Source organism: Athene noctua, chromosome 20, assembly GCF_965140245.1.
Source record: "Athene noctua chromosome 20, bAthNoc1.hap1.1, whole genome shotgun sequence".
Taxonomy (NCBI): domain Eukaryota; kingdom Metazoa; phylum Chordata; class Aves; order Strigiformes; family Strigidae; genus Athene; species Athene noctua.
In genome coordinates this window covers 268988-340497 of record NC_134056.1, presented here as the reverse complement: position 1 = coordinate 340497, position 71510 = coordinate 268988, and the positions used below count along the sequence as shown (strand labels likewise).

General features: G+C 45.3%; 3 protein-coding genes across 3 annotated transcripts in view; all 3 read left to right on the top strand.

The window, feature by feature from the left end:
• The first annotated feature begins 30270 nt into the window (after positions 1-30270).
• Positions 30271-42488, top strand: ZBTB43 (zinc finger and BTB domain containing 43). The gene is made up of 2 exons (XM_074923630.1): positions 30271-30379; positions 34515-42488. The coding sequence occupies exon 2, from the start codon at positions 34538-34540 to the stop codon at positions 35930-35932; it is 1395 nt and encodes a 464-aa protein (XP_074779731.1). The 5' UTR covers positions 30271-30379; positions 34515-34537; the 3' UTR covers positions 35933-42488.
• Positions 42489-42559: 71 nt separating this feature from the next.
• Positions 42560-58225, top strand: ZBTB34 (zinc finger and BTB domain containing 34). Its single transcript, XM_074923856.1, has 2 exons — positions 42560-42660; positions 52599-58225. Exon 2 carries the CDS (start codon positions 52621-52623, stop codon positions 54118-54120), a length of 1500 nt encoding a protein of 499 aa, XP_074779957.1. The 5' UTR covers positions 42560-42660; positions 52599-52620; the 3' UTR covers positions 54121-58225.
• Positions 58226-64188: 5963 nt separating this feature from the next.
• RALGPS1 (Ral GEF with PH domain and SH3 binding motif 1) overlaps positions 64189-71510 on the top strand; it is a 101578-nt gene continuing 94256 nt past the window's right edge. Inside the window, exons 1-2 of the mRNA XM_074923395.1 lie at positions 64189-64299; positions 67177-67298. The gene's annotated coding sequence lies outside the window, so the exon portion shown is untranslated. The remainder of the gene's footprint in view (positions 64300-67176; positions 67299-71510) is intronic.

The window sequence follows — 71510 nt, the reverse complement described above, 5'->3', positions numbered from 1 at the left end:
ATTACAAAAGGTTACTGCCTATGACACTTTCAACTGTGTATTCCTTATCACCAAGTCTCCTACAATTTGTAACCTTAATTTATAGCCTCCTGGGCTACATTTGTCTTACCAGTTGCCAAATTTCTCTGGTCTGATCCCTAAAATGCTCAGAAATTAGGTTGCCTGATATACATTCTATGTTTTGTAAGGCCAGACACTGTAAGGATCCGAATCACACACCATAGTGGTGGTTTAATAAGCAGGGATGCATAACTGTCATGGAGGTTTGCAGCCATGGCTTACAGTGCTTTTATATCAATAAATATTTATTCTGTTGGCACACATTTTCCCCTTGCAAACAGCGTAGTGCTGGCTGCATTGTTCTTCACTAGCATCCCTGTGCCTCTCTGTGCCAGCCTCTCTTTTTGCCTGGTAGGTGACCTCTACACCTCAGGGGTGCTGCACAGGCGTGCCACGCCATGCTGTGCCCTGTCGTGCCCTCTGGTCAGAGACAACCAGAACCACAGATTGGGCGATCCTGCAGGAACCCACCCAGGCGCCCGCAGGTGTGAATTCCCGCACCATGGCCCCTCCTAGTGCTGGCCCCAGCGCCAAGGCCCCGAGGGCTGGGCTCTCACCGCGGCGCAGGAGGGGCGCAGGCCAACACACTGGCTCAAGGCTCAGGTGTAGTAGGAACTGTATTGTTATTGTCTTCCTTAGGTGATTGCAGCAAAGCAAGGGGCACATTACCACGTGAAAAATGGGGCACCTGACATCAGAGAGGGTCATACTAGTCCCTGCATTCTCCTTTATCTCTCAGTACTGCGGGCCACTTAATCTTCACCTCCATAGCAATTGTGAGAGCCACCTCAGCTGCTTTCGCTCTGAGCAATACGACTCTCACCAAGTCACTTTCTGTTTTGAGCATCATAAAGTTTGGCAAAATGCCCTTGTTTTCAACCTCAGTGAACAACGGTCAGTGCCCAAGAGCAGGCAGTCTCAGCACAGCCTGCTAAAGGTCCCTCCCCAGGCCCCAGCCCCTATTCTAGTCTGAGATGACATCAGAGATCTGAAAGAATTAGAGACACAGAGTGACAATGGCAGCGGAGAAGAGCCTTGGGCAAAGGGAAACAAGAAGATCCAAGGCACCTATAGCTGCTGCCAGGACAGAAGATCTGGGCCGGTGCCGGGAAGGCCACACAGCAGCTGTGGTTCACGCTGTTCAGTGAAACAATTAATGCAATCAGTTACTTTCCAAGAACGTCTTGTCTAATGAATCACTGGGCCATTAACCTGAACAGTTGTAATGTATATTCCCAAAGTCAGTATTGCTTGAATAATCCCCGAGGGAATAATTAGAAGTGCATCACATAGAGGAATGTGTAATGCATTTCTGGATCCTGGTAAATACAACGACTCCCCAGCATCCTGTCGGTGATTTAGAAAAGAGTCAGTGGGTGGAAGACAAAGAGGGAGAGGCAAGATGCATGGGTGGCTCATGTTAAAACCTTGCTATGAGTTTAAAGACATTGTGTATCTCCTTAATGGCATTAAGACTGAAGATGTGAAGCAGAGAAGGAAGTATTTAAATTCAATGGTCAGATTGGTTGTAGATACAGGATTTGGTTCTCCCTGTGGCTAGCTGACCCGTCTGACTTGCTCCCTACTTAATGCAGACCCTGGTGTCTACATAACCCACACTTCAGTCATGCTACTTCACACTTAGGTTCCTTTCTAGTCAGCCAATTAATTCCATCCTTGCAGTAACCCAAGCAGAGCTGGCTGAGTAATTCACACAGGGGATACTCCAGGCAGCAGTTATGCATGAGAAGAGGCAAATTTCCCTGCCCGTATCCAGGACAGGCTTCTAATGCTACCCCAAAAGCCTCCATCCACCGTTGTGCCATAACACAAAGCACAGAACATTCATCCTCTATGCAATGTTTTAAAGATTATCTAGCCCCCACACACCTTTCACCACTACAGAAATTACATTTAGGTGTTTGGGGAGGAGACATGACAGACTTCTCCAGAGTGTGGGTGTACATGCTCTTCCCCAAAGGATGCTGCCCAAGACCAACACAATCATGAGCCGGTTGGCATCATCTGGGCTGGATGCCAGGGGCCTTTTCCTGGCATGGCCCAGCAAAGAGATAGAGAGGTGGATGTAGTACAGCTACAGACATAGCAGAATGGTGCCTTAGTCTGTCTACCTCAGTTTCCCATCCTTATAATCTATTATGGGCGTTAATATTTGTATAGGTTAATATTAGGGACCAAACTCTGGTGGTCTCTGATGTCCTTCTGACGCTGGTGCCCCAGAGCTGCATGTCCATAGCACTAGGGGTCAGTTACGGCAAAATTAAGCTAAGTTGGCTCGTGACAAAATCCCTTTGGTGGAAAAGCTGCCTTTGCACACCTGAGACTGTTAGCTGTGAGAAAACATAAATAATTCACTGTCCTGTATCCTTCTTACTGCAGAAAAGACTTCAGGTAATACTGACGCTATAAGAGCATAAAACCAGATACGTACATCCACATTTCTTCCTCGGAAGGATGAAGTGACCTTCGTTTCCAATAGGATAAGAAATCTAATGCCAGCTTAAGAAACTTAAAAGTTGTTAGCAGTTATATATTACTGGCAACATATTTTACACTAGGCAGCTATGAAAAAAAGTCATAAAAAATGCAATTAAATGTCTGAACTGTTGCTATTTTGGAAATTAAAACAACACACGGTATCCTTGCTGCAGCTTATATTACTTACTTATGACTTGTGCACAGTTATTTTCACCAGTTTAACCATGCTTCTTTTCCATAAAAGTCTGCTGTTAATAGGTCCTTTGGGAACCCTGAAAATAACAAGATCTGTAATAAAAAAATTAATAACACTGAGAGAAAACTCAAGTTAGAAAGGCTTTTTAAAGCACATTAAAGGTTCTATTTAAAAAAAAAAAAAAAAAAAAAAAAAAAGCAGAGAAACCCTCCAGTGCTCTGCAGCAGGTAAATCTGAACTACCATTGCTGAGAAGTGGAAGAAGGGAAGTCCAGTCTTCGGGAGAGTGTCGTGACTCTCCTGTCTGCATGACTCGGTTATTGAGAATACTGCTAGACTCTGATGTTCATTAAAGAATCTTGTTCTCTTGATAAAATCATACACAATGCCATGGGGTGCCGGTCAGGTTTACATTATTTCCACATATAAATTCTTCCTGTACACAAACGATTCTAAAGGTAACGCTGCCCAGTTCACTAAACAGAAGGTAGAAATCAGATTCATTTAAGGTTACAAATATTCCAAATGGAGAGCATAAGGAAGAGAAAGAGAATTATACAAACAGAACACATCACTGAACATTACCAACTGATAATGCTGAATTCCGAACTTTTGTGGTTTCAAAAGATAATGGTTTGCTCTTCCCTGTTGCTCAGAATTTGTCATACACCTGTCTAATTGGGACACTGATGGGGGCAGGTATGAAGCAGGACTACGAAGAGTTCTGAAGGGTTTACTGTTTCCAGTGGATGAGGCAGAAAGGGCAGTGTTCTGTACGTATTTCTATCCTAAATGTGAGAAAAATTCACCAAAAATTGTTACATTGATGGAAGGTAATGAAACAAATTCCTTCAGTTTGAGTCTGAAGGTTACTAAAGAAAAGTAAAGTCAGATAGTTTTAAATCAGTAAATCCAAATAATTTGCTGCAAGCATTCAAGAATAAATAAGTAAAGATTGACTTGAACTTTCAATGTTAATTCTTTCAAGAGACCTTTGAACATTTGGCAGTCTGGAAGAAAATTATTTTTTATATTTAGAAAGGGTATATGAAGTAGTCCAAGGGTTTGTAAGCCGGTAAAACCAGTCTTCAGCTTCACCGTTATTTTGACAATGGTTGACAGGTAGTCTTAGAATCAGTGCCAGGAAAGTTAAATTTATGAAGAATAATTCTGAGACTAAATCCATCTTTCTTCCATATGGATTGCTAAGATTGATACAAGTGCTGCTGAAAGAGGCTTCACTACCATAACTGACTTGTTATAAGACAAAATTGTAATTTAGAATCAAAAAAACCCTTGAAACAAAAGAATATGCAACAGAAGTGGGTTGAAAATGGATAATGTCAAAATGTGTTTGTTAATAGGCAACCATTACTTAGTAGGAGTGCCTCTAGAAAGGAGCTGAAACTGTGTAAATTCAGGCTAAAATGAAGTCACTGTTTGTTTCAGACTTTTTTCTCTGCTGCATCAGGGCCTCGCGCGCGGCACCTCGCGCGGCAGCGCAGACCTCAAGGACACGCTCACACTTGTCGCCCATGTCACGGGAGTCCAAAGCATCCATGGGCAGTGGTGTGAAGACGTTCCCTCCTGAGCATGAGCCTGCGCGTGGCAGCGCCCCCGCCACGGAGTTTCCAGGAGAGGTTTCTCACATTTGCTCTTGCTCCTTGCTGCATCCTTGCTTGTTCCAACACAACCGTCTATGAGAGAGCTCTGTAAACGGAATCTTTGGAGCGACCTGAGTTAAAAATAACCCTCTTCAAAAAACATGTCTAAAACAAGTTCACCATCAGTAAATAGAGCTACATAATGATTGCAGCTGAATCGGGTGATTCCAACCCGGCACCTCTCAGGGGCTTCCCAAAAGCTGCAGCGTTCCCTCCACCCTTTCAGCCTGACACGAACTGCTCCTGCACTGGGCTTAGCTCAGGAGTAGCGGTCTGGGAAAACACACAGAGGTGAGCAGTTTTCTCTTTCACACCACTAACAAACCCAGCTGGCATTTCCCTGGGGGACTGATGGTAATTCTGAGATAGCAACAACAACTTTCCCACAGACCACCGATGCTTAATTCATTTACCTCTGTGCTGCTGATTCTAACCTAAGATTTCTGGATCTCCCTGGGGCTGTGGCAGGGGTTGATGCAAGCAAGTTGAATTATTTTGGCTGCTAATAAAACTCCTAACATTTGTGCAATGTCTGTAATGATCACAAACCCTTATCTGCACAGTTTAACCAGGAGAAAATAGAGCAATCCTGGATCCATCTTCTAGTGTTGGAGTCCATGGCTATTCCTGCTGCAGATAGTGTTGCTGCCTTTCTCAGGATAGAAAATGTGAGCAGGATAGGAGGCAGGAGCAAAGCTGGGAAGTATCAGTCAGTAGGTCTCTCAGTATGCCCAGAGGAACCGGGGAGGGAATGAGATGCACTTAGAGAAGTGCTGGAAGCAAAATCCACTTCGGGAATAAATCAGCGGCCATTACAAAGTGAGTAATAGTCTAACTGCTTTCCCATCTCTCGACTGTTGTGGGAAACACGAGGCAGCTGTGGATGTATTACACACACTGCCCGTGTTTGAAGATTACGGGGATTTGTTACCACACCCTCAGCCAGCCACTGAGGCTCGCGGCGCCGAACGCGCACAGGGAGACCCACGCGCCTGGTGGAGCAGTGACCGTGCGGCACCGCGAAAACACTTCTGCCTCGTGCGAGGGTGTGCAAGCCTCTCTGCCTCCCCACAGGGGAAAGGGTCCCCAGACCCTTGAAAAGCCCACCACAGAAAGGATGGTGTGTCCTGTCTGGAAACAGGTGATCTTCGGGGGTGGGTGGCAAGAGAAGCACCTCAGCTCACGTGTCTCCTCCTCACCCCCCAAACGCCAAGTGCCCATCCTATCTTTTTTTGAAGCCAGAAGCAAACCAAGGAAAAATCCCAATTATCCTAACTCTTCTTTTTAATTCAGCATAACTACTCAAGTGATTAAAGTTAATTATGTGAACTGATCACACCCCAAAGAGGTCACCACCAGAAGCCAGTTTTGTTTATTCTTGTGTCATCCAGACTTTGTCGTGTAAAACAATAATAGAAGAGCACTTTTGTAAAAGCACAAACAAACTCATTGATGTGATGGAAACAACTCTGAAAACAGGTTGTAAAAGCCCAGATGTGTGACAATTCTTACTCTGCAGCCGTTTAAACTGCAGACTTTGGTGTGAGATACATTTTAATAACTAAAACATGATCTGCAAAGATGAACAAAGACCAATAGACTACAGAATACTACATTGCCATTAGCGCTGCTATTTTTATTATTCATTATCCCAGCACATGAAATGTGTCAGGCAACAAACAAATGTGAAAGAAAGTATTAAGATTCAGGTTACCTGCAGGAGGAAATTTAAGGACTGCCATACTAATCCTGTTATGCGAGAAACTTTATATGATTTGAACTTTATGACAGGAGACAATCAGAAGTGCCGAATACTAATTGTATGTGAGGTGGCCAAACATCTGGGTTTATGATTTTATAAGTAAACATTGCTGGCAATGTTTATATTGTCCTGCAGCAGTGGCGTCCAAGACCCAGCTCTCTGACAGCTGATGTCAGCTTCTGTGGACTCAAAGCAAAATGCTGTTACCAACAAAATTAAAAAATTAAATGATCATATGTTATTTAAACTTTACCTTGCTTGCTCTCTCTAAAGAACACTCCAGGTAGCAGAGAACTGCCTTGCTACATGGAGAAGCAAAATGGTTAACTGGTGAACTGACATCTGGTGCTCCGAAACAGCCAAGAATGTTACTGCAGAGGTCACAAGGTGAGTTGTGTAGTCCCCGAAAAAAATGAACGAGGAGATTTCATGTACAGAGTATCACATTTCTGAGCATATTCTTGACATCTTGTCATATACACATCACCGCTGTTATAAATGGGTCATAACAGCAGTTCCCTTTGAATGCAGAGCTTAAACATACGGTATTCTTCCAGCAGACTCCCTGGTTTTGAAGAGATTTCAAAGCCATACATTTTTAAAGCAATATGCTCAGTATGAAGGAATAACGAGTCCCTGCAAGGTGGAGACAATGACTAACCAGCAGAAACAAAGACCTTTATACAATTTCTCCCACCTTTTTATCATCTACGGGGCAAAGCTGGCAGCAAGACAGAAGCATTATCTGTGGAAACTATTTTTGAACTACGAGGATGTAAAATGTTCTTTGAGCTCTTAGTGGTGTTTAAAGAGGAGAAATACACTCCATGTGCTGCAGAGCAACACCAGCGCGATGCAGCAAGCCAGAGGGAGCAGAGGCTGGGTGGTGTGAAGGCCTGGGCTGAGACCCGGCGGGCAGTGACGGCCACTCTCTGCCGGCCCCTGGCCTGCCCAGCCCCTCCCCGCGCCCCACAGGCGCCTCGGCCTGTCCGGCAGCAGCGGCCGTGCCCCCACGTACCCCAGTACTGCAGTAAAACCCGCAGTAACACCACAAACACAAGTGCAGCACATTCGCTTTTTCTCACGGGGGAAATTCAAAGCAACGTATTTGGGGTTGCACTGGTGATGCCCTGAGTGCAGAGGCAGACGTGCTGGTTCTCTGACGTACAGTAATTGCTGGACTGTGATAACGTAACCACGGGACCGAACCGTTTGTCTTATTTAACGCGGGTGTGTGAATACTAGGCTGTTTACAACCTGGAGACAGCCCTCAAATATCATCTAATTCCACATTCCTTTTGTGACTAACTGCTGTGCAGTGCAGCCGGCATTCACAACGCAATGGCAAGAGTGTAAAACCCCTTCAACCCTGCCGGCGAGGCGGCTGGAAAACCTTCCATTGGGTGGTGAGGGGCAAGAGCACGCTTCTCTGGACAGAACAGTGAAGCAAAGCCAAGACTTGCAGTGCAATACTGCCTTTTTTATTGCATCAGCTGATGCAACAGGGTCAGACAAGCTTCTGGGAACACAGTCCTTCACGTCTGAAATAGCAGCATAGGAGGGACAACAGGAGAGAAATTCAGATCGGAGAGGAGAGATGAGGTGAGGCGAAACCTTCCCCGCAGGACTGGCAGTCAGACACTCCATGTGTCTCATCTGACTTTACTTTGCAGTGCCAGTTTCTTCCTAAACACTCTGCTTATGCTTGTCCTACCAGAAAGAAGTTTTAAATATCTCTGAGGATGTGAAAGAAACCGTGGATGTTATTTCTTTCACTGTTTAGAATCTGCTAAGCACCTGCTAAGCATCCTGTGAATTCCACAGGATGATGGTGGAGAAAAGCCTTTCCTGTCCTCAGCTGCAATTGTTCTTACATTATGAGAAAGAATAAATGAGACAATATGATTTTCTGTGGACTTTTTTGACTTCTCATTATTGCATTCTCTCTTTTTCATCTCTTCTCTCAACAAAACCAAGCTATTTGCAGTAAAATTGAACTCTTTTTGTTGCCTGCCTCTGGACTCACTGATCTGTCTTGTATCATTTTGAGAATGAGAAGTGGGCAGAGTAGCCCTAGAGCTTGGATCTGAGTGATGCAATTGTAACAGGTTTTAGTTTGTTTGCCCAATTTTTATTTACCACCTTTCTCTGACTAAAGGCTGCACCTTCTCTGCAGAAGTTGCTCTCCCAAATCCTCTGTTTGCCTTCTTGCCAGCAGCCAAAATATGTTCTCATTCCTCTGTAAGTCTGAGGGCACCCAGGCATCCTACACCCACACTATCTGTACTCCCAGAGATTTTACTCTGCAGACTTACTCAAATGCCACTAGCACCCGGTGAGGACTCCAACACCTCTGTTGTGCTTTTGCATCTGTTTCCTTCACTGTAAACTTTCTGCTACCAGCAGCAACAACGCCAAAGGCACCTTATCACCAAAATAAAGTTTTATTTTCTCAAAAAGTATATTATTAGAATACTTCAAAGCCACATTTATTATAAATTTTGTACTTGATCCCAGATAGTGTCCCTTAGGAAGTCCATGTGTATTTGTTCCAAATTGTCTTTTGAGTTCAGTTGCTCTGTAACATTTTCTCTGGCAATCTGACAACATCCACTGACCAGCAGTGACACTACAAATCCAACAAGTTATTGATGGTTTTATGAGTTGTAGCTAAGAGACATCAATTCAGCTAAGTTGTAAATAGCCTTCGTGGGCCTCATAAAGTAACCCCTAACATCTGCTCTGCTTAATGCAAAAGGCTGAGGGGGAGCATCACAGTTCCGAACCTCTGTCACAGAACAGGCCTGGGGTACCAGCCGGTGATGGCCATGGTACGATGATGCCTGTTTGCACACGCCAACAGCTACCCTGAGTGCTGGATAAACACTGCAAGACATGACAGGGCCATTCCTGTAGAATGCCAGGGACCGGCTATCAGTTGTAACATAACTACTTTACAGGCTTTTGATAAGGGAGACTACCTTGGATTTCACTCTGATAACACACCTTTCATCCCTGTGATTCCAACAATGAACCACCAGACTTAAACTACACAGAGCCGTGTCCTTACAGCAGGTCTGAGGCAAGCGTCACCAAGACTCCACGTTCTGTGAGCGAGCAGTGCAGATCACGGGTTGGACTCTTTCACAGCTCATCCATCCACCATCCACAACCAACAATGAGCAAAGCCATTTTTCTTCAAGTTTACTAGCTGCTCCATTCTTGCAAAAACATTTCCAACCCGCTAACAGTCTATACAGAGAAAAATCTGCTATATGGTTAAAACAAGAGCTGTGCAGTGAAAGCTGTTTTTCTGGCTGCAGCGTGGCAGAAGCCCTGCTGGTCATTTCTGTAGTTCTGCCCAGGGTGAAACGGCTGGTTGAGGAGGCTGCGTGCCTGCTCTGTCCACCACAGTACAGTCCATTTCCAATCCACGCCGTGCTAAGATCTGAGGGTGCAGATCCCTCCCAGTGCTTTGAGTTCATACTAGGACCCAGCTCTTCATCACCACTGCTTTTCGAATATCTATTGTCAATGCTGACAAACGTGCAAGTCTGCCTTCAAACAAGAACTGGAAATATTACTGGGATTACCTTGCATGTCAATGTCACTATCCAGTCACTTAACAATCACTCAAAGAAATGATATAAAATATCACTTTTTTACATAGACGAATAATAGAGTGTTTGTCAGTCACTTCTAGGCTGACTGAGCCCCTTTAACTCTCTGAAACTAGAGTCTTTTTTTTTCTAAACCTCCCGAGAAAATGTTGACAAAACAGGCAATTTTCTGTAATTTCTCTGCGAGCTTCTGTCAGCACGAGAGGCAGTCAGAGCCCGCTCATTTCAGATAACACCACGGGGTAACCTTTGACATCCACCCCCTCGCTGCCTTCGGAGGCTCCTCTAAGTGCAACAGTTGTGTCTTTCAGGTTGCAGGATGCAGGCCCACAATTTGGGCTCTTGTTCGCTGAAGGCAGCCTTTGTTTCCCAGCTGACTAAGAAGCTCTTATAAAAGGGATAAGAAATGTAGTTAATAGCTTGAGAGTGGCCTAATCATCGGCTGCTATTACCCCTCCAATATTAGGGAGGATGACAGACCTATCAATAACAGAGCCCCAGGTGAGGTACGGGAGCTGATAACGTGAACTTTGGCTTGATCTTTGCTCTGCAGAGCACAGCACTTATTTGAAAGAGAAGCCAGCATCTATTTTTTTCTTCATATTGTGCCAAAAATCATTCAGCTGAGCAGCTTTTGTTGTGTTTTTCTATCTTAAACCACAGTGATTTGACCAATTTCATTTATAAGCAGAGATGAAAACTTAAGAACTCTCCTATCAGACCACGTAAGCTGGAGACATGCACCTGTGGGCTTGTGTCTGCTTACATGATAGTAAAATGAGGTGAAATGAGAAAACAGGTCTCCATGTGCTACTCGTCTTTATACACAGATGAGTGCAGTCACACATGTGCACAGATTTGCACACACATGCATCACCTGCACACATCACACGCACGCATCACACACACATGCATCTCACACATAACGGTTTCCACGCAGTTAATTTCATTCAGTAAACAACATACAAAAGGTAAACACACAGCAAACACGTCATAGTACCATCTTATGGCCATGGCAAACTAAAAATAGGCAAAAGCTACAGACTAGTGCAGCTGGATATACTCTTGCTTGAAAACAAGGTTCGGGCAGACTCTGGAAGAGCCTCTTCAGGAGCCGAAGTGGTCCCAGCCCTGCCTGGTCTCCGTAGTCCTGTGGCGAGCAACCACCCGTTTCAGAGGAAGCGCAGGAGCTCTGAGTTAAGAGGCGGCAGAGACATCGTAGCCTTCTCGATCTGGATTGACTCCCACGGTACCCACTGTCTAAAGGTTCAACTTCCATCAGCAACATAGAGACACCTCTTGTTAAAGTCTGGATATGAAGAGCTTCCCGTGTCGCTGAGCTCCATACCCCTGCGAGTGTTCGGTCACTGAAAGTCTCCCTGTTCTGCTGATACAAGACAAGAATCAGTCCCCATCCAGATTTTTGTCTCAGCTCCACCTTCTCACCTCATTCTCGGAAAGCACAGGTTACAGTGCTGGGCTATCAGTAAGTAACCCTCAAACACAGCTCTTGCTAGTGCTCAGGGTGCACTGCACCAAGGCTGAAACGAGACCTCTGCCCTGGTGTCAGCGTGGGGAAGGGACATTTCAGAGTTCATTTTCAGTGCTGCCTGGAGAAAGCACCTTTATTATCCTGGTTTTCCCACTGACCGCTCTTCTCCCAGCTGACATCAGTCAGGGACCTGCCCTCCATTCCCCCCACACATAAAGGAGGTTATGAGGGCTCGGGGAGCTCCACTTCTTGGGGGGGGAAAGGAAGAATGTCTTTGCTTCTTCCACCCCAGGCTAGGAAAAGAGGAAGGAAATCTGACTGTAGCCCTGCCTGGGACACCTCCCTAAGAGAGAAGGGACTGGGAGCAGTGGGAGCGGGGACCTGATGGCCAGGGCTGATGAGGGGATAGAGGAGCCAGGACAGACTGTGGACATGACGGTTCACCAGCCACTCTCCTGGGTGCATTCTCTGCCCCCAGTCTAGAGGTGAAATTAGGACATGCCCTCATTCCCACAGGCGTAGTTCCAGCTCTGCAGTAGGTGGTGGGGGTCCTTCGCTGGCTGCAGCCTGCCTGATGCCTGCAGCTGTAACCAGCTGTGGCTCACGTAGCTGGTACTGGGACCAGCTCAGCTTTCATCATGGCACTGAGACACCCAGGATGCAAACCACAGAGTCCTTAGCAGGCAGCTGCACACTCCCACTATGTTGCACCGAATGAAGCTTAGAAGAGTTCACAGTTAAACAGGTTTTCTTCATTGTCAACTGTGTTTAGTCTGATTTGTTCTAAAAAAAAAAAGATTTCTGTTTAATCCTTTTCTTTGAAATAAGGGAACCTTTAATATAGCCAAAGTGGATGCTGTTTTTAAACAGATCCAGTCTTTTGAGAATGGCTTTGTTTTCATCAGATATTTAACTGGAGTTTTGTTACTAATACTGGACTTATAGTAGCTAAAGCCAATATAATACTTTCCCGAAATATTACTCAGAACTGCTTAGGCTAATATTTCCAAAGCCAGAATTCTTTAAAAAGCTAAGGGCTCAATCTCAAATGGCTCAGAGCCACATACCACAAAATCTGATGCTAAAACTTTTTTTTACTCCAGGCAAGTTCTGTGTTCTTAAACTATTGTGGCAATTCTTGCATCAACTTCTGCTATGGCAGCCTCTTCTCAGCATTGGTCATGGCAGTCTGAAAAGCGTAAGAATTTATAATCCCAGCAGTCATGAGAGGATGCAGTGAACAGATTGGGATCTAAACCCAGGGAAATGTGAGCCCAGGAAGAAATAATCCCTTTGAATGCCAGCAGCATGCAAAGGTGAAGGAACCACCCCGGCTGCACTCAGGGGCCCTCCGCGATTTCCCGGCTCAGAGGATTAAGCAGTTCTCTGCAGAGAGACCGCTTCAGCTGCTGCTGCTGCTTGGCCTAGGAGCACGGAGAAGGGCCGGTTCGGTCTGAGGGAGGCAGGCGTTGAGCCCCGCTAGCAGCGGGCCCTGCAGCGGGGCCCCTGGCAGTCACAGTACTCCCGGGCACAGGGGTCCTGTCTCGGCAGCGCCAGCCCTGGCCAAGCGCCAGGCTCCGGCAGCTCCAGCCCAATCCCGGGCACGCAGAGGGCTGAACGCGTGTGCCCGCAGCAGCCGGGGCGTCCCGGGCCCCTGGTGCCGTGCTGGGAACGGCAGCGGCCTGCGGCCTTGCCACAGACGAGCACGGCAACATGAGCAGCTCTGCGGAAAGGCACGGGCTGTCTAGAACAAGGCCAAGCGCGACGCTGACCAGTTTGGCGGTGCTTTGCAGGCCAGTTCAATCAACGCGCGTCCTGGCAGTGCCACACCTCGTCCAGCCCGGGATGCGCATTTGGAACATCCTTCTTTGTCTGATAAACTCAGCCTGTTTTCCGTGAGTGAGGCAGGTTTGATGTTTCTATTGTGCTGCAGCAATGCCATTAGTTATATTAACTACCCTCCACCCAGAAATGACAATCCAGCATATCTCCAAATTAGCCTTTTTATTGAAATCAATAAAGGAGAAAACACATGACACTAAACTATTTGGTGGCAGCTTTGTTATAAACTCATTACTGGAAAAACAGCAATTGGACAGACCTTTAACCACTGTCATTGATTCCGGCACAGCGAGAGTGATCTATTGAGTTAATCAGTGAAGTCACTGCGGTTAGCAGTGTCTGTGCTGCCCTGCTTAGGACTCGCCAGATGTCTAGAAAAACTCCCCATGTGCAGGATAGTTGTAAGCCAGGTATAAGTCTCACAAAAGCAAAAATTATACCACCACCACTCCCCAAGCAGACTGGTTTTAAAGGCAGTATTTCTTTAATAAGAAATATTAAAAATAAATTGCAATTCCAGTGCCTGAATGGCTGGCAACCCTCACGCTGGCTTCTGCAGTTGTTCAGCCTTGCGGGTGCCCTGCTCGCGCGTTTCCTCAGCCCCATGTCTGGAGTCGCAGGAGTCAGCCTGCTCCCCTGGCACCGTGAGCCGACGGCCCGCGGGGCACAGGGAGGCCCCGCACAGAGGGGAATCGAGCACAGGTGTCAAAGGATGCGTTCATACGGGTGATTTTTGCAGGACTGACCCGTTCTGACCCTCACGGCCAGTGCCCTGCCGACAGTTTCAGCCCCTTGAACAGTGGTAACCCTCAGGGCTGTGTATCTAAAGAAAGGTTAACGCTGCTTTTTTTCCCCCGGTGATTAGACTTTTAAGTTCCATCTATATTCCTTGGAATTCCTTTTTCATCGAGGTTGCTGAAAGAGAAGAGACAGCATCAGTACTAATACAATGCTCTATGTCTCATTCCTGGCCTCATGACAGAATTTAGACAGTAAAACACTTAAGATTTGTTTCACAGAAAGGATGAATTGAATTTTTGCAGGTATCCAGTATCTAAGAGCTTTAAAGAGCCATCATCTGATAACAAATTATTCTTGCAGGAGCCTGGTATCAGTTTATTCCTAAATACATATTTACTTGCAGGCATTTGGCATCAAGCTGTTTCTTGAAAATACCAGGATATGTCATGTGATGCCAAATCGGTTTTTAACATTCTTGTTGTCCATGGTGCCCCCAGATAAGCATCATCTCCTAAGCACCTCTGCAGTTTAAAAAAAAAAAACAACCAACAAAAGAATTTCAGACAGAAAGCAAAACCGTTGTGTAAAGAAGAGATGTCTGAGAACAAGACACATTTCTGAGACACGTGACACAGAATTTTCTTTTTTCCCCCTCAGAAAATCTCTATAACTCAGTTTAGAAGTGAATTTGAAAGTGCTTCCAGACACATTTACAATGTCCGTGCAGCTGCCTTCCACTTGCCGCTGGGACAGGGTGGGACAGGAGAGCTGCCTCCCCCCGCTGCCCAGGTGCCCTTGGCCCCCCGGGCTCCCTCGGCACTTGCCCCCCCAGCCGCGGGTCCCGTCCCTTGCCAGCGGCTGCCCGGGCCATGGTGTATTTGCTGAAGATGCCACCTCGGCAATAAAGATGCATGGTGCCCCTGATTGCTGTATTAAAGCTCAGCTAAAATGCTTTTCTGCTTTATAGATTTTTAAAAATAGATTTTCCCACACAGACACTAACTTCTTCTTACAGAATTTTGTGAGGATACTCCAATTCACCCTAGGGAGAATTTATTCTATTTACTCAAATGAAAAACAACTATTTCCCTTGGGAACTCCCAGCAGGTGCCTCCCTAGCATGAGATTCACCATTTTTACATGAAAACATAGTTAACTATTGCCATAGTTGTTAGGTTTGTTTGTGTTTTACAAAATAACTGCTTTACATGACAGTATTAAATATCATTTTTTTCAAAAAAAAATCCAGCAAGCAAAATGAAGCAAATGTGAGAAGACATACTTGTAAAATTTTCTAGAGACTAAAAGCACTTCAACTTTCTTACACAAGAATAAATGCATATGGCCTCAGAACACTCCTCTCAAACTGCCAGAGATACGGAAACTAAAGCAAGACAATTAATTAGACGAATATTTTCTAGGAAGATTTAACAAGGCATAACCCAGCCTCATAATAATATCTTTTTTTTTTCTCCCTGTAAACAAAAAAGTGAGTGTCAATAGCCTCCTGGCAAGACTGAAGGTTTTTCGCAGAATTCTAATCGCTGCCACACAGGTTGAAATCCTCACCCCTTTGAAAACGCACTGAACTGCACCCGTTGCTTTGGCAAGCCAACACACACCCCCTGTTACAGGCATTCATGCACAAAACTGCCTCCAAAAAGAGACTAAAGTTGATTTCGGTGGAGTAGGAAAACATGCAAGTCTGGAGACAACAGCAGAGTGATTTTCAGCTTCAATTATTCGAGCTTGTAGAAGTGCATGTGCGAGAGCCCGACCGTCGAACGAAGGAGAATCCTCAGCTCCTCAAGGCACACGGTCAGGCTCGGGGAAACCTGATAAGCAGAGCAGGGCCACAGCCAGCTGCACACCTGGGGAAGGTCAGCAGTAATCGTGCTTCCACAACGACAGCACTCAGCAGTCTGGCAAGTTGTTCTAGGACCTGTTTCTGGAGAGGTTCCAGAGCAGCTCGTTCAGAATAGCCACCGTTATGGGAGGGCTCTGTAGACTCATTCCTGAGAGCATCTGAGCTGCCTCAGCTTTCCCATGGTAGAAAACCATGGCAGCAGGGCTCCACCATGAAAGCCGAACAAATTTTCAGCCTTTCCTGGAGTCAAACTTCCAGCATCCTTTTCAAGAATTCAGCCCAAGTGAGGGAGTGCCAGGCTCCAAGCGCTCCACTGAAAACTGTTCACATATTTTTTCACATGACCTTTTAATGTGAAATGTTTACATGGATGACAACAGCTCTGCCCCGAACTGAGAGAGCTGCTCCCCATTAGCTGCATCTCAGTGCTCTCCTGCCTCTGCTCCCTGTTAGAAAACGCGCCTGCCAGCCTCTGCCCCGGCGCCCTGGCCCTGCACTCCCCATGGCTCTAACTGGGCCCCCTGGGAAGACATGAGCTCTGCTGGATCCCATTCCAAAATGCCAAACAAGTGCTGACGGTAGTACCTTAAAATTCGGTTTCCCTGGTTAAACTAATCTGATTTTTTCTTCATGTTTCAGGTTGCAAACATTGGGGTTTGCAAGGATTCTGCTTATCATATTGAGCAGCATCTTTCTGCCACATAAAATCTGCGTATTTTTCCTCTACAAAATTCAAACTTTAACAGCCTTTCCAAACATAATTTGGAAAAAAAAGATGAGTCAGGATTTTCAGCACTCTAGATAGCAACAAGTTTATGACTCACAGTCAGGTCTTATTATGACTGAAGGGCTTTTCAGCTTATGGTACAAGAAAATCTTGCTCCCAGGCCACTCCACACTTTACTGCGACTGAGGTAGCGCTACTGTAGTTTTCTGGAGCAATAGCAACAGAAATTCTCTTACTCATATGTCCCGTGCTAGGAAGATTTTGTTTTTCTCAGCTGTCTGTGCGTTATACCGCCCCTTCTTCATGTTTTCTCCTCTCATATCCCCTGGCATTCAAAACTTTCAGTGGGATTATTGTTTCTTCTTCACTGTCTGTCCTGAAATGTTAGTTATTTAACAGTCTGATTCTGTCAAAATCCTCAGTGCCCAGTGATCAAAGTTGCGTGAATGTAGATCCAAACTGCATCAGACTTTTAAACTGTGAAGTGCTTTGGGATCCTCCAGAATCAGAGCAAATAGACCATATCTGATAATATCCGCTCCTGAATGTTCTTTCCTCACACAAAACTACAAAACTTATGATGGAAAAGAACTTTTTTTTTCCTACTTTTCCTCGAACTGTTAAACTGACCTTGGTGCTGAACATATAGGAGGTCAAATAATTTTTTTCAGAGCTTTATTCACTCCTGAAAGGATGCCACAAGCAACTAGGCATATATTGGTCCAATATTCCCTTGGATAGCCGGGAAATTTGGGAAAGACTCAGGGAGTTCCCAAGGTTAGAAACACAGCCGACAGCAGCATACTGTACATCTTGTTGAAATGCTCCTAGACTATATATTTTACTTTGAAATTATATCTCAGTTTTCAAGTTCCAGGATAGTGGCTTCTCTGGAGACAGCTTGGGGGTTTCATGCTTTGATCCCTCATTCAGTCCAGAGGAAAAGAAACAAAAGGCAAGAAAAGGGTTTTGTTAAATGGCCAAGTCCTCCTTATTCCCATCATACTGCAGAGTCAACTACATCCCATTTCAAAGTGAAAGAAAGGAGATACTGCTGTAAAGTGCCCAGACTCAAACCCTGATTTAATATTGGAACCGGCTAATGTACTTATCGTAGAAAATATATAAATACAGAGCTTAAAATAGCTCATAGAGTGCACTGTAATGTGAAATGTGTTCAGATATAAATATTAAAAAAAAAATGTTTTGAAAATACAAATGAGGAGAACCATACAGACACTGTGTATTCCAAAACTTCTAAATTTTGGTCATTGCATGATTTTTTATCATCGATCCCATATCCAGCAAAATTAGATTTACTGTCCTTGCTTCTTATGAAATTACACAGAGGCTGCTGCTTTATTCCTCTCCAGGACAGTAAAAAGCAATAAAATTCTTGCAGATTTCGACAGCAGGCAATTCAATAAAAGGCTATGTATATTTTATAAGTACAATAAAGACAAGTCTATAGCTGAATCATAATAGGGTTTTTGTTTGGTTGGTTTGTTTTCTGTAAGCATCCTTGTTGGAGTCTGTTTTCAGCACAGGTTGGTCTTCTCAACACACAGCCTTCCCTTTTTGGGGAGAAGCAGAATGAAATTTATATCGTTATAATGTATTATTTAAGTTTTGCTCAAGGGATTTTGCAGTGTGTGTCTGTTTAAAATTTAAAGGTGTTGTGGAACTCAATACTTTCTCGTTCTTGATTAGTGCTATAAAATTTTACATATAATTTTTTGTTACGTTGTAAAGTGTATCTATCTTATCATTGTGGCATTCCCTTTTTTATGAGCAAACAATAAATATTTGATACATACATAATTATATCCTAGACTTGCACCAATGCTAGGATTTTTTAAAAATTCTGCAATAAGATAACATGGAGATTAATGGATTGGTGTATTTCTGAACAATAGTGCTACAATGGATTTAGTGACAGTGCCTGATTGCTGAAATTTAAATTTTATACAAATGTAAACCACAAACTTAACAACATGCAAACAAACTGCCCTGCGTAATTACAGATGTGTAATTTTTTTTTTTCTTACTTGAAGAGAGAAATTTTAAAACTATGAAGAAGCTAGACTCAGATTAAATAAGAACATGTTCCCTAGTTCCAGTCTCTAGGACAAGTTCTCCAGCACTGAAAGTCACTAAGAGGTTTATCCGGGTGGGGAGTGTCGCATCAAAACCCATTTCCTGGAGAAGGAAACTTCTACACGTCTACCCAGAATCCACAGGAACAGAAGTCGTCCTTCTGAGTAGTTTGCTAGTTAAAGTCTGATCCGTACATCAAGGTACTAACTATTGTCATCTTATTAATGAGGATCCAAACTTTCAGAGTATCTGAACACTATGGGACAGACCTAACACATCTTTTCACCACCCCCGTGCAGCTGAAGCCGTTGTTGTGCTTACTGTAAGAACTTCAGATAAAGGTGTTTGTTTACCAACAGAGGTATGCAGAAAACCTCTGTCTCAAAATCAAAATGCTTTGGAAAGATACCTATGTCAGCCCGCCAGATGTCAAGGAAGAATTCCCTTTCAGTTGTCTGGTTACAACATTATATTTCTCATTATAACAGAAAAGGTAAGAAACCCATCCCCTAAAAAATAAATTATTTAAATGAATCACAGCAGGGAGTATAGCAGAGGAAAAAAACCCACACTGTTATTAAAAAGCATTCAAGGGAGAAAAATTATGGTCTCCAAGCCTAGAATGATCAAGATGTGAGGGGGGAGGAATAAAAGAATGAGAGCTATGAACTCATCTCAGATTTCTGTTTCCAAATTGTTGGTGATTTGAAACGTACTCCTAGATACCATCCATATCAGACCTAGTACTCAGAGCTTGGCGTGTGAGTGTTAAACCCTTCCTAAAATAATTGCAGCCTTCAGCTTTCTGCCAGAATCTAACGACAAAATTCTCCTTTGGCATTGTCATTTTGCTATTGCAAGACGTGTAATCTGGCAACTGCACATTTCTATATGTTTGTGCCTTTGATGGTTAAATGTTAGGGGCTTTTATATCAGAAGCGTTACACCTAATTGCTTTTCTCCTTTCCAAATCATTTTTATCTATTCAAAGCAGATATAGGGCTGAAAAAACATTGATTCACGCTGGGTCTATACCTGTACTGGCACTTACATAGCGCGCAGGGGACAGAGACTCAGGCCCAGGTGCAGGAGTGTGGGCCTTGCCAGAATGTCTCACTTGCCTTGAAGAAGCAAATAAAACAGAGAGATCGAACCTACATCTTGATAATTGGAAGACTTTTTACAACTTAATTAAATTTTAGAAGCATAATAACTGATAAATGGCATTTTGGCCCACAGCTGATGCACTGGGGGGAAAAAAGAGGACCTGGTAAAAGAATGGAGAGTGCTTTGAACTTGCTGTTTTAAGGACAGTGCTGGCACGGGTCTGCATCACACTCCGTCTCCTCAGGGCAGAGGGGTCGGGAGGGTGCTCTCCTCCCAGGGATGGTTCCTCGGAGAAAGGACTGACAGGCTGCCGGCGCAGAGACGGGAGCGTGACGGAGCAGGCCTGGCTACAGTCACACTCCATACGCCCTCGACTGCATACTGGTTTGAACAGTTACAGAAATCCTGCAGACATAAGAGCTTCTGTCTTTTCAACTTCCCAGAGATTTTGCCACTAGAGATGTCACAGTTGTGTTCGTTCTGTGTGCCTGTGACGGGGTGAACCACAACGGTACACCAAATGCAGGATGTAGCTGCTGCAGAGAGAGCTGTTTCTAGTCACATTTCAGGTAAACCTTCCTCTGAAGAGCAAAACTTGACTCTTACTGGAGGGCTGTATAGAACTGGTCTCAAAGCCCTCAGCCCTTCCCGTGACCAAGCCTGGGGAGCAGGACACCCACCTGCCTGGAGCCCTCTGCCAACCCCTGACACACACTGCCCATGCCAAAGCTTCTGCACGGCGTACAAAAGGTAAAGCATGTCCTTAGCTACCGTGTTTTCAGCAGAGGATTTTCAGGCCATAGAAATGCCCTGTGTAATGCCCAGACTCCCACCTCTTGGACCCGCAACTGCCATGAACCTTTCCCAGCCTGGTAGCGAGCCCCTAGCAGAGGCACCGTGTCAGCGGGGGAGGGCTGTGTGGATTTGCAGCGGTTCTAAAGTGGCTCATTTTCACTGGACACGCTCCTACAGCGATCGGTTCAAGTTCATTCAGGGTCTTTATAGCCTCTTACAAGTGCACATTTCCAATACTCAGACGCAGATATGGAAACAAGCGGATGCTGGCAGTGTTACACTGAATTTCTCCTCCTCCTCACACATACCTTGGTTGCCTGTAGAGTACTGCGGGAGAGCTGAGCACGCACACGACCAATGTGATCAAGCAATGCCCATTTATTACAACTAATTCAGCCCTTTTATAATGTTCTCCCGCACACGTGAGTAACATGCAGTACAAGTCCTCAAGACTGGACAATTAACTTAGCCCGCACTTTAAACCTTCTTATGACTGGATAAAAAGTGCCACATCAGCCTTGCCAGGCTTCCCACCTTGTGGAACTTCCTCTTCCGTCCCAACCCCTGCCGGGGGTTGTTTGTCTCATCGAGTTTCTCCCCCCTCAGTCAGGGTCACATCCTTATCGCATTCTTGCTCAGGCTGGGGCTCTTATCAGTCTTGTTCTCACGCAGGATTGCTCACACGTCCATTCTCTTGCAGGAAGTCCTCTTGAATCCCAACAGAGTACTGCACTACATCAAACAACTTGTGTTCAGTGCACCTTAAAAAGCCAGACACAAGGGGAGCAGTTCCAAATAGGAAGAACCAATATAGCCAAGTCCTAGCAAGAAAAGGAGAGGGAAATGGGGAAAAAGGCACACAAAAATTCCTCTCCAGACCATCAGGAGGGGCTGTATCTAAGCCACGATGTTATTTTCTTCAGAGCACTGATGAAAATGTGGCAACGTAGATCAGTCTGTTAGCTCAGTACACCTGCCCCAGTGCAGATGAAACCTTCCATGCCTCTACTGAAGTGCAATAGTACATGCCCTTCCTCCTTTCGTTTTGTAGTTGCACAGGAACTCCCTGTCTTAGCTTGAAGAGAAATGGATCCTATGAGAGGAAGAACTGTCGGTAATGACCGACACCTCGTACCAAAGGACACAGCTTCACAGAAGCACATGATTTTTCCCTACCTGGAGTTCAGCCGTGAGTCTAAATTCTGTTAGCAAAAGATGGAGGTAACAGTGATTTTTAGCACTAGTATTCTCTCTCAGCAGTGTAAAATAACATCAGTGCAACTGCATGCCAGGACACCAAGCCCCAACTCATAACTCACAGAGAATCCAACTTGGTCCAGCAAGCTATGCCAAGCAACTAAGAGTTTTAAATGAGACTTCCCTTCTGGGGAAATTAATTGGGGGTGGGGGTGTCTTATTCTTTTTTATTAGTTTTAAGAAACACTTATAAAGGATTTGATTCCACAATGGGAGAATTTAATGAGGATTTCCCTTAAAGAGCTAAGCAGTTGGCAGTGCTATTACACAAAGGGAGTATTTCAAGTATTTGGCTTTGGAGATCACAAGCATCACACTTCAGAATAATTTCTTTTGTACAGATAGGGTGTTTCTATTTTCCGGTAGTAAAAGGAAATGCTTTACATTATTTTTGGATGATTTAAAAGTAGGCAAAAGCAAAAATTTCCAACTGTTCGATTCAATGTCAAGAGCGGCCAGATGGTGCCACGTGGGAATAAAAGAAGGGTCCCCTCAACAGCACGAGCTTCTGGGGTAGTGCAGCCCAAGCTCTGGGAATGGCACCATCTGTGGCTTCCCGCTGCCCTCGGCCGGCCCTGGAGCCCTGCGTGACCATCAGGACTCCGCGCGTGAGCAGCAACCAGACAACGTCCCCAAAGGCTGCTAACAGTGGGAACAGCCAACAGGCAAACATTCTTCTAAATTAAGTTCATTCTTCTTAAAAAAACCATGAAGAGAGATAAGCTTATGAACCACCTGCAGCCTCCATGCAATCGGTATCCGAGGAATAATCAGTATGCAAGTTGGGCCAGTTACTGTATCTGCAGAAGGTCCTTGGTAAGACAAAGCAGTTGCCTGAGCTGCCGAGCAGCTTTACAGCCAGCGTTCTGCTTCTGGCCGCTCAGTGCACTCATTTAGCACGCACCAGAGAAACCAGCTACCAAAAACATCCACAACAAAACCAACCTGCATGGGAGTCTGATATACTTGTCAAATATCCAACTTCTGAAAGATATGAACAGCTTTAGCACCGCATCTGCCACAATCAGGCGTAAGGAGGGAGGCCAACGACCTGCTGTCAAATGCACGAGCTCCAGTGCCCCCGGCCATGAGCAAACCTCTTCAGCTGGACCTCTTAACAAAACAGCTCACTAATTGAAGCTGCATTTCTGTGTAAGACTTTACAATTCTATTATTCCCATTTTAATGCTAGTTATAACAACCACTAGTTATAACAACCACTAGCCCTAGGGCCCTTGTTTGTGCTGCAATTAAAATGCAAAGTAAACTTGGACATGCTAGTAATAGACAATAAAATTCTAGCATTTGGTTTGGTATCCACGAGACTTTTATATTTTTGTCATGGACACAGATCCCAAACTGAAGCTTCGCTATTTACAGGTGTCTGGAAACACCAGAAAGTGCCAAAAATGGTAATATACTTTCTTATATTCATGAGTTTGATCCAAACTTTTATAACCTCAGGATAAAGTAAAACATACAAAAAGTAGTTAATGCTGTTTCCATTTGCTTCCTTTGTAAAACAGAAATTCTGATTTAATAAAATAGCCCTGAGCCTGCAGCCCTGTTCCTGGAGTCAGCGTGATGGTAACTACAGAACTGGTCAATGAAGGAAATCAAAAATGTTTTTCAGGTTAATGGTTATGGTTAATCTGAACTGTCATTGCAGGCAGATTATGCATTTAAAAACATTTTTTTTCTGAAGAAAATGCAGAAGCAGCTCGCAAAAGTAGCTGTTAATTCCCCAAATCCTGTAAAGTAAATCATCACAGGAGTTCACCGCACAACAGTTCTGACAGGAACACAAGGAGCGAGTGCTGCCTGTCTGTTAGTTACACAGAATGATTTTGTCTGTGTTTCAAAACATAATCATATACTCCTCATACCACAGTGCCCTTCTCCCCCTTACTCCATCCACCCAGAGAGCTCCCATGTCTTGCATCCCTCTTTCAACACACACTTGGGCAGGAGCAAACTTTGTTTATTCATTACTTGGCGCTGTGGGATCCCGAAACTATCAGGGGCTGCCAGTGCTAAATCAGTGTTAAAGCTGAGCCAGTATGATTCCAGATCTTCCACTGACAGTGTTATGTAAAAGAGCAGTGTAGTATACATTCCTTAAACCTGAAGAAAATGCAAGGCTTCCTGACTGGCAATGAATTAGATGGGACAGAGGATAATGCTTTTTCTTTTTTTAATCATGTTTAAGATTCTGTATGACATAAATGTAGAAAGAGATTTTAAAAATCTCAAATCTAAAGAAAATAGTTTAGTAGCTTCCAAAATTATGAAAAAAAGGGGTTTGATTTGATATACTTCACCATGATCTCAGAATTCTATTCCTTATTTCAGATGTAAATCAGACATATATTCCCTCCCAGCTGGTTTCTGCTGGACAATGCAGAGTCAGAGTCCATTTCAAGGCAAGGATGGGAGTGGAGTCTGGCAGGTGAATAATCATCAGCACCCGACTAAATTAGCAGAGAAAGTAGTAGGAGCTTTCAAGACTCTGAGCGAGGCCCCAGGCTGCAGTATGACCTGGCGTTAGTCAGGGTGTCTCCTGAGCCGTGAGATTGGATGGTGTGGGCCGGGGGTTACGGTGCTGTTGTAACCAGCGGATGGAGCTTGTTGAGTCAGGTACCAACTCTGTTTGTGTTGTTGACTCTTTACAGAAATCTGTCATTTTAGAAAGTGGAGGACATGGTTGTTTTTCTACCCAAATGCTTAGCAAAGCTACCTGGCAGGCCTAGTAAGGTGCAGAGTTACTACTATCGTAGCCTAGAGAGAAATTCCAACATACGTCCCTAGAAAAGTGGTTGGTGTGATCAGTGTTGGAAGCGTGGGGAACACCCAACAGCGAAAAAACTGCAAAACACACATTTCCTGAACACATGTGCCCAGGACACAGGATAGGGTGAAGATCCAGTGATCTGTGTTGCTGTGGCACCAAGGAGGAATGTGAGGTGAGGTGGAGGCTGCGCCGTCCTGTTCTTCCACTTTTCTCAAGGAATATTTGACACAACTGTACAGACTTATCTTCTGGTCTTCCGCTTTTCTCAAAGAAGGTTTTGCACAACTCTGTGGACATTATCTCCTGATCTTCCTCTTTTCCCACAACAGCTGCATGCACACTGCACCAAGGAATGTGCTTCATTACTCAAGAAACAGTTGAGTTTCCACCCACTCACACACACACACTGAGATAAATACTACCCTGAGTTTGTATCTAACTCAGAAGGACAAGAATCCGGTACCAAACTGGAGGGACGGATCGACGGGTTTGTGCTCCTCGCCCCCCCAAGATGGGCCAGACCCTTTTGGTAGGACCTGGGCCCTTGGCTACGCCAAGAGATTACCCGGCAGTGCAGCATGTGATCGCAGTCAGGTTGTGTGTGTAGTGCTCCAGAGCCACCCTGCACTCTGGGCATTTATCGTAGGCACTCTCAAAGAATCTGTAGATGTCGCATAAGAATAAACTGGACTATTCATGAACCCAACTGCTTCTCCTGAACACAACGGGACCTGCAGCACACGGGCTGTTTGTGCGTCTGGTGTCAGCCCCACAGCCACAGCGACCACTGGCACAGCCTGTCAGGGGCACGTCCAGCCCCTCCAACCCCTGAGGGCCGGCTAGAACGCAAGGGGATTCATCTCTTACCAAAATAATTCACCACCTTAAACGCAACACCCTTATAAAGCATGAGTTTAGCCCCCCTGAGTGGATGGAAAAAATTAATCTAATTCTCAACATGCTCTTGATCACACGTTGACACTGCAAAACCCATCGGCCTGCTCCTAGTGTACTGAAGAAGGGTTTATTGCCCCTTCTTTCCCCAGTGTCTCTTACTCAGACCTGCCTCGTTGTCATTTGAGATCTGATTGACCTAAGTTTATGACCTTTTCTATTTTCATCATTTGGACATGACTTCATCTTTTTAAAATTACACCTTTACTACCCTCCTCCTCGTCTGCTGTTGAGCCCCAGTAGCTTTCTTGTGGTCCACTGGGCATCTTTAACAACATTCATGCCACTTGGAAACATTTCACCCTTTTGAGAGTCGATTTCAGTTTCTTTTCAGCAGGGATTTTTGGAGGGTTTTGTATATTATTATTATTTAAAAAAAAAAAATCCTTCTGTTAAAGAATTATTTTTTGTTTTAAGGTTCCTGCAAAAATTTCAAATTTCACCTGAAAACAGGTCTTTCCTTATTCAAAGCTTCCCTGCCTCACTGCTTCTCATTCTCATATATTGCTTAATTTGCTGGCGCAGTCTGATAATGACTGCGAGACAACTGGATAATTATGTCGTACTAAATATCGTTTTTCCCTTTCCTCATGTCTGTATTGAAGTCCTTATTATGGATCCTATTACTGTGGGAGGGGTATGGGCCTAAAACCTGTGAATGCGCACCGTAGACTTGGAAGCGCACGCACCGACCGAAGTCTGTTCAGATGGAGTGCCTGACCAGGGGGGCACGGCGTCAGTCTCCGGCTCCCGTCAGCCCGGTGGGACGCCGTGCTCCCTCGCTTCCCTGCCTTGCTTTCTTGCACACGCTGAGTCAAAGAAAATCGTTCTTGGTTTAGTCTGGGTGAAATTTTAAGGAGACCGGAGGAGACCCCCACAGCCTGTGGGCGACCCAGAGGGCTGCGAACTAGGCCTCGGCCCCTTCGCCGGCGCTGCTCGGCCTGAGGGCAACCGGAGTCTGTGGCTGGGCGGTGCGGGGGGAGGCAGGTGCGGGCTCCCCGGCGGCGGGAGCGCGGCCCCCCGCGGAACCTCCGCGGCCCCCCCGCGCCCGCAGCCGCCTCGGCCCCGCGGGATGTTCCCGGCGCTGCGGCGCCTGGGGGGGTCTCACGCCTCGGGGGCGAATTTAAACATCTGGAGATTACCGCCTGGGTTCTTTAGCAACACACAAAGCGCGGATCGGCCCCGGGGGGCGCGGACTGCCGGGCTCGCTGCGGAGGCAGGAAAACCGCCGGCGGGAACGGCCCGAGGGCGCGCGCCCCGGCCTGCGGCGCCACCTGCTGGGCCGGACCCGACGGGCAGCGCCCGCCCCGCCCCGCCCCGCCCCGCCCCGCCCCGCCCCGCCAGGCCCCGCCCCCGGCGCAGGGGGGAAACCCGCCGGTACCCCCGGGAGACTCGGGGATCGGGGCAGGCGGGGCCGGGGGTCCCCGGGCCCGGGATGTTTGCGGGGTCTCACCTGTAGCGGAGGCTCCGTCACTAATAAATGAGAAACTTGGGAAGCGAGACCCAGAGCGGCAGCACCGCGCCCGGCTCAGCGGCACCGCCCGGAGAGCAAACACGGGTCTCTGCCGCACCCTCACGAGCAGAGGCTCTGCTCAGCTCCCCCCCTTAGAGCAAGAGTCACGGTTTCGGCCAGTCACGTCCCAGAAATGCCTGGTATCCGGCTGCGCCTCTCGCCATCCCGAGATACTGCCCAAAACTGGGTCAACGTTTTGGTTTGAGGCTTGTTTCCTACAGAATCAGAAGGACTCGCTGTAGAGCAATGAGCGCCCCCAGTGCGCTGGACAGTAACTACCGTGAGGGCCACAGGCTGGTTTGGAGAGTTCAGAGCCAGCCTTTGGTCGGGTTCCGTCCCGTAAATCACTCGAGGAACCTCCTCTAACCCCGCGGGGCCCCTGCAGGTGCGGGTCATGCGGGCAGTGGAGCACTCGGGCTGTAGAACAGCTCCTGCGCGCAGCAGGGCCGGGGGAGCAGCCCCCGCCCTGCCCGGGCAGGAGAACCGGGGGCTGTGGCTGGCGGTCCCCCCAGTGCCCCCCGCAGTGACAGAAACAACGCCGTGGGAAGCGTCAGCAGCAAAGACAAAGGAGGACTCTTCAGGGAAATTTTGTGGTGACAATATTATTGACTGCTTATATTAGAAAATACATCAACTCCCAAATCAAACCACAGAAAGAAAGTAATCTTTAAAGCAATTATGCATTATCGCAGTCCCTGACTGGCAAATGCATCTCCTCAGCACACTACATGGGATGTTGGCGACTCTCCTGCTACTTCTTTATTTTCCTGTGCTCAATTTTGCATTAAATCTGCTTTCTGAAGTAAGTGCAGCTAGAAGTGAACTGCAGAAACTGAGCCCTCCGGTCATTGTCATTAAGGCCAGTTTTCAAGCAGGATGAAATTTGGTAGATACACTCTGTATAACATGAGAAATTATACACAGCACACAGTATGGGTATTCTTTAAACTTACATTCTGGCTTTTAATCGCTCGATCAACCTCTCAATTTTGACAATGTAAATAAGAACAATGCTTATCTAAATGTATATAACATACCTTCATACCCAGACAAAACCAGCAGTACTATTGGAAGGGGGAGTTATTGCCCTTTGTATCTCTTCAACCATCGTACACAAACTTTGCCTGAAGACTCCAGAAGGAAGGTACCTGTTCCTCCTTACATGTTCACTTTGATGAGTAATCTAGGAATGCACGTTTGCACTTAAACTTCAGTTAAAAAAAAAAAAAAAAGTCAATTAACAATCAAATGAAATATTTTATTCTGAGTAAAATTAGAGCTCCCTCTTCACCATGCACGAGAGTATTTTTCCTTCATCCTACTTGGGATAAAGCTACATGAATCTGCTTTCCCTTCCTCATTAAAGCTCCGAGATGAACCTTTGCTGAGACTGATGGCAGAACTTACCCTCTTGGCCCGTCTATTTCTTTGACTCATGATCTCCCACACACAGCACTCAGTCACACACCCAATACTGGTTCACACCCCAGTTTTTCCAATATGCAAAACCAATCCCATCTTTAAACTGCTGCCGCTAAGAGCCTTGACTTGTCCTGAGGGCAAATGATGCCACACATCTTCCCGACGCCTCTTGGGCTCTTCCGTGCTGCTGCTGGCCCAGCGCAGGCATCTGTAAAGCTAACACACACAGAACACGCCATCGCTCTTCCCATTCTGGCTTGACTCCTTCATGCCTTCTATCTTGCCTTCTAACTCAGACACCTCCTCCCTTCCTCTCCATAATCTACCCACCGGGCAGAAGCCTCAACCTCGTGAGATAACACTGGGGCGCCTGCTAGTGTTGCCCACAGGAGGATTCAGAACGAGCAGAGCAGCTGCCTCTGCATCCTCTGAGACCACTGTCACAGTCTCTACCTGCCCCGCTAGAGACTTGACATCGGACTGGGCTCGAAGATGCTGTTCCCTTGGCCGGTATAGTAACAACGCACAGTCCTTTGGGAGCAGCTCCTGAACCATGTCTCCTCAGTTCAACTATTTCATCACTGAAAAAATTCTACAAATAATATGGGTCTAAGCCTCGCATTGAAATAGTTTAGAAAGGAAGGAAAAACTCGAAAGAAGATGCACTTTACCAGGATGTATCACATCAGTCCATCCTCATGTATCTCACACCTAGCAGAAGACTGAGGACAGGCCAAAAAAGGTGTTTTTCCTCTGCTGATACATAAATGGCAGCTCCAAGGTATGTACAGTAATGTCACTCTTTTGCCCAGACCAATTTATTAATAGTGATTTTATTAGAGATGAGCTCACTAGACGTTCCCCCTGTGCTGCGTTTCTACACACAGAGTTCTTGCTGAATGACTCGGTTCTAGATCATAAGGGAATCAGAAAGGCAAACGCCACATTAATCCAAAGAAACAGAGTTGAAGAATGTGCAAATCTTGTATTTGGGATGTAGGGAGAAGGCATTATGGCATTCAGTCCCTCCTTACGAGCGTGTGTTCCTTCCCACTCAGAAAATTGCAGGAAGCATTGCAAGAGCTGTAATAAAAAGTCTTAGCTTTAAAAGAAAGACATGTTATCTTAAACAGAAAAATAATGCCTCAAGGCATACTAAGACAACTAGTAATGTGGTAAAAGTAAATTTAGACATAAAATTTTCTTGTGGATAATTTCCTACAAAATTGCCTGTTATAATCTGCTACCCTTCCCCGCAAAGCGCATTAACTTCTCGAGGGAAAAGCCAAGAAAGGAGCTGGGCGGGGGAAGATCGTCCTTCTGCCCCAAACGGGCCCTTTGCTCATCTCACGGCAGCGGTGGGACGTGACCGGCTCCGGGCGGCGGGTCGGGCTGCGCCTCGGCGTGTGCCACAGCCGCTGCTTCAGGGCCGGGCTCGTTTCGGCGTCACCGGGCCCGGGGCAGCCGCGGCCCCCCCGCGCCATTGCCCCGCTCCGAGGGCCCCGCGGCCGTGCGGCCCCTGTCCCGGTGCCTGTCCCTGTCCCTGTCCCGGTCCCTGTCCCTCCCCGGCCTCTGTCCCTGTCCCTCCCCTGTCCCGGTCCCTGTCCCTCCCCTGTCCCTGTCTCTGTCCCTGTCCCTCCCCTGTCCCGGTCCCTGTCCCTCCCCGGCCCCTGTCCCGGTCCCTGTCCCGGTCCCTCCCTCGCGCGGGGCCGGGACCCTTCCAGCCCGCCTGCCCCGGCCGAGGGCCGCCGCCACAGCAGGGGGCGCTGCGGCGCAGCCCCGCCCCTGACGCCCCCTGGCGGCCCGGAAGCGGGGGGCCGGCCCGCGCCGTCACGTGACCGGGAGACGGAAGCGGCCGCCGGAAGCGGGGGGGCGGCTTCCGGCGGGGCCGTGCTGGGGCGCGCGGGGAGCGGCGGCCGCACCGCGCTGAGCCGCGGGCGCATCCCGCTATGCGAGAGACTTCGGGGCCCGCAGGTGAGACGGTGCCGCTCGCGGGCGCCCGCGCTGCCGCCCGGCCCGCCGCCGAGGGCCCGCCGCGGGGGGGGGCGGTCAGTGAGGCCCGCGCTCTCCCCGCCGCGCCGGGCGGCTCCCGCGGCGCTGCCCGGCCGGGGCGGCCCTGCCCGGCGGAGCGGCGGGGGGCGGCCGGGGGGGACGGGCGGGACGGGCGCCGGGCCCGGCTCGGCCCAGGCGGAGCCGCCTGGCCGCGGGCGGCGCCGGGGCCTGGCCGGGCCTGCGGCCGCGGCCTGTAGCGCCTTCCGGGCAGGGCCCCGCCGGGACGGCCGCGGCGGTCGGCGGCGCCGCAGGTGCGGGGGGTGATTTCATCCGAAGCCCTACGCGGAGGGCTGGAGCAGCTGCCCGCTAGCGCTTTCTTCAGGGCATTTTCTTTCCCAGCGAGCAGTGTGTGCCTCGTGCGTTTCACTCAGCGTTGCAGCTTGGCCACTAATCTCATTTTTATTAATTCAAATAGAAAATCTTTGTTCTTTATGAACTGGGATCGAGAAAATGCAGAAAGAGACAGAGCAGGTTGTAAAATGAGGAAGTGAAACCTCTTCGGAAAAACAAAGTTTTCTTGGTGTGTATGGCTTTATTCATAGAAAATATTTTACTTACGTTTTGATGACTTTGGTTTTCACGACGACTTAAAATATATAATATAAAAGTCTGCTCCCACCTGGAATTGTTTCTGTGGTGGCATGCTGAGTCCTTGTTGAAAGGCAGCAGCTTAGGCTAGCGGTAATTACATAAGGTCTGTAGATAAGTCTCTTTAAATTTCAGTTGAACGTGTCCTAAAGGCTTATCTTTTTTGTAGGCAAGTACTGAAAAATAGTCTTAAATCTGAGAATATTCTGAAAGGAGGTAAAGAGTGCATCTGCATTAATAAAAAGTCTGATTCTTTTAATAAAGATTTTTATAATGTATGCTATGTATAACCAAACTGTTTGAAATAGTTAAGTAATGTTGTCAAGTTGTTTTAAGCAAAGAGGTAAGAATAAGAGTTGAACTGACAGGCATAGTGTTCTCTTACTCTCTGGAAAAGTATCAGTAGCTGACTTGGTCTCCTGAGGTGGGGTTGGGTGTATGGGTGCATGGCAGGGCTGATGCTTTAAAGGAAAAAACTGAGAACTGCTGAAGACAGTAGATTTAAAGGTGGTCTTCTGCTATTGTGTAGATGACAACTTGAAGAGCAGCTGAACTGTTCGCTCTTCAGAGATTCCTTTTTCAAGAAAGCAGTTGCAAAATCTGCTGTTTCCAATAGTCCCTTGGATTTACTAAATTAAAGAACCATTCAGACCACGGAGCAGTTTACGTTGACAGTCATGCAGCTTGTTCTCAGACTAGCTGGAAGTGTTCTATGGCAGCCAGGTTATCAGTGCAGTAGTACTCCATCCAGATTCCATGTTTACACTTCGGTATGACAGGTTCTGCTAATTCACTTCTGGTGAGTTGGTTACTGTCTCTGGACTTCTCATTTCACTTGAAAGGTGGGGAGATGGTGCCACATCCTGCACCTTCATGTGAAATTTCCCTGTACTTTTGGGGGTACATCTTAAGAAGCTTGTTCAAGGATACGCATAATCGTTTTGGGCTCGCTAGATGCTTAAAGCAGGCTGTGAGGACTCTGGGGTGTAACACCTTGATGTGAAGGGCTTTCTGCTTTCGTAACACTGTTGGTCAAAGCACCTGAACTGCTGTGCTAGGTATGCCAGTTTTAGTCTGTTTGCTCAGCTGATTCATCTTGGTTACTGTCTCAGAATGTCACTGCTCACCCATGATTTTTGTGAGGCAGTATTTGTAAGAAAACTGACTTGTGCCACTAAGTATTTAAAAAAAAAAATAAAAATTATGACTGATCCTCATCTTAAAGCTGAGGATCCCAAGGTAGTTGGTAAACATGTCTTAAGCAGTTGTTTCAACCAGTAAAACAGTAATGATTTATGAAAATGTAGAAGCGTATGTGATTGTATACAGCAAGTTGTGGTGCTCAACTATGAAATTCTCAGTCATTGGACTGTCCTCTGGTGGGAGCTTTATTCAGCCTTTTCAGTTCCTCCAGCTACCCAGCACTGGAAATGAGTGTAAGAGCTGAAGAAGGAAGGAAACTGGTCAAGCAAGGTACCTTTTTTCTTTTGACTATGTTGCTGTGATTATTTATAGTTACGGATGGGTTTCATAAACAACAGGTTATTCCTCCCAGTTGGTTTTCTTCAGAGACCTTCATAAAATGGTCAGATTGATACCATGCTTCTAGTAAAAAAGTAAAAGGAAGTTTGAAAGTATAATCTTCACAGTTCTGCAGAAGATGCTGGTTTCAGTGTTTACAAGGAGTTTGTGCCTGTATTTACTGAAGAGTCTGGGTGGCTGTCTGACTCCCTTAGGCTCTCTTTTCTGGGGAAAACCTTTATGTGAGGTAACAATGACTCGTCTGTGTTCACTTCTGCTCTGTGTGCTCATCAGCCTCTTCTAGCTCGGAAACTTTGGAGAAGGAACTCTCAGTTTTTTGGGGAGTAGGGGAGAGTTGTTTGGAATGTGAGTTTGAAAACAGATGGGGATGGTAGGGAAGGGATTATGTAACCGAGAGCTGTTGGTTAAACACCGAGTGATTTACATAATGGCTCCTGTGCAGTCTGCACTTCCTAAGCAAGCTGTGGCTTTTTCTGCACTGAGCAGTGACACGTTTGTGCGATGTGCCAGCGTTCTGGCACTGCACCAAGCAAGCAGGTTTCTGCCGGTGGTTATGTAACGGCATGGGAAGTGCTGTGGTTCTGTACGGACTCCCTGTGCCAGGATTCACAGCAGCATTTTCCTAGTTCCACATTTCCACAGACTTACTTCCATTTCAGAGTCCTCCGGCTGTTTGTAATGCAAGGTCTAGTTTTGCACTATGTTAACAAAGTGCTTGCAATTCTGTACATACCCGCTGTCTGCTGATTTACTGAGTATTCTCTCAGGTGTGCAGCCCCATCTGTTAAAACTTTGACACTCTCCCACTTAGGAGAAATGGAGCGGGATAGAGGAACACTGCGTGCTGCTCCGTGGCTCTTCTGGAGTTCCGCTGTATTCAATTTAGGCATTATCAAATTGAAGAATTGCACAAGTTTAGCTTACTCGGACAGTTAATGTTGTTCTTTTGTAGTTGCATTTAAGTTTCTGTCATTATTTCTAAAGATAATAATGTGCAAATTTATCTCAAATTCCATTTAAAGCAGACATTTAAAAGGATCGTATTACTGCTTAAAAGATGACTTTGTAATAAGACATCTGGATCATGTGGGAATACAAACATTAAAATGTGACTCTTGGCTGAGCTTCTAGCATATAATTGTTGCATTGTTACAAATATACAAGGTACATGCAGAAAATAAATCCATACAGCAGATGTATCATGTTCCTGATTAACATTTTAAGTTCTGTAAGGTTTTTCCTAGGTAAGGAATGTTACAGTAACATCTGAAAAAGCTCATTGAAAGATTGCGTTATAGTCCTGCTACTGTACAAGATCTTGCTTTTCCACCTTTTGGTTAATAAAACAACAGAGAAATACCACTAGAAGACTCATAAGCCTGATTCTTAATAGTGTTCTGCCTTGGTCGTCATACAAATCAATATGTTAGCTTTTGAAAACTTCATTTAAAGTGGAATATTTCCTATGAGTACAATCAGTCTTTATTGCGAAATCAATGAGATTATTTTGTTGGCAGTTGAAATGCAGAATCTCTCATATGTTGTTATAAACTCTGGGACATCCTGGAGTTAGAACTCTACTGCTGTAATTTCATCAAATAACTGTTTCTGTTATCCTAAGCTCATGCTTGAAATGCTCAGTCTATCTCAGCTGGGTGACATCTGTTCGTAGCTCCTGCTGTAGTTGATGAGTCGTCTTGGACAGATGAAGCACATCAAAATCTGCTGTCACAGCCATTTGTGGCCAAGGTACAACTTTCAGAAAAGGGAGAAATAGAAGTACAGCAGTGGCATGGGCTCCAGAAATTTTTGGGTTGAGTTCCATGTGGGTCTGCTTAAGTGCTATTCGATAAAGAAAAAGTGTAGAAGGAAAGATCAATACTTTACTAAGCAGAATTTGTTTCTTTTTGTTTTTCTCTTCTTACAGCACAACACTAAATTTGTAATGAAATGGAGTCTGGGTCAAGCTCTTTTCGAGTGGAATTTCCAGATTTTTCTAGCACCATTTTGCAGAAGTTAAACCAGCAGCGCCAGCAAGGACAATTATGTGATGTGTCCATTGTAGTTCAGGGCCATCTCTTCAGAGCCCACAAAGCTGTTCTTGCAGCTAGTTCACCTTACTTCTGTGATCAAGTTCTCCTGAAGAACAGCAGGCGAATAGTCCTGCCTGATGTGATGAATCCCAGAGTGTTTGAAAACATTCTCCTGTCCACCTACACAGGTCGGCTGGTAATGCCTGCTCCAGAAATTGTTAGCTATTTGACAGCAGCGAGTTTCCTTCAGATGTGGCATGTAGTGGATAAATGCACGGAAGTGCTGGAGGGAAACCCTACAGTTCTGTGTCAGAAGATGAACCACGGCAGTGACCATCAGTCCCCGAGCAGCAGCAGCTACAATGGGCTCGTTGAAACCTTTGAACTGGGCTCTGGAGGACAGACGGAATTCCACAAGGTGCAGGAGCTAAGGGATGGCGAAAACGAAGAGGAGAGCTCTAAAGATGAGCTGTCGTGCCAGCTGACAGAACACGAGTACCTTCCCAGTAATTCTTCTACAGAACATGACAGGCTCAGCACTGGAATGACAAGTCAGGATGGGGAGGAAGGAACCAGCGACAGCGCAGAGTATCAGTACACCAGGCCCATGTACAGCAAACCCAGCATCATGTCTCACAAGCGGTGGATCCATGTGAAACCAGAAAGATTTGAACAAGACTGTGAAGGTGTTGATAATCCTTATGACGAACACCAAGTTTCTGAATCCATGAATGCCATTCAGGCAGATCATTCAATCCAGTCTTCCGGTGTTGAAGACTTTCATATAGGTGACAAAAAGATGGAAGCAGAGTTTGATGAACAGGCAGATGAAAGTAATTATGATGAACAAGTTGACTTCTATGGCTCTTCTATGGAGGAATTTTCAGGGGAAAGGGCAGATGGAAATTTAAGTGCTCACAGACAGGATCTCATGATAGCAGCAGGCTACAGCGAAGGCATTGAAATGGCTGCAGGAATTAAAGAAGAAACGTCCCTCACAGGATTCTCGCATGCTGATAAGCTGTATCCTTGTCAGTGTGGGAAAAGCTTTACACACAAAAGTCAGAGAGATCGGCATATGAGTATGCACCTTGGTCTTCGACCTTATGGCTGTGGTGTCTGTGGTAAGAAATTCAAAATGAAACACCATCTTGTAGGCCATATGAAAATTCATACAGGCATAAAACCATATGAATGTAACATCTGTGGGAAAAGATTTATGTGGCGGGACAGTTTTCACCGGCATGTGACCTCTTGTACCAAGTCATACCAGGCTTCTAAAGCTGAGCAGAGTACTACTGAGATGAACTAAGTCATCAGTGCTTACGTTTGTTTAGCAGAGTAAGCAAAATTAATTATGCAAATAATGTCTGGTACTTGCTATTGTGAATATTCTCCAAAAACCCAAGTTTTAACGATTATGCTGGTTTAAGCAGACCAAACTTATTTTCCACAGTATTACTCCAGGTGTTGGATGTGTGAAGTGCAAATGGTTAATCTGAGAGGTGCTTGCAAAATGAGGTCTGATAGGTCTCTGTGACATGGATTGTAGTCACGGCGGTATGTAGGAGCCCTGTTGGTTTTTTAAGTCTTCTAAATTCACAGTAAACCCCAGCTCTAAATTGACCCTAATCCTGCAAATACTTAGATGAAGTAGGAATTCAGGTAGCCCTACTTAATGCAAAAGAGAACAAGGATGACCAAGCCAGGTTATATGATTCACATTTTAATGAAAAAAATAATTGGACTTCCACCTTAGACTGGACACTGCTAACATACTTAACATGCATCATTAGATAGTCTACGTCATTAAATAGCCTTTGCTGTATTGCTTAAGGAAAGGCAGTGTTAAAGGTGGTTTGGCTTTCCTTTATATGTCTTCCATTTTTTAATCCATCTTCAGTAAAACAAATGTATAATTTTGTGCTGATTTCTATTTAGAGTCTGTAAAGCACTTAAATATAGTTGAGCGCTATATAAACTTCAATCTGTATTAAGTATGATTTGTCCTTGCTCCTCTAGGGTCTAATGCTGTATGACTCTTGGCTTGATTTTGATTGCTGCATCGTGAGAGCTTCTAGAAGTGTGTATAATAAGTATTTGTTGTCAAAAAAAACCCAACCAAAACACCACATTTGAGACTTAGCCAAAATAATCAAAGATTTAAACTGTAGTTTTCTGTTCAGATTTTTGTGGCTTACTACAGTAGCAAGTACCAAACTCTGTGGATTCATTAATTGACTTTTTATTGGTACAAAGACTTCTTTGGGAACTTCTATCTAGTTTTAGAAACCTGCTTTAGGAAAATTATTTAGTCATTGATAGGTATTTATGCTTTTAATTCTTTACTCTTTGAATAGTAAGAACTATAATACCGATTCTTGGTACTGAACTACTGTGACTGGTTACATGTGATCGCAAGCAGCCGGTGGTGTTTACCTCTTCACGTGAAGTTGCTTGTGGAAAAAAGTAGAAAGCATGGTATGTGGATCTTTTAATGGTACTGCAGAACATGGTACCGTGCTCATGTCCGAAGTCAGGATTTTTGCTGGGAAAGCAGCACTTCTGCTTCGTTAGGGTGAGGATCTGTGTGCTGGGCTCTCATTCTTGGAGGTAGATGCAGGAGTGTTTGGAGTTCTGAGAGATGCTGCCAGCTCTGCAGGTAGAGTGAATGCATCAGTTGTAAAGGTGGCAACAGGATTTGGGGGTTGAAAGCTTAATGCAGTCCTATGCAAAAGCAATTAACCCTTCTTTGTAGTTTACTGAAACATATTATAAAACAGAAGGAGCCTTTAGAGCATACATAGACTGTAACAGAAAGAGGTGATGTCCAAGTACAGTGCTGGTAACATGGGGAAGGAAGTTAACCAGCACCGAAGGCCTAAGCCCGTCTGGCCCCAATTTATGTTTTGGATACTGCACTGTGCAGGATAACTGTTTCAACAGATGACCCTGTATGGTGAAGCAAAACCACACAAAGATAATTACTTTTTAGACGCTTTCTGGAACTCCCAGTATCTTAAGATACAACTGAACTGTATCCTGAACGTGAATGTCTGGTACAAGCTGGGGGTTTACTACTCAGTGGGCTGTAATTACTGTAACTTCTTTTCTGGCATTCTACTTACAAACTTTAATTTTTTTAAGAGGCTCTTAATTCTTAATCTTCTAATGCTTCAGATATTTTTCATACGGAATTTTGTTAAAACAGATATTCCCAAATATGATGAACCCATTGCTGGCAATGGGCAGGAGTGGTCAGCACCACAGAGTTCCTATTCTTCGCACTTGGCTGAACTCTGCAGTACAGCATGGTGGCCATGTATAACCCTTGTGATCAAGGTAACTAAACAGGGATTTGCTCGCTAACACTGTAACCTGCTTAATGTATAGAAGCACTTTGTATTTAAAAAAAATAAAAACAAACCATAAAACTTTATAAATATGTTTTTTAAACGTAGAAATTATATTCCCTTTATGGTTTGTTTCCACACTGCTAACACTGTCTTTTTTAATATAAAAAAAAATAAAATTATAATGCTTGCCTGTTTACACGAGTGTAGAGGAAAGGGTTCTTGCACTCGGTGGCCCTATTTTTCCATTCTCCAAGGCCTTACTACATACAGGGTGTCATTTCTGCAAGTACCATCGTCACATTTGAGGGAAGGTACTCTCATACTCATTTCAAGAATGATCTTGTGTATTACATTAGTTCTCAACCCCTTTCAAATTGTCACTTCAGTGTTGCATAAAAAGGTTAAGGGTGCCTCTTCCCATTTAACCATGAAAAAGGCTGGTCAGAAACACCAGGCTGAAAACCATGGTCAAGCAAAAAATTGTTTCTGTTAAACCCAGTCCATCCTACAGAGCTGCCAGCAAAACTGTTTCTTTTACCAGCTTGGAATGACTTTTATACGGGACATTTCAGAGTTAAACATTTACTCCTATTTGCAGTTAGATTACTTTGAAATAAAGCTTTAAAATAAAACGTACTGCGAGAGACACTTTAAAGGTTTTATAACAGGTCCAGTAGATCATATTATAGAACCACGTCCTTTTTTAATGACTTAGCATGAATAGTAACTTTTTAATATTTGCCTGTTACTGTTTTACCCCATATTATGACATTGTCTTGAAAGTCTAACAAACATTGCTCCACTGATTCTGTAGCACTCGGCTTTCTGATGTTAATTTACATGAAATCAATTGATTGCAGGAAAATACTGATACAATTGTCGTGAGATCTAGTTAAGAGGATTGATGATTTAAGGGAAGCTTGGGATACATGTCTAAAATCCTTACTTACGCTTATCACAGGCAAAACAGTTGACTTGTGGTGTTTTTCCTGAATTTAATGTATTGCCCTTTGATAAACTTCTTATCACTGATTCAGGTATGGGGGGGGGGGTGGTGTAACAAAACATTATTTAAACACTTAAGGAAGTGTCTTTCCTCCCCCTTCCTCAAGCTCAGCTTAAGTCTAACACCTCTCCTCCCTGCCTCTGTAGTCTCAGTTTCCCTGGTTTTCACTGAGTTGCGCTCGGCCTGTGCCAGTTCTCGCTGTGAGGTGACAGATCCCACGGAGCTGGGATCATATCATGCTGGCTTCTCTGACCCTCTGCATTTCCTAGTGGGTGTCCTCGGCTGGTCGGTGTCCCTGCTGGTGGTGACGCCGGGCCGTAGTCCCTTCAGGGATGTCCCTCTTCCAGCCTGGGGCTCCTGTGGGCCTCGGAGGGTCCCTGCTCTGGCACGGCTTCGCTACAGGCCAAAGTCCTTTGGAAGTGACTCCTCAGGCGTGGAGGGTGTCCTTCTGTGCCTGCTCTATGGGTCCACAGTCTCTTCTCCACGTGTTCTCCCGCGAGCAGCTCTGCAGTTCCTCCGTTGTGTTCCCAGATGTGTCCCCAGGAGTGTCTTCTCCTCGTGTGTCTCCCCACACCTCCCGCTAGCAGCAGCCGCTCTCTCTTAACCACGTTTGGGCAGCGGCACCGTGCACACCTCTGGTGGAGGTTTTGCCGTGTGGCGGGTTGTTCACACCCGTTTCAGAGCAGGCTGGAGCCCCTTTGACCAGCACAGGGCAGTTCACAACCTCTTGGCAGACGTCACCCTTGCAGCCCCCGGTACCGCAGCCCCGCGGTTCCCGGCCAGCTCGGGCGCAGGCAGTGAACCAGGGCAGGCAGGTGCAGCTTCTGCCGAGCTCTTTGCTATCGGAGTGGTCTTGTTCAAGAGACAAGAAATTACTTCCTGTTGTGGGGAGGAGGGAAGTGATCCATATATATATATATATATATATAGAAGAAATATGAATGCATATGTATATGATGAATTTCATTAATCTTCCCTTAAGCTTCATCACCTTTAATGATACAGCTTAGAAACATCTGTGCATTTTTATATTGCTCGCTGTTGGCTGTAGTGAAGTGAATGTCTTCTGAAACCAGAACCATTGTGCACACAGGAGGCTTTGAGAATTTTCTGCTACTGTGAAGCCACTCAATTGTCCTGTCAGTGGTAAGAACACTTAGTGATACTACAGCAAGGTTCCTTTTCATTCCATTTTGTAACTAAGATGTTAATTACCATGGAATCTGTGTAACTGCCATTCTGAAAAACTCAACCGTCAGCAAGGTTAAGATCTCTGCTTCGGTGTGTGTCTGACCCTTCTGAGGGAGGAGGTTCCTATTTCACACACCGCTGTTGGTTTTATTTTCATTATGTTTTATTTTTTAAACATTACCTTGTTTGTTTTATGGGTGAGCAGGTAGACTCTAGAAGGTACTGTCAGTACAATTTTTGGTCTTAGCTTTTTTCATCTGAGGTGTTTCTGGGGTTGAGAAGCTTTGTCCTGTGTCAGAAGCAAGGCAGATGGTCGAAGGCTGACGTACTGGGGTTCTCATAAAAAGAATACTTGATGTCCCTGTGTCAGTGAGCCTGAACGAAGGAGGCGCGCGTCAGGTCTTGCAGTCTCAACACTCGCGCTGGTGCTGGAGAGGCGGCCTGTCTGAGTGATGAGAGCCTACAGCAGTATATGGAGTATTTTGCTTTAACAGAATTAGAACCTTTCTCAAAACAACAAAGCTGGTTTTTGTCATTGGAACGCTTCGTTGGATAGCTAGGCTTCTTTAGCTATAAGCTGTAAACTGTCAGTGCCCGAGGGGAAGATGCTGGAAAACAAAATGGTATATTTTTTAATGTGATTAAATTGTAAGTTCCGATTATTGCTTGAAGCCTGTGTCTGTCGATTGCTGCTCCTTTTTTTCTTATTCATGGGATTCCATATTTCTTCCAGAAATGTAACTGTTTATGCAAGTCAAGTGAATCTTCCTTAATGAGCTATAAGTTTTTATTCTAAACAAGTCATTTATAATAGTAAATTTGCATATCTTGATATTTTGTGAGATGTTATGCCTGTATTGCAGAGGTTGGATAGTTTTGTCTATAAATATTGCTGTCCTAATTGTACAGCATGGTTTTAATTTAATGTTACTGTTCAATATTTTCTTCTTATAGAAGAGTCCCATGCCCCTTTTTTGTATAACATGTTTTAATAAATGTTATCTGTCAACTTTGTAAATGTTTTCTTAAGCTTGAATGAAAGGAATGCATGTCTAGTACTAGTATTTAATATTTCACTTTTGCCAAAACGATAAGTCCTCAAACAAAAATACAAATCCAAAAGTTGTTGATATATAACTTTATTAAATATATAAAGAAAAAGTGTATCTAGTAATGTGTCTTCTTGAAATGCTGAGAACATGCCAGCCTAGCCTAAGAAAACACTAAACTAAAAACTGATCTTTAACAGACAGTAAGCTGATGAATTTGTGGAATCGGGCCCATTTCTTTGGTGTTGGGGAATTAGTTCCCATGTTAGTCCAAATTTATCAAACAGGTTTTATTATTAACTGGGGTGGGTTTTTTTGCAGAATGGTGATTTCTAAAGTTACAATACAGAATGTAAGGCTGATAAGAAAATTCCAGAACACTCACTTCATAGCAGCAGCAACTGCATGTCCAAAATGCTTGCAGGTAAATTTGAAGTAGGGATGGGTATTGTGTGGATTTTTTTTTTTTCTTGACAGAGTATGAAAGAAATTTCATACTGTGAAAGTATTAAAGATTAAGTCTCCCTTCTCTTCCTGTGAGGATTCCTCCTCTCCCTGGTTAGCCGTAGATACTCTTGGTGAGCAGCGTCCTTTGTCACCTCCGTCTGTTCGCTTCTCGCTCGGCGGCTGACGCTCGCACCTCAACAAGAAGTGATCTCGCCCTGCTGCAGAGCGCATCCAGCGCCCTCCGGAGAAGCCCCCGTGAGTGCCCGCGCCTCGGCCGCGGCGGCTCCGGGGGAGCGTGGCCCGGCCCGGCCCGCCGGCCCCGGCTTCCTGGGGCGGGAGTGAAGAAACCGTTTGTGCGCCTCCTCCTTCACCCCGGTGCGGCCCGGCCCGGCCGCCGCCCGCTCGGGAAGGCAGCGCCGTGTCCAAAGTCAGGCCCCGCCGGTGCCCCGCGGTTCCCGCCGGCACCGCCCGCTCCGATTTGGAACACGAACCGTCCGGTAAAACGGGGAACTGCCGCCCTGGAGAACCCCCGGCAGGCGCCCGAGAAACGCGCGTGTCTGCGCGGCAGCGGAGCAGCCGGCGTAAGTGTCGGGGGCGGCGGCTCCTCGCCGGCTGCGCGGTCCCGGCCGCCGGGGACAGGCGGTGCCGCCCGGAGCGGCGCCGGGCCCGGAGATCGACAGCGCTTTTGTCTCCGCTCTGAGGCGCCGGGCCGGGGGTGCCGGGGCTGTCCCGGGGCGGGTCTCCGCGGGCGCAGCCGCCGCTCCCCGTGCCCGGGGCTCCGGCCGCCGCACCGGCCCCGGTTACGGGGAGGGGGGGGGGCGGGGGGGGCAGCGGCCCCGCCCGGCGCCGCGCGCCGGCAGGAAGCGGAAGCGCCGCCGGGGAATCAGTTCCGGGTGCGGCGGCTGCGGGAGCGGGCGGGAAGCGGCGGTGGGAGCGGGCCGGGCCGCGCCGGGCCGGGCACCCGCCATGTGAGAGACCCTGACAGCGGCAGGTGAGCGGCGGAGGGGCCGGCGCGCCGCGGCCCGCGCCTGTCCGGGGGCGGGGCGGGCCGGGGCCGGGTCGGGGCCGCTGCCGGGGCGGGGGGTCCCGGCGCCCTGACAGGCCGCGCAGGGCTCGGCCGCGCTCCCGGCCCGGCGGGCGAGGGCTCGGCCCCGGCGGGGCTGCTCCGCGCCGGGCTCGTCTGGGCGAAGCCGTCGCGTCACCCGGGTCTGTGTCGCCGGCAGCGGGGCGGGCGATCGCGGCCGCGTCCCGGCCCCGTGTCCGCCCGGCCCGGGCGCGAGGGAACGGGCACGCCGGGTCGGGCGGCTGCCGCGGGGCGGCCCCGGCCGCGGTGCTGCCGCCAGGAGCCGGCGGAGCCTGGTGCCGCCGCCGTCCCCTTAGAAGAGTTGGGAAGTTTTAGCGGAGCCCCGGTCTCCGGGACTGCCAAGGCCTCCGGAGCCCCCCCCCCGGGCGTGCGTCGCCTGCGGGATCGGATTTGTGGTAGAACGCTCCGGAGTTGAGAGCGGAGTTGGAACAAGCCCGAACAGCCTCAGGAGCGCTGGTACGGGAGAGCCGGGTGTCAGGAAGGAGAGGTGGCGCGGCGGGAGCTGCACCACTCGGCACCTGGACCGGCATGAGCCTGTGCTTCACTGCTGCTCGGTGCGAGCCGCGAAACGCTCGGGCTGTCGGAGTGACGGACTGGGAGAATGCTATGAAAATGTGCTCTTCAGAACTGCCTTATGGCAAAAAAAAAAGTGTTGCCGATACGTAGAGAATGTAGCTACTTCGTTGCTTAAAAGAAACATTGGAGCCAAAAAGTTACAAGTTGATGGAGACTGACTAAGTTTTTTTTTTTAAAAAAGGTAGATGGATTAAAGGCATAACACTAACCAAGCATTAACTTGGTAGCAAGTAATTTATTATTGTACTAGCGGAAGGTGCAGAAGCCTCCCCTCCTTCCCCGCTTCGGGAAGGGCTGGGTGTGTAGGTGTGCCAGTGCTCTCAGTCGGGGCTTTAGCACCCGTAGCGGCTTCTCAGACATCTCGGAGCTGGCAGCGCTTCGGGAGACGCGGACATGGCTCGTTAGGATCACCTAATGGGTATAGTATCAAGTTTGGGCACGAAATAAAAGTTTGTGATCGTTACTTGTAAGATCTTGCTGATTTAAAGTGTATGTATGGTAAATATGTCCCTTCATTTCATTATTCGTAAAGATGTCCATTTAATTTAACATAAATATGTCCCTTCGTATTCATTTATTTATACACAGAACTTTTGCTGATATTGGGTATCTGCAGTTTGCCTTCTAGTAACTTTTTTTTTTTTCCGTATTGAGGTTTCCAATCATTGGGTCAAACTTTGTTTATGCATCAATAGTTGTTTCATTTTTACTCTTTTAATCACTTTCACACAGACAAACAATTGTGAGGAAGACAATTTGAGAATAAGGGATGAAGGTGGCCCTTGGACTTAAAGTTTCACAAATGCTTTCCTTGGATATTTGCTCAAATAAGAGGCCTCCTTCTGTTCTTTTTTCTCTATGAAATGCTAAATACGCAGTTTCCCTGCTGCACCACACTAAGCACTGGGAATAGGTTTGTATTGTTATCAAATTAGCGCGTGTGTGTGTGTGTACATACATACATATAAATTGCTTTTCATTTTGATGTTAAATCATCCACTCCTTCAGGTGTTTTTTTATTTATCCTGTGAATGTTGGTGAAGTAAAAATAAATCCTTTTCAATTTTTGTTGGACAAAAGTCTGAATTAGTAAAAAATTTTCTTAAGAAAGTCTAGGGATTTAGTGTCTTGCTCGGCCATGCAAATGCGGGGACGGTGCTCTGCAATGCTTTGGCAGTGCTTGCCTGACAGACGCGGGGTTTGCTCTTGATTTCACCGTGGCTGTTCAGTACTGTGAGCAGAGTGTTGCCTCTCTCTGCAGAGGAATCGTGACACTGGCTTTCACTGTAGCGTTCTGGTGTCTGCTGGTGAAAGTGTGCGAGAACTAAGTTTTCCAGTAACTCCGTTTCAGCCTGTACTGGCTGGCTTCAGTTTCTGAGCAAACTGGGGTTTCCTGCATCTTTATGAGGTCATGTAACAAAAGTTTAAAATTGTTGTGTAGTCTCCACTACTGTAACAGATTCTGTATTTGAGTCTAACAGAAGTGAAGCAGACTGACTTTCAAAGCTGTTTTCCGATGAAGAATAAGACACATTCACCTTTTATTGTATGCTTGCTTTACTACCTCACTGTTCAAGTTCTGGCCAAACTGTCTGTATTTCTTTTGATTCCCCTGGGCACTTTTTTTTAGCTGAGTTCAGACTTTCCCAAAGCCTAACACACCTTGTGAATTAAATCTACGTGGGGTGGTTTGTGAGTGGTTAACGTTTGGAGGAGTGACCATCTGAAATCCTGTTTTGTGAAGAAAGGAACTAATTGCTTCCATAGCTATTTATTTTGAGAAACGTGGTCGTTTCCAGAAGTTAGTCTGTTATTAGACTACTAGAAAGGTAACTTACTTCTCATTTAGGGGCTTTTTTGGATGGTTTTTGATTCGGGAATCAACTATACCATAGACTGTTCAGAACGGCACTGAGCTTAACAAAAGTATGGACAGAGGGAGTTTGCACGTAAACGCAGGCTTGTGCTGGCTGGTTTTAATCATGCTGGCAGTTTTACGTACCTGTTAGAGGTGGATCTAACAGAATGAGGTGTTGAACTGAGTTGGAAAGGGTTTTGAGATGACTGTAGGTGTAAAAGATGCCATAAATAAAGTGCATTTTATCCCACTGGAGAAGCTGCAAGCAGAATGAAACATGATGCTGCAACAGAAATATTACCAGAATTTTCTGTTGTGCTGTAGCATCTCTTAGGATCTGCATATCAACTCTTTGCTAAACTTCCATCTGAGTCCATGACAGTCACTTACTTGTTCTGGGATATCAGAACTTTGTGTTTATATGCAGCAATCTCTCTACTTGTACTCTCCAGTGTGTCTAAGTTTTAAATATATTCGAGTGAGCTTAGAAACAAAGAGTACAAATCAACTTAAGCAAAGATTATTGTTTGGTGTATTCTTCTATGGATAATAATGCTTCTAGAATTCAGCTTTGTAGTTCTCTGGAGACCAGGAGTTCCCAAAAGAAGAGTGTAAGTAAGAGTGATTTAGGAAATGATCTTGTTTGACACGACAAGTACTCGAACAGTAAGTCTGTGCTTGTTTAATGTTCCATTCAAGGGAAGCTTCGAAAGAAAGCTTCGAAAAACTATCACTTTATGTGATCAAGCAGTTACTTGCAATTTTACCACCAATCTTGAAGCCTATTGCTTTGTGTCATTAATTTCTTCGGTTTTAGTTAACAGTTATGTGTTTGCAAATTACTGCTATGAGGTAACATCTAGGTGACCAGATTCAGGAGTAACATTTTCAACAGTTTTCTGCTTACTGTAGTGCTCTGATTTATGTAATAAATGTTGTGATAAAGAGCTTTTAAACATTAGTTCTATGTACTGCAGCCAAAGTTTAGAAAAATCTAGTTGGTACATAAAGACTTACTTTATATAGCCTTTCCATTAAGTTCCAAGTGTTCCTTTAAGTATCAAGTAGAAACATTCTCCCAGTCATCCGTTCTGTGGTTTAAAGGAGTCGTTTTAAATTTATAAATATATATGTCTATGTAAGTCTATGATTTTAGTGCATAAATTCCATGGAGAAGTGTGTCATTAGGTATATTTTCTGTCACCGGGACGATGCCTGCATGGCAAAACAGACTGCATGGATGAGCTGAAAATACACAAGACTCTATTTTTATTATTCAATGTGTGTGTTTCTGGGAAAACCTTTAGTGCAATTGATTTTTAAGTCTATAAAAACCAGTGGTATCTGATTGTATCACCTGAGGTAAATATAAATAATTTAGTCTCCTTCATGATTCTTCATGATTCAGAGTTCCTAAGATGGCTGCTTGAATTCAGGAAGAATTGATGCAAAAACCAGTGCTACATATCTACAGAGTACTGCTTATATTATTATAAGTGTGTTGTAGTTCTCCAGTTGTGAGAGAGTTGCCGCCTTCTTCTTCTTTTGTTTTTTTTTGTTAAATGACTGCGATATTAAAATGTGTTTCCTAGCTGTAGGGAAGCTTGCTGTACATGGGGGGCCCTGTGTCCCCTGCATAAGGGCATCCAAGGGCACTGTATGTTGAATTTTAAAAGAGAATATAATACTTTAGTGTTATGAGAGGTATAAACTGGTAAAAGAGGATGTGATCAGTTTCTGCCCTCTTTTCAAAGATTATTTAAAGAGAAATAAAATATTTAGAAATGCCCCTAGACTGTGTCATTATCTGGTGGCAGTTTTTTCTTTGATACCACCAGCATTAGTTGTTGTGGCTGCTGCAGTCTGAAGGCTAAGGCAAGGGCAGACTGAAAGGTGTGAGAGCCATAAAGATTTCTGCCCTAAAACTTCCACGATCACAGCTGATAGGGTTACCTCCTAGGTTAAAATTCTCCTGAATGATGATACATTTTTGCAATGATGTCTTAAGTTCTCACAGATGGTGTAAATTGGGTGACTACTGATTCCTACAAAATGCAAGGGAGGAGTGCACTGATTTATACTAATACTTGATTCTTGTCTTGCTTTTTCTCTGTAGTCGGAACAGTGATGTATGGAGTATCCATTCTTGGTGTCATGGAGCACTTTTTTTGTTTTACTCTTAATTTTCATTATGGTCCTCCTAACTTCTCTATGTATTTCTGTTTTCAGAGGCGTGCTACAACAGTAACGATTTGTAATGTGTGTTTTTTCCCCAAGGAACCCCTGTTGCTGAGCTAACTAAATAAAATGCAAGGGATCTTTTCTCACACCTTTGTGTGAGTTAAAATAAACGGAATTTGTATCATTCACCTGTCTGTGAGAATGGAGAATCACACGCCAGTGAGGGAATGAAATCAAACAGGTGCAGACTTAGAAGCAGAAACTAATACGACGTTGGCAGAGACACAGCTTCGTGTTGTAGTTATATGATGCTTCCCTGCTCTACTGTATGATGTCAGTAAAATTAAATACCAAATGTGTTTTGTCACCATCTATTCTTGGGGTTTTAAGTGAAATAAGAGCTTTCATAGAGCATAATTTCTAAAGTAAGTTTCTTCTGAAATCTGATGAGAAATGTTAAACACCTGTCACTCTCACGTTCACAGGTTACTCCCATGAACACTTTTGTTTGAAGACATAGGGCCACGATCCGCTGCTGGTAAATCGGTGCTATGGTCTGCACTTGCTGCATAAGACCCCGATGAATAAATGTAGCGCAGACGCGAAGAGAATTGATACGGCTCTTTTGAGTGTGACTGGATCATCTACAGAAATAGACAGGAGGCTCCACACAGAGCCCTGCTAAGACTTAGTGAACTTGGTGTCTGGCTCTGGCCTGGGCTTTAAAACTAGACAGCCCTCAGCCAATTTCTTGGATATGTACTATTTCTGAAGACCTTAAACACTTTGATCTGCTTAGGCAGGAAGGTTCAGAGAGAACCAGTTCACAGACGGGTGCCCAGAGCTGGACTTGAATGTTGCAGGACCTCAACCTAACATTACACTATCCCACAGTCAGGGCTGGAAGCTAAAGCAAGACAAAACGATGACAGTACCTACAATTTCTGTGGTTTGTCTTAGTCCTCACTGCCCCCCAGATGCTTAAGTTAGCGTAATACAAATAAAATTGTCCTGATTCTGGACTACTGTACTGTGGTCTTGGACCTGAAGGGTACAGGTTACCTCCGTATGTGCTGAAATACCATGGGAGGTGCTGGACGTGACCTCTGACTACACATTAATTTATTTTTTTTCACCTCTGCTAGTTTTATAAAGAATCGTTGGGTGAATTAAAGTAGTTATGTTGTTGTTGCTTTGGGAAGCAAAGCTTCCTTATGCCTCTCTGGTTAACTGCAGGATAATTGTTTTCTAGAGCATACAGTGGACGCATCCAAAGTTACTTTTATGTTTTAGAGTACCTTTCTGCTTCAGTTTAATGCTACTCACCTCACACCAAGAAAAAAGGGTTTAGGGAGATATTTTGACTTGGAGGAAGCTGTCAGAAAACTGTGGGGGTTCTCATTGGCCTTTTCAGACTGTAGTGATCTTCCAGGACTGTTTCAGAAATACTCCAACCATAAATCATATTGTCTTGAAAGAGCTACTGACCTGACAGCATCAATAAATAATTGAGTACTGTTATGGTACAATACACCACTGAACAAGATTTTGGTTAATTCCACTGGAATTTGATTATGGAACTGCTAATTTGATTCTGTATACAAATAAAATAATACCTCTTGCGTATGGGAATATAACCCAAAGATGACTTTTATCTTCTAGTGACATTGGGGATTTATGTGAATAAATAAGATCATTCTTCTAACCATTATTCATCAATAAAACATTGCCAGTGGTGCCTGCTTCTCTGACGTGTGCTGTGCCCAGCTGCTTCCCCGTGCCTTGTCTTCCCCAGCCCGTGCACGACACTCGGTGTGCCTGCTGCTGACCCCAGCAAAATTGCTGCCGTCTCGGTGCCGTCCCTGCTCCAGCCCACCTGCTCCCGGGTGGGGTGTTCGTGGGTAACCATCAGTTCCAGGACCTCTTCAACTAGAGATTTCAGAGTTTGGCTGGAAGCCAGAGAAGGGTTCCCTTCTGCCCGGTGCTGCCGCTCTTCAAATGCTTGTTATTTAACTCCAGCTTTCTGCAGGTGTTCTCAAGATCACAGGAGGCACGTGTCTTCAATGGAAGAAACTAAGGTGGAAAAGTAGTCACAAGTGTGTGCTGTAGCTTGTTCACCTTTTTTAAGAGCAGATGGGTGCAGAAACTCACTGTCCGCTGTTTTCTGGGCTGTTTTGTGTACTTGATCTGTTTGCTTTCAGAGCAATAGTGTGTTCCTTGATCCCTACTTCTGGTTGTTACTGGTTTTCTGCTCTGCTGACAGCCAGACTTCTAGACCTTTAACTCCATCATCCTCTCCACTCTCTACCAGGATTTGTGCTGTTTACTCCCAACAGTTTAAGGAAAATAAGCTTCTTTGTTTTCCAAAAGAAAGATGAAACACCTCTGAGAACGAGGATGCAGAATTGCTTATAGATCCATAAGCCTGTGGAGATAATTAGATGTTCTGACACAGTTGTGATGTGCAAAGATCGCTGAGGATCCCTTTCCCCTTGGTGTCCCTCTTGTCTTGGTTCTCGTGCCTTCTCTGCTATGTGGTCACAGTCCATTTTCATTGTGTGGCCATGTCCTAGGAAGCACAAATTCATCTAGAGATGCTATGATCAAAATATTTTTTTTTTCTCTCCATGGTAAGGCATAAAATGTCCATCTTCTTTCTACTCCGTTGCCTATCCTTATTTCATTCTTTCTGTCTGGACTAGTGCTCGTGGTGACAGTTTGTATTTTAATATTTTGTCAAGAACTAAGTTGCTGGAGTAAGAGCCCTTAGGGAAGTACGGGGTGAGGAGGAAGGCCACTTTCTATATATGACAGACTTTCCGTACATTCTAGACACAAAGGAGCAATTTCTGGTGGGATTTGAGCGGGGCTTGGCTGAGATCTGGTTCCTTAGCTCCAGGACCCGAAGTGATGCAGGAATGGTGAGCAACCACTTCTGGGCCTGCTCTGGTGGTTTGTGCACGGTCCTCAGCCGAGGTGACGTGCCTGTTCACATCACTTCAGGTCAACCAAACTTCTTCCTTCACTTAGGAAAGAGAAGCTTAATCAGGAATGTCCTGATGTTGCCTCTGTGCGTAGCTGGGCAGGCAGTGACCCGTGCTGGGTTGTCTGTGAGAGGGGTGTCCCCACTGCTGACGCTTGTGTCTTGCTCGTGGAGCGGGTGCATCTGCTGGGACCTGAGCAGGGATGCTCAGAGCAACGAGGTCAATCTTGCTGTTGAGCTACACCACTGTTAGATATGGGGGGGGGGGTTGTTGTGATGTTTGATTTCTGACCGAGGTCTGATTTGCACCAGCTCACAAGCTCCGAGTCGTTCTGTAGCTTTGTTCGCTGGATGCCCCAAGTGTCCTGCCAAAGCTGTCCTTGTAGAGATGCTGCGATTGCACCGCTTCTGTTAACCACCTTTAGTCCTTATTTCTCTCATGCAAGAGTGTATAAATCATCTTTTCCCCTGCTTTGACACAACTGTAAAAACTCGAATGCAGTCTGGTTTACCCATTTGAATCTATGACACGTTGGTAACTTGCAGAACGTGCTTATCAACTCCGATAACCTGATCTTGAATGATCTGTGCGAGTTTTTGACAGTTTTCTAAATCAGACGTAACGTTAGTCAAGTCAGGGAGCTGGCCATCTTGTTTCTCTGCTGAAAAGAAGTTCCTTTTGTGGAGGTTATGAATGTGAGTTTTAAGTGACAGCTGATACAGTTCCAGTTCTTCCTTGCAGGCTTTTTATCATATTCCTACCTGTTGGTTTTGGAGTGCCTGAATTTTCATCATTTGATTTAAATTGTTCATATGTCCCATTACAGCATGTAACATAAGACATTAATAGGAAAAAACAATCCACTCGTATGTTGTGATACATTGGACATGCTTCCTGCATCAGAAGTCAATGGATGATGTTGAGATCTGTTTGTCCAATTGGAAAAGCAGGTATGGTGGCAATGTTACGTGTTTAGACTTCTGCATTAATAAGAACAAGAACAGCAATAAAAAGTCTGAAGATTCTTGGGCAGTCAATTAGGGGCCCTGTCTTGGAAATGTAGGGTGATGTCTGCTACAGAGAGACTCTCTCAAGGGGACAAGCGTGTGTGTGCTTTTTATGATAATGGTCTATGAAAAACTGGTAAAGTGCTCTTCTTTAGATCTTGTTTTGAAATGTATGCATTTCTCTAAAGCCTCTTGGAACATCCTTTCCCAGTGTGTCAGGTGAGTGAGTACCCATGGCTTTTGAGACAGGTTAGAATTTAGATGTCAAATCATTCTAGCTAGGAAATCACTGCTGTGTCAGATGAGCTTCAAAGTTCACGTCACAGTTTATTTAAAAAAGAAAAAAATCATGAAAGGAAATTAAAAAAAAAAAAAAAAAAGAAAGTCCATGGGTGGCTCAAACACCCTTCAAATGCTGCCTCGCATATTGACACAAATTTATTATTATCTGGGAACCTCTGACACACTGGGTATATAGTTTGGAATTGAGTCCAGACTTAAATGTTTCCTTTCACTAGGATTTCCTTGTTCTGTGAATGTTGAAAGACTGTTTTTTACTTTTTAAAAATAATTATTGTGATTATCTTCTAAGGAGGTAAATGATTAAATGGAAATGTCACTGGCATAGTATATTCATCTCCTCTGAAATAAATTCAATGTATCTAGACCTAAGGAACTTTTAAAAAAAATATTTTTGTGTGTCTGTATGCGCACACACACACATGCACCTGTGGCTTTTCTTTAGCACGTTTTTCAAACTTCATGAGGTACCTTCCAAAAATCATTCTTGGGTGATTTAACAATGCAGTTCCGTCAAAGTGTTGATGTAGCATCTGCCTTGAAGACCTCCTAAAGGTTCTGAGGTTTTTAACTTGCCTACTGACTATAAAATTAATATCCTTTTGGGAGGGTGGGGGTATTGTTCTGCAGTTCTTACCAGGGAGAGAAATTGCAAAGTTCTTTTCAGGAGATAGACTGTTCCAGGGAGCCTGTGACATATTATGAGCAATTGAATTGTGAATGTTGCAGAAGGGTAGTTCAAATTATAGAAATGCAAGAAATGGGTAGATTAAGACTCTACTTTTTGTATTATATCAGGTATTTATACCAACTGTTCTGTTGTAATGCACCTGAAGCAGATCAACATGGTGACTGAACTTCAGCATGTGCAAGCCTTGCTTTTTAAATGGAAAATTCTGTATTCCTTCTCAGTTGTAAATCCTCTCCTTTTTCTTTCAGATTACTCTTTACACCAGTAGAAATGGACAGCAGCAGTTTCATTCAGTTCGATGTGCCCGAGTACAGCAACACTGTTCTGAGCCAGTTAAATGAACTCCGCTTGCAAGGAAAGCTATGTGACATAATTGTGCATATTCAGGGTCAGCCATTTCGAGCCCATAAAGCTGTCCTAGCTGCCAGCTCTCCATATTTCCGTGACCATTCAGCGTTAAGCACCATGAGTGGCTTATCAATATCAGTTATTAAAAATCCCAATGTTTTTGAACAGTTGCTTTCTTTTTGTTACACTGGAAGGATGTCCCTACAGCTGAAGGATGTTGTTAGCTTTCTGACTGCAGCTAGCTTTCTACAGATGCAGTGTGTCATTGACAAATGCACACAGATACTGGAGAGTATTCACTCTAAGATCAGTGTCGGTGATGTTGACTCTGTCACTGTTGGTGCTGAAGAAAATGCAGAAAATCGCAACGGAGTTAAGGACAGCAGCTACTTTGCCAATCCCATTGAGATCTCTCCCCCCTATTGCTCTCAGGTGCGACAGTCCACAGCAGGCAGTGATCTTAGGATGGAAACGACTCCAGGCAAAACTCTGCGTAGTCGTCTGCAAGAGGAAGGGCATTCGGATCGAGGAAGCAGCGGGAGCATCTCCGAGTACGAGATTCAGATTGAAGGTGATCATGAGCAAGGCGACCTGATAGTAAGGGAAAGTCAGATTGCAGAGGTGAAGGTTAAAATGGAGAAGTCCGACAGGCCAAGCTGCTCCGACAGCTCGTCTCTCGGCGACGACGGCTACCACACGGAGATGGTCGACGGGGAGCAGGTGGTGGCCGTCAATGTCGGGTCCTATGGGTCTGTCTTACAGCATGTTTATTCGTTTACCCACGCCGCATCGCAGGCTACGGGCATGTCTGAAACCTTCGGGAGCCTGAGCAATACGAGTCCTTCACGGTCGATGCTGAGCTGCTTCAGAGGGGGGCGCGCGCGCCAGAAGCGGGTGTCTGCTGGGCACCTGCACAGCGATGTCCAGGGCTTGGTACAGGGGGCCGACAGCGAGTCCGTGGTCAGTAACCCAGGATACGAAAACAGCCCACGGGAGAGAAACACGAGAGGTCACTGGTATCCATACAACGAGAGGCTGATTTGCATTTACTGTGGAAAGTCTTTCAACCAGAAAGGGAGCCTTGATCGGCACATGCGGTTGCACATGGGAATAACTCCTTTTGTCTGCAAATTTTGTGGGAAGAAATACACCCGCAAGGACCAGCTTGAGTATCATATTCGCGGTCACACAGATGACAAGCCCTTTCGCTGTGAGATCTGTGGAAAATGTTTTCCTTTCCAGGGTACACTAAACCAGCATTTGCGAAAAAACCACCCTGGGATAACAGAAGTAAGAAACAGGGTAGAGTCTCCAGACAGAACAGAAGCGTTTGTGGAACAGAAAGTAGATAATGATGCTTCAGCTTCTGAAGCGATGGATTCTAGTATGGAAATTCATGCAATGTCTAACACATCCGATTAAAATGCTACATTCGAAGTGCAACGCAAACAAGCACATTACTAATGTATTTTTAAAATCTTTTATTCTTTTAGTAATATTCAGTACAAGTATAACAGCCTTTTAATTTTCCTGACCTAGCGGAAATCAGTTTGAAATGGTTTCCAGAGAAGACTACACAAGTATTCTTTGTTTTTGAAGGAGGCTGGGTTGTTTGGTTGTTTGTTGTTTTTTTTTTTTTTACTTTTGAAGAAGCGCAAAATATAAGACAGTGTGCTGGGGAAGGGAAGAGTCTGCTAAAGTGTCCCTGCTGGTTGATCTGGCGACACCCAAATTCCAGTGGAGAAAGATATTAGAGTAAGATTGGCAGCTCTGCTGGAAACACCAAGAAGCTGTAATCTCCCTCATTTTGTTTCTTAAATCCTGTTGTTGGTAACGAGTTACGCAGCAGTGGGGAGAGAGAATATTATAGCTTGGATTCCTTCCGTGTGTCATGATGAAATCTGTTTGCTTTTACTAACTTTTTGGTAGGTAGTCTGTTTATATATATAAATTTGCTTTATATATATAAAATGCTTTCCTACTCCGGTTGAGGTGAATGTCAAGGTTTATGCCATGTACCACTCTTTCGACTGCTAGGTCTCCTCTCTGCTTAGGATTTAGGACTTCGGACTTTGGGAGGATGGTTTTGGTTTTAAAAGAATGTTGTTTGGTTTTCATTTTATTAGACTATTACTTTGTGTGCAAAAGTGAGCAAAGTGAATTACCTTGTTTTAATAGCTTTGCTTTATAACATATGTAAACCAAATGCCATAAATCTATTAAATTATGGTTAAATTGTTGAGGGGTTTTGTTAGTTGTCTAGAATGCAAGCTGGACAACCTGTGGTGCTGACCTTTTTATATATATAGAGATAGATATATCTATATATATATATATAAAAAAAAATATTAGCAAACCTAAAAGTAGCATTGTGGTTTTAAATGTGTTTTTACTGGCCTCAGAATCTACCTTCATTTCGTACTGTAGAACCATACCAGGTAATTAAATTTAACTTCATCGCTCTCCATGGTTGGTTAAAACCTGAGAGAGATGTTCTAGTTTAAACTACAGTATTTCCAAGCAGTGTTTTAATAGGTCTCTACACAGAGAGCTGTTTTCAGGTGCACATTGACTTCCTACTTAAACCTCCAAGTGATATGTCAGCACTTGGAATTTGTACTTTTTTTTTGTAAAAAAAAAAAAAAAAAAACCTCTATGGGAATTTCGAGCAATATGTCTGTTATTTCATGTGTGAGTATTACAGAGTTGCTATGGCTTCCCTACTATTTTCAGTGGTTGTTTTCTGCATAAAGGAACTACCAACATCTTTACAAATACTCTAAATCTTTTTGTTTCACCAAATGCTTTTTAAAATATGGTGCTAACTTCATCATTTAGGTCAGTATAATATATAAAATGTGAAACATAATGGTAACAGTTAAGAAAAAAAAAAAAAAAAAGGCAAAAAAAAGCAACAACAAACAAAAAAACCCCACCCCAAACAAACCAACCACACAAAAAACCCCAATAGCTTAAAAGACCTCAAAAGCATGAACTGGCAGACACTACTGTGTAAAATTCCACCCGATTAACGGAATGAAACTAATCACATGCTTCTTTAAAATACAGGTTTTTATATAATTGGGCCTTATGTTTATTTAGCCAATATTGAAAATACATCTGTGGACATGCTGTTTAACTCCTGAAATTCAGAAAATAAAACTTTGTTCCTAAGTTACAGGAAAGCAAAAAGGTAGGTTTGCTATCTTGTAAAGCTTTTTTGGCTCCTGTGAAGTTGGGGCACATTTGTGCAGTAGCTTTATTAAATACACTAGTTCTTAATATTGTGACAGTCTGCAATAAGAATTAATTCCACTAAATAGGGATTTACAGTATGAACCCCACCTGCTCCCTGGGAGCAGTTTCAGTTAAATTGAGTCCGTAATTTGCCTCTTTGTCCTAAAACTGCCCAAATAAAGAGGCAGAGGGTGGGGAGATGTTTCTCTCCTCGAAGCGACAGTAGAACTGTTGTTTCCAGTAAGGGGAAGTATATGTCTGTGTCTAGGGAGGTAGTCTGTATGTTTACCCACCTAAAAACATGTTGGTGTTTCTGATACTGTTCTTTTCCTAAATGTTTGTTTTAAGTAATTAAATGAAAAAAAAAAAAAAAAAGGTGTTTTGATAAATTAAGTTTGAGACATGCAAAAATCCAAGAAATGTACAGTTATTCTTAACCCTTTATCTTGGACCTGTGCTGTGGTGCCTTTGGTGTGACTTTTTCCATGGAAGTATGAGTTGAGGATAGCAGGATATGGGTACTAATTTTATATTTCTTGAATTTCTCTGTGTCACAATCTTAACATTATTTAAATCTAGTTATTTGTATTTGTAAATGTATTAAAATGGTTTGAGTTTACCAAAGAGTGACTTATCCAAAATTGTCTCTGACAAACAAAAACAACAACATCGCTTTGATTGTACAGGTTCAGGTTCAAAACATTGTAACGGGACTGTTAAGGGGCAGGAAACGATCACTTTTTCTACAAAATCACGATTCAGCAGTTTGCAAGTTGGGCTTGCTCCTGTTGGTGTGGATATGCCATTGACCCTCCCCACTGCTAGCAGTGTCAATAATGATCAAGCCATAACACGGTGCTGTAGAGTCCCGCAGGGCTTCGAGGGATGCGCACGTGGGCGAGCGCGGAACGTCACCGAGCGTCACCATGACATTACAGCGCGTGTGACTCTGGTAGGAAACGAACTTCAGACCTGGCAGCAGCAATTACATTGTGCCTTGTCGCATAACGGTGTGCCAGGATGAGCGTTGTCATGAAACATGAGGCATTACCTGATGAAAGTTCATTTCACAAGGCCACCAAATCAGAGGATGCTGTGTTAGTTCAAGCGAGTCGTGGAAGTACTGTACAGTGTCTTGTGTCTGTACAGTTTTACGTTAGCACAGAGCTGTTACACATTTCATTTACAATAAATGCAGAAGTCAATAAAATACGTGAAGAAATATTTGACAGCAAAATCATGAAATTATATAGGCTGGTTCATAATTGAGTCTCTTCTTAATCTACCTTTTGATTATAGACAAATGTGAAAACAGTGACAGTGTCCTTTCCTCTATATGTTTAACCTATTATGACAAACTGTGAAAATAAAGGATTTTATACCTTTGCTAATGTTTGTGGTTTTAAACAGTTATTTTAGTTTTCTTAATCAGTTATCTTCCATATTATTTCTTTTAAACTTGTAAATACATTTAGAAAATGGCTTTGTAAATACTTACAGTATATCAAAAGTTCAGTTTGGTCACTAAGGCCTCAAGATTGGCTCTGCTTTTTTAGTGTGAAATCTCTCAATAGCATAAAGGATACTGTCAGTTCACTGTTCAGCAGAATATACTGTAGGCCTAAATTGATAGTTCTTAACACAGTCTTCCCCGGCATAAATCCACGATTTATGCTGAAGCCTTTGGTTTTCTTTTAGACAAAGCAAGGAGGCCTCTTAATACGTTTAGGCTGAATTATGGGAAGAACAGCAGGAATAAAATCAAGGGCTGGGAAAAGATTGAATGAGCTTTACCTTAAAATATATATATATATATATATATCTTATTTGAATTTTTGTATTAATTTACTGTGATTCTTTTATTGTCATTTTTCTAAACAGGTTTCACATGAAACCATTGAAAGGGACTCAAATATGCAACACCTAATCTATTTTCCAGGGGAATTTTACCCTTGAATGGTGCTTTTTGACTGGTCAGGGTTATTTATTAAATTTTATATTTGAAAGTATTTGGGGAATTATGTAAATTCTTTATATGAATCTGTTTATTTCATTAATTGTAAATTTCATAATACTCAGTGATTGAATTGGAAGTTTAGTAAAGTCATTCAAAATGTTCAAAGTTTATAATCTGTGTGCATTTTACATATATTTTAACAAGTGCCAGAATAGTTGTATTTAATATTGTAGATTTAATACTACTTGCACATCCCTGTGACAGCATTAACTTAAGTTATGCAAGTTTACATTTAAAAAAAAAAAAAAAAACAAGTAAGCCTGGGACATGTGTTCCTGTATTTCTTCAGGGGGTGTAAAGCAAAGTATCAGTAACTGAGCAGGTTTGCTCCCGGTTTACGTCAGTAACTCCTGGGGTGGTGGATACAATAAACTGCTGTCTCTCCATGTACATGTGCTACAGATCCAGCCCGGGACTTGCCCTGCGAGCCTCCGGCTGCCGGTCGGATTAGAGGTAGGACTCTTGCACGATTTTAACAGTGTTTGTTTCTGACTGAAAAATTGTATTTTTAAATAACTTTTATTTGTATGGTTGTTTTTCATGATAAATAATTGAACAGTTTGAATGACTTGACCTGGTGTCATTATCTTGCAATATAAACCGGTAACCTCACAACTCCACACTTCATCACCATATGAAGTAAATGAAGCTAGCTAAGCTGATGCTGTAACAATTAATAACTTGCCATTAAGGATTATTTTATAGCATGAATTTTAAAATATTTATTCAAATGATATTTTACTCTTGTATTCACTTTGTTTTTAGATTTGTGACATGAATATTTCAGTGCTGCTTTATTTTGTTCTGATGAATTTGTTTCTTGCTTGTAAATTGCTTTTTTTATGGTATAAAGTCAATGGGAATTGCTGTTTGTAAATTAAAATGCTTCTAGAGCAAACCTATGGTCTCCGTGTCTACATTTAGATAGTTAATTACTAAGGGACTTGCATTTTAGATGCTCTTCCTGAAGCGTTATAAAAAGTTGCAGTTCAATACTTGTGTACTAACAAGGAATCAAAAACCTTTAGAGACAAACTCCTCCTGGTGTCTCTTTTTGCCGGCACCGCTGTTCCATGCAGGATGGTTGGTCGGGTTTTGTGCTGCAGTGCCATGCCCAGCTCTGCAGCGGAGCAGAGGCCCTGGCCAGGGGTGGCCGTCGGGCTGACACCGGGCCAGCGGCCAGTGCCCGGGATCGGGGTCGGGTTCAGTCTCCTCGGCAGCGTTTGCCATCCCCGGCAGTGCTGCCTGCGGCTCTGGGCCCCGGCCTCGGTCCGACGGGAGTTACAGCTCATGGCTCCACTCGGCTCCTTTCCGCCGGCGCAGCCTGCCCGGGCGCACTCTGGGTGCCTTCCCCCACGCGCGTTCTGGGGAGATGGTAGATCCTCAGCCGAGCTTTGCTGAGGTAGACTTACCCTGCTGGGACAGCTGGAATTTTGCAGAGAGAATTTTTCCTTTATATTCATGAACACGCAGCTGATACTATTAAATTCTGGCTAAAGTTTACCAACAGTGTTGCCAGTTTTCCGTGTGTACGAGATGTGTGCCAGCAAAGACTTTCGTCCTGTAATAAAGCTGAATTAAATTTGAGTGAGTTCTAAGCTCGCGCGGCTGCAGAGGGTGTGTTTATATGGTGCTAACGCAGCTGGAGGATGCGGATATTTGTCTGGCTCTGGGCATTTGCGGTCAGGGGATGCGGGGGTCAGTCCCCTGAGACCCTGTGGGCAGATTCAGAATGACTGTTTCAGCAAAATACCTGTCAAATGCCCTCGCTTGTGAGGCCTGAAAACTCAGGTAACGAAGAAGGGGGTTTTAGGAGAGGAATGAAATGTAACGAGAGGCAGAACGTACCCTACTTCTCACACCTCCTCCACGCGGTTTGGTTTGGTTCGTTTGCGTTGGTGGAATTGTTTGCCCTTGTGGGGCACAAACAAGCACAGGAGGCTGTGTCTGCAGAACCTGGTGCAGTTGACTCTTCAGGCCGAGCTGCTCCCCAGTTCCTCCAGCAAACACCCGCTGTGTCCCTTCATCACAGAGCTCTGCCTGCAGACCCGCAGGCGGAGCTGCTCCCGCAGGTCCCTGAGCCAACGGGCGAGCTGGGGGGTGAGCGGACTCGGGCCTCGGCAGCAGCGCTACAGGGGCGCAGGTTGTGCGCTGGGTGCTGGCTGGGCGCTGCCCAGCGCTGGGCACCTCCGGGAAGCTGCTCCTGGAGTGAGGGGGCTGCGCCGCAGCACTGGCCCCAGGCCCCGTGTCTCTCGGGTGTTTCTGTTTGAAGGCAAATGTAAAGTTTCCTCCTCGAGATGGCCAGCTGCTTTGTACTTGCTTTGGTCGAGTGACACAAACACGCTGTATTTTGTTGAGAAGGCCGTGCCAGTGCAGTCCGTTAGAGAGTTCTAGATACATTTACCCATTCGAACAGATCCTGTTCCTGAGGGCCCCAAACTCTTTGGGAGCGATGGGGGAAGGGAAAGTAACTAGGCACTTCTTTGTCATGGAAGTGGCACAGATCCGGTGCTTCTGGAAATGTGGTCTTCAGTAAAAACGGGATGTTTGTCCACACGGCCAGAGCAACGTGCGTGTAAAGTGTGCAACAGCATCTGGATAGTGTGCCCTGCAGCACAGGCCGTACTGTGAGCTATAAAAGTAACTTGTTAATGAAATAAAACACTCCTTTCTTTAAATTGCATTTTCTTGGTACATTTAAAAATTGTATTCTAATGAAAAGCCCAAAATTGTAGCACTAGCAAAATGCAAATATGCCCCTACGGGTAGGTAAACCACTTTCTGACTTTGCCTGGTTCTATCCAGGGATACACCGTCAGCCTTGGGGAGCTCATATTTGTTTGAAGTTGCAATTCATGGCAGTAATTACAGTGCCATAGTACAGTATGAGGGGTTAAACTTCAACTTATCTTCCTTAGAGTTTGTCCCTAGTAACTTGGAAAATAGTCCACTTCAGCAGAGCTACCCAATAAAAGAATCGGATTGCATAAATTAAAGTAACTTGCATAAATTAACTTATTCCAAAGCCTGAAAAGGGTTTTCTCTAAGTCTGTATCAAGCAATGCTGACAGACAAGTGCACACACACACAAGTTTGGCTATTGAAATTAACTAATTGTTCATCATTTTAAATAACAAACGAACTTGTTGACCCAAGATAAAACTAAGCCTGAACTGCTTATCAGAACTACTTTCCTTTGGTTCATTTTTTCTAATTTGTACACAGTATAACTTGCTTCCCCAAACCGTGCCTGTAATTCCAGTAGAATAAATATAAGCAGGGAGTTACCTTTTGGTTTATGGGTATCCACCACTCCAAATCTGCTCTAGCTATGGTGTAGAGATTTAATATGAAGATTCAGAGGATGTTGCTTGGCACTGCTGTGTGTCTGTTTGCTGGGAATTACCACTTGTGTCGCACAGCAGCAGAAGGAAAGATGTGGCCGTTCTTGTGCAAAGCCTTACGTGGGGATGGGATAAACAGCAGAGCATAGTAGAATTAAAAGCAGCTAGAAATTCTGACAGAGGTTCTCTCAAAATCCTGTAAGAGATGCAAAGTTCTGATACTCTGAATGGAATACTAATGCTTAATTCAATTAGTGACATTCTTAGTGTCAATTTGTACTTATTTGCCCAGTGCCAGTGTAATCTTTGATGCATCTTGGTGGTTTGCTATTTATAATAATTTATAATCCCCGGTATCAATCCAGGCTGGGCGAGGAGGGGATGGAGAGCAGCCCCCAGGAGAAGGACTTGGGGGGTTTGGTGAGTGGAAAACTGCCTGTGAGCCAGCAACAGGCACTCACAGCCCAGAAAGGCACCCGTGGAAGAAATTCCCCCCTGTGAGGGGGTGAGGCCCTGGCACAGGCTGCCCAGAGGAGCTGTGGCTGCCCCCTCCCTGGAAGGGTTCAAGGCCAGGCTGGACGGGGCTTTGGGCAACCTGGGCTAGTGGGAGGTGGCCCTGCCCGGGGCAGGGGGTGGCACTGGCTGGGCCTTAAGGTCCCTTCCAGCCCAAACCACGATGACTCTATGAATGCTCTGAAATGACTCAACTTTTCTCATCTTTGCAGGCACATCTGAATTCAGCATCAAGGGAAAAACAGACTCTGAATACTTTTTAAAAGGTGCTATAAAACACCACTGTCAGCAAAGTGGGATACAGAAGATAAAGATTTTGTAAAGAGGTTAAGAAAGCTAAGGAAAAAAAAATTGGTTTAGGTTAAAAAACCCCAGTTTTGTCCAACTGATCTTTGTGTACATGCAGACATGCCCCACATTGTTTAAATTTTCATAAGGCAAACTTCTTGAAAACAGCTTGAGGGGAAAATAGAATAGCCAGTGAACACGACATAGCATAGAATTCATTTTCTTTCAGCAATAATCGCACAGGGAAGATGGAACCTGACCCCATGGCCGCTACATTTCATTAACTATGTGAAATAGCATATTACAGTTGTCTTGTGCATGGATTTATGGCAAATTTAAATCAAATATTCAATCAAATGTCACTTGAACTACAGACAGAAACATTTCCTTAAATTTGGGGGAAATTATATGGCTAATGGCGTTGTCTATAGTGACATTATTTGGCTATTTGCATTTTGCCAACCTTTTCAAATAACTCAGGACAGTACAACCCTAAATCTTGTCTATGCGTTTTTTTCCACCAGAGGGTGCTGGACAATTTTTAAAAATATAAGTTACACAGGGATAATTTAAGGTGCTGTACATAGCAGAAACCTGAAACAGAAACTAAAAAAGACGTTTCCAATCTTCATTTATTATGATACCCTCAAGAGGAGCAGCTGTAATTCCATTCTCAGCAGGGCAGAGTGTTTATCCAGGATCTCAGATCCCGTTGGAAGGCACGAGACCTGTTTAGGCAGTGGACTTTATGACTTTGCAGCACTTTATGCATCAGTTTGGAAGCTCTGATTTCGAACCTCATCATTATTAGGGGAAGAAGTGACTTAGTGTTGTTTTTTCTGAATCCTTGTAGAAATACCGGTAACGATAAGATTTTTTTTAGAGAAGACTGTAGCCCAAGGACTGCTGTTTTAGTGCAGTGATACAGGACAGAGTGGGAAACGTTTTGCCAGAGAACCCTGTGCTCTTGCTGTGGTGGGAGATGATGGGAGAAGTTTTAGAGCAAAGTGTGTGTAGCTCAGCAGTACCAAAGTACCAACAGATAAACGTTAAGGAGTAAAGAATAGTCCATGCCTGTGAGAAGGTTGAAGATGCATACGACATTTATTTTAATCCTTCAGCCGCTGGAGGGTGGGAATACGTAGGGAAAATCCCCTCCCACACGGTGGCTTTGGCTTTGTTGTGGATGTTGGAGCTGTGTCCATCAGTAGTCACCAGCAGATCCCAAATCCGTGTTTATTTTTAGGGTTTACTCTCAATGGCGCGCTGCTGTTTCAGAAAGCAAGCCCGTGCGTGTTTAACTGGGAGGTGCGAAGGGGCCTGAGCTGCTCTGGCTTTGGCCGCGGCGGGAGAGTCGGAAAGGCGCTCCCGGCCCCCCGGCCCTCCCCCCGGGCTGCTCTCCCCCGGGCAGCGCTGGCCCGCTCGGGGCCGACACAGCCCCCCGCCGAACGCCGCCTTAGGGCGGCTCCGCGCAGCGGAGAGGCCCCTTCCCCGGCCCTGCGGGGCGAGCGCGGAGGCCGCCGCGCGGCGCCCGAAGCGTTTTACCGTGGGGTAACCTCAGGGGCGCGGAGCCGGCGGGAACGCTCTGGCCTCCGAGGAGCTCCGGGAGGGCCCGTCCCACCGCCCGCGCAGGACGCGGCGCGACCGCGACCGTGACCGTGACCGTGACCCCGCCGCGGGCCGGGGGCGCCGCGACGCCCCGTGACGTGTCGGGACGATGGGTCGGCGTCGGCGCCGCCCGCGGGGCCGGACCGGTGGAACCCGGTTCTCGGCCTCCGCGTCCCCCCGCGGGGCGGGGCGGGGCGGGGCGGGGCGGCGGGAGCTGCGCGGGGGGGGGGGGGGGGGGGGGGCGCCGGTCCGTCCCGCCGAGGCTCCGCCCCGCCCCCGGCCCCGCGGCACCGGCCGCGCGGCGGCTCCACGCGCGCGGGGGGGGCGGGGGGCGGGGCCGTCCGCGCGCACCTGCGGGCGGCGGCTCCTGCGCAGTGCCCGCGCGCGCGCCCGCCCGCCCCGCGCCCATTGGCCAGCGCGGCGCGTGCGCCGCGGCGATTGGCCGGCGGGCCCATCAGTCCGGCGCGCCCCGCCCCCGCCCCTCGGTCCCCCTCGGCCTCGGCGCTGCGGCGGGCGGGGGAGGGGCGCGGAGGCGCCTCCCGCCCGGAGCCGGCGGGTCCCCGCGCCCAGCGGCGGCGGCCGCGTCCCCGCAAGGTGAGAGGCGGCGGGGCGGGCGGGGCCGGGCCGACACCCCCCGCGCACACACAGACACACACACACAGCCCCCGTCCGCGGGGCGGCCGCGCTCGCCCCGCCCCGCCGGGCCCGCCCGCCGCAGCCCCCTGCCCGCCGCCGGGCCCGGCCGGGAGCCGCCGCCTCCCCGCGCTCCCCCCGGCGCCGCGGGGGTCGTTGCGGGGCGCAGCCCGCGGGCAGGTGCGCGGGGGGGTGGGGGGGCCGCTCCTCTCCCCGCGGCCTCTCGGGCCCGGCGGCGCGCGGCGGCCGCGTAACGTCCTCGCGCCGGGCCGGGCCGCGCCGCCGCCTCCGCGCCCCCTCCGCGCGGGGGTTTCGGGGAGCGGTTGGGGCCGCGCGGCGCGGAGGGGCCGCGGGGGGGGTCGCCGCGCCGTTGGAGACTCGGCCCCGCGGGGCAGGTGGAACCACCCGCGTTTGGCCGCGTCCCCCCGCACTGAGGGCCGCAGCGGGAAGCGCTGCCCATCGCGTGAGTCGCGATGCGCGGAAGCTGTCCAGCGGCCTTTGGCGGCCGAGGTCTGTTTTCGGTTCACTTCACGTAATTTCTGGTCTGGGTTCAGCGCGTCCGAGGTGTTGGCGTGTGGTGGAGAGGGAACCGATGTTGAACTTGGCGGCGGAACCAAGCGCACCTGCTGTCTCGATCCCTGCTCTGAACCTGAGAAGATGGAACATACGGGGGCTCTTGTCTCACTTATCGTTGAAAAACAATTAAATCCGGGTTGTCCCTCTTAGCATGCGGGAAGATGCTCCTTGCCTTAAAGACCTTCTCGTGGAACGTAGCCATCTGTGCCTTTGGTGTCCAACAGGTGCTTCTGGAGTCCGGTTTGTTTTCGTTTTGGATGTTTCACAGACTCCAGCTCGGTCTGAAACGGTTCGTGTCAGGAAAACCCGCAGCTTTTAGAATAATGAATTTCGCTTGTCACAGAATAATGTTAATGGGGAGGATTCTCCACGGATAATCTAGTCCAAGTCCCCGCTCAGAGCGGGGCCTGTTTAGACCAGGTTGTTCAGCGTCCTGCGTTTTCAGTTTTGAGATTCCATAAGCTCTCTGGGCAGCTTATTCCAATGCCTAAGCATTTTCATTGTGGATATTTTTTTCCCGATGTGTGATTGGGATTTCCCTTCCTATGACTTGTCTCTGTTGTCTCTTGTCTCTTCAAGTTTATACCTTGGAGGAAAGTCTGGTTCTGTCTAACCTGTAATTTCCCATAGGCAGTTCAAGCCAGCAGCAAGACCAGTCCTTAGCACAGGCCTTTTAAGATTAACAAACCCAGTTCTCTCAGCCTCAACTCTGGCATCTGAGCTGGCTGTCTCATATTTTTGTCAGTGAAAGCTTAACTTTCAGCTCACCTTTGTCATATATATCATGTTTCCTGAGCAATATGCTAGATACAGTCTTCGATCCAGATTTGTTTTCTCAAACTACATTAGGATGGCTTTCTGGAAGAGTCTCTTCTTTTTAACAGACAAACAAAAGTTTAATATTACTTTAATATCTTTGGGTTTATCTTCTAAAATGCTATCTTAAAACAACAGAAAATGAACAGCAGAAAGGTTTGAATTTTTTTTTTTTTGAATACCAGTTAGTGTTTTCAGATTTTAAATGTTGAATAAAATATTCTGCAACTGGTATATGAGTGTAGCTTCCACTTTTGTGTTTTGGCAAAGCATAGCTGATCCTTTACCAAAGGAAAAAAGACTAAATAACACAGCTAAATTACTAGTCTATAAAGCAGACAGAATAGAGCAGACATGGAGACACACACAAAACAAAAGCTTAATTGCCAGGGAGCAAATCTGACTGACAAAGCTGAGATGGGACATGAACAAACATTATGTCTGTGGTTTTGGTTGGAATACTTGAATGGATGCTAACTCACTCCTAACTTGTCATTTTGATTCTTTTATGAACTAGGATCGTTGTGCTCATGCAGGGAGTGCCTGCTGTATGTATACTTGGAGTTTGGGTAGGGTTTAAGGGTATGAAGAATACTACTGTTCCAGCAAAAGATAGCTTTCTTTGATGCCAGTAGGAATTGCATGTATTTAAAGACTAGAAAATACAAGTTTTTGTAAGTGGAGGTTTCTTGCTGCAGAAGAGAGGCTGTAGTAGAGGCACAGTAGTAACACCATGCCATCTGCAGTGATTTGGGGCTTTATCAAAGCAACACAGGCTTTAATGGGATTTTCCTGCCAGTTTTCACTTGAAAGTATCTCTCTTTGAGATTATTTTCTTCTCATTTGATGTATAATTTTCTTAAACATCAGCTGTTATAAAAGTTGATGGAAGGCAAAAGAGGAGGAAAGGGAAGGACTACGTCTAAGTATCACCGGAGTCAGTTACCTGAGCACTGTTTTCTCAGGCTTGTTGCTCATCAGCTGTGGCTGAATTTGCTGATACCAAGGAAGAAGAACGATTGTATTTGGGTTTGTGTGCATTCTGCTTAGCTAAGTCTTGAGGAAAACAAAGTGAAAATGAGTAGCATTTACCATTCCTGAAGCACCTTGAAAGAAGTGATTAAAACCAGTAAGCGAACCCATGTTAGCTTGGACCTTGTGTTCACTTGACGGAGTGAGGAAGAGTTACCAGTACATCTTTGGAGAATATTTAGTTATGAAATTTCTCGTATTCTCCCCACCTGGGATGTATTCTTCAGTTCTTTTGAGTTTGGGAGTTTGTTGCATGCCAGTGAAACTAGAAAGGGGAACTAGTCATCAAAGCTGGGAGGGAGAGCTAAGAATAAAAATACCAGAGTGCATGTTTTGGGCAAGGAATACACGGTTTGAGAAAAACTGAGTTATACAATAAATGTCACCATAATCCTGTTTCCTGTTAATTTACAGGAATGTCATGCTTTTAAATAAGAGATAAACCTGCTGAATAGCCAGAGCCAGACTGAATGATGGACTGATGGAGGTGTGCAGCAAAATGGGTTGAGTGAGTGCAAGAACTACCTTATTCCACTGTAAGTATGGTTTTTGGCTGTAAGCTGATTTTGGATGGGATAGAGTTAATTTCCTTCATAGTAGCTAGTGTGGGACTATGGAGTTTGTGTTCATGTTTCATTTACGTGAAGTATTGCCAGTTAACGTAGGGTAACTATGTTTACATGGTTATCAAGGTTGGTTGATTTTTTTTTTTCTCCAGGTGCTTACAGGCAGCTTCCATGAGCTGCTTTTGTAAGGGTGTGCAGAGTGTCACCTGTGTGTAGTCTGGATAAGATAATGTAATGCATCACAGCAAGCTCCCCGCCTGCGTTATGGGGAAGCAGTGGCCACTGATACAGCCGTCCAGTTTTCTTTCACTCTTCCAGGAAAGTAAGAGTGGCAGTTCAAGGACATTGCTTCTAAGAAGTGACAGTGGGAGGCTAGATTGGAAAATCTGGTCTGATAGCCTGCTTGAGTGGACGTGTGTGTTACAGTCAGGGGGCCTTCACACGGTCATCCGTTGAACGGGGATGGCTTCTGGACTAATTCATTTTAAACCAGTCTTCTGAGACGCAGGGGGCGGGTGTCTGTGCTAAATATACCATCAAAGTCTAGAGGAAGCCTGAGACGATTGGAACCGGCAGTCTGATGCTCCTGACAAGTGTCTCAGCTAACAGAATAATCCGTTCTGGGACCTGTATGCATAAAGCATTCAGATTCTTGCACGCAGCACTTTAAAATTTCAGAATGCACATTTCTATTACAATGGTGTTTAATTAGTTTTCAGTTTAGCATATTGATAGCTATGACTTAATCTTGCTTTCAAAGTTGACATTATGACCATGAAGGCATTAAAGGATTTCTTTATCCAAAAGCTTAAGATATGATACTTTCTTTTAACCTCAGCAGTGTCCAAGACGTGGCTCTGTTTCATCAATATTTCCTCCCTCCTATAAACACACATCTTCACAGCTGAAGAGGTGGCTTTTTTCTCTCCCATATCTGCTAGTGCCCAGAAAAGCTGCTGGTACTGCACACCTGCTAGTGCACCTGAAGGCCAGTTTGGAGAGAACGGAGCTTTGCTCAAGTTGATGTGTGTGCTCTGGACACTGTATGTATCTATGTGACTTGTAAATGGCCAGCCACAGTGCAATCAGTGAACTTTTTTTTTACATGGTCATATTCTCACTTAAGTAATTCTCTTGTTGACTTTTCTGTCCTTCAGGATCTGATTTTGGCAGGTTTCTACAAACCCTGAGTTTTTTGTATAAATTCTTTCCCTTCTCATGTGTTTCCTAATCCTTGTCTGTACATACACCTGGCTTATTTTCCTGACTTCAGATCCTCTCATGTGTAAGAAAGTACATGTACAAATAACTCCTGTCACGTATCTTCTTGGGTAAATGTTTTGCAGTTTCTGTTGTGTGGTTCTGGTTTTCCTTCCTCCTTCTGTCATCAGTCTCTTCAATAGGTGGTTCCTTCCTAGGTCCTGGGATTTAAAGACAAATACAGGAATGTTTGACTCATTCCTGTAAATCTGCAGATGAGGAACACCATCATCCATCCTTTGTGTGCTAGACTTTAGTGTCTGAGAGCTTTTTTTGTGTACAGACTGTTACACCTTATTGGAAGCAGAACCACTCTTGGGATGGCTGTAAGCCCTGTAACCATCTCTGAGCTGCTCCTATGCCTATCTTTTTCCTAAGCTCTGTTTGCAGGAACCTCAGATTTATGGTTGGCTTCTGGAACGTGTTGACTGAAATAAGTAGACATTTGCACTGTGTAGTCTTTATTTTTCTTAAATACTCTCAAAATAATAAACATCTCTCTGCCTCAGTTTCTACATCGATTGTGATCTGTGTTTAGATTTACTTTGGGATTCTAGCAGTTAAGCTCTGAGTCATCTAATCTTTCCAGGGCTGATTCTGTTCATTCTTGCCTCTCCCTACCCCCAGAGTGAGTGAGTGCTCCTCTAATTGAACTGTGGTCCCCTTTGTCAAGGATACTCGGGATAGGCCTCATCAAGTGCTCAGAAGTCCATCACCCAACAGTTTTCTAGTGAGTCCAGCAAAGAGCTGCGAAGACAATGAAGGGACTGAAGCATCTTCTGCATGAGGACAGGCTGAGAGCTGAGGCTGCACAGCCTGGAAAAGAGAAGGCTCAGGGGAAGATGTCACCAATGTATAGAAATACCCGATGAGAGGACGGAGCCAGGATCTTCAGTGGTACCCAGTGAATGGAAGAGGCAATAGGCACAAATTATAATAGAGTACATGGGAGACACATGGAATTTCACCTCAACACAAGAAAACACACACTTACTGTGAGAATGATCAAGCACTGGAACTGGTTGCGCAGAGAAGTTGCATCATCCATGGAGATAATCAAAACCCCACTGGATGTGGTCCTGGGCACGCTGCCCTGCTTGAACAGAGCCACTGTACCATATAACCTCAGGATGGCCCTTCAGCCTCAGTGGTTCTGTGAAAAGATAGTTGTGAGTTGTGGGTATTACAGAGCCTGAGAGACAGCAGACTTTCTGATCTAACTTTCTGCAGGTGAAGCAGAAGGAACGTGGCAGTAGTTGTGGTGAGTAACACTCCCGCTAAAGAGGGAGCGTTTATCACAGTCCTCCATGAACATCCTGACCATTGGAGTATAGGTTAAATCACGGGCAAGGTGTAGTAATGCTAGTCACTGCCTCATACACTGCAAATCCCTTCCCAAATGTTTGCCTTTTCAGCCTAAATGACTTTGCAAAATTAGTACAAGTATGAAACTAGTTTGGAGTGATGGAAACTGTGAGGGGTAAATGATTGTCTAGCCCTGAGTAAATTCTGTTCTTCAGGAGTTAGGATGGTACAGTCTACCATTGTCTTCTAAATTACTTCACATCAACCGAATTGTGACACTTTCTCTCTATTTATTTCCATTATTTTTCTAAGGGATGCTGTAAAATAGGTTTTCAGAGTAATTGCATAAAACCCCTAAAACCTAGAAAGCACTTTTTCCTATTTTCATTTCGTAATCTACCAAAGATGAGTACCTGTTCTTTTCTATGATTGCATATTAAAACAAAAGATTTAAGACATTTTGAAAACAAGCCCGTGATAAGTTAAGATTCGCTGCCACCTAGTGGAACATTGAAAATTTTATAGTGTTCTAAAACTTGATTAAATAAGGTTTGGAGAAGATAGTCCACAGGTTTTTATGGCTGACACAGAGATTCCAAGTGGCAGCAAAGGATACTAGATTTCTTTTTTGGAGTAGCTTATAGTCATTATTCTTTATTTCAGAAGTGCAACTTTTTTATTCCCCATTTATGGTGGAACATGTGAGATGTACCTGCTGACTTCTAACCTTTGAATACCAAACCAGCTTATTATTAATGAAACATTTGGAAACTACAAAGGCTGTTATACTTTTGTGGCAAATACTGTAATTACTAGTCCTTACTAGTTCCTCTAGTAATGTGTAATAGTTCCTTACTAGTAAGTTCAACTTACTAGTTCCTCTCTGTAATATGTTGTTTATATACTATTTCAGAATATGTTAATGGTGTTTTGTGTGATGGGCAGGGTGTCTTCTAATCTTGAGGCTGGTACTAAGTATGAATCTTCACTTAGTTTTCCTGAGAAATTTATATCAATACACTGTTTGACTAAAAATTACTGCTTTAGTTGAGAGGCATTTCTGTCAGTGTCACAATGAAAATGGAAAGCTGGGTTTGCAGAACCAGAAAATACATTCCAGATGCCAAAAACTTACCACAATGCAGCTTTTATCTAACGTGGGGAGGAGTATCTGCAGCCCTGATGCGGAGTGTCAGATCAGTGGAGCGAGAGGAGAGCTGTGGTTGCTTTGCCATTTCCCAGCAAATCCGTGCTTGTAGGACAGATAAACCACCTGGTTACTTAGGGCTGTTCGCTGCAGAGTCTGGGCTTTGCGGGGGTGATTTAGTTTTGTCAGTGCTGGTGGAACTTGCCAAGTATGGTTGTGTGCCATACTTAGTAGTTTCTGTTGCTCAAGAAAATGATTTTCAGCATTAAAGCTTTTGTTGATATGTGTCCTTTGTTAATTAATAGATCAATAGAACGAGAGAGGGCTCTGGTGGTAATCACTGGGGTCTTCTGTACTGTGTGTCATGAGATATCCTTGAATTCTCATTCAGTCGTGGAGGGTTGTTTTGCTTTTTAATTTAAATAAATAAATTCAACCTTGATGTAAAGATTTCCAGACATGGGCAGAAT

What these genes read in the sequence shown, in the direction of transcription:
- ZBTB43 (XM_074923630.1), top strand. Translation starts at nt 34,538, where the DNA reads ATGGAGTCTGGGTCAAGCTCTTTTCGAGTGGAATTTCCAGATTTTTCT.
- ZBTB34 (XM_074923856.1), top strand. Translation starts at nt 52,621, where the DNA reads ATGGACAGCAGCAGTTTCATTCAGTTCGATGTGCCCGAGTACAGCAAC.